We start from the raw sequence: 55,811 nt of genomic DNA on the forward strand, positions 1-55,811 counted from the left end.
AGAGCTAGAAACAGATCAAACAAGTATGGCTTGTTTGGAGGTACTGCCAGAAGGAAGCCTCTTCTGTTTTTTAAAAGGAACACAACAGCACGGCCTACTACGAAGCCTCTTGAACAATGTCTGGACTAATGTATATAAATTCCCCTCTTGCCCTGCACAGTATCTTGGATGTTCCCAGGACTGCGCTCTTCTGTATAGAGATCTCCGATGTTGTTCCTGGGATCTGCTGGAGCCACTCCCCTAGCTTGGGAGTCACCGCACCTTGTGACCATGGGACCACCGTTACCTTCACCCTCCACATCTTCTCGAGCTCTTCTCTGAGCCCTTGGTATTTCTCAAGCTTCTCATGTTCCTTCTTCCTGATGTTGCTGTCATTCAGAAATGCTACATCTATCACTACGGCCATTTTCTTGTCTACCATCACTATGTCAGGTTGGTTAGCCACCACCATTTTGTCCCTCTGTATCTGGAAGTCCCACAAGATCTTAGCTCGGTCATTCTCCATCACCCTTGGGGGCGTCTCCCATGTTGATCTCGGGACTTCCAGGCCGTATTCGGCACAGATGTTTCTGTACACTATGCCGGCCACTTGGTTATGGCGTTCCATGTATGCCCTGCCTGCTAGCATCTTACACCCTGCTGTTATGTGCTGGATTGTCTCAGGGGCATCTTTACACAGCCTGCACCTGGGGTCTTGCCTGGTGTGATAGAGCCCAGCCTCTATACCCTGACACGTTCTTCCTATTATTTCCTGGTCTTGTTGTGAAACTTTCCCACCCTGTGATGTTGGCTCTACAGGTGAGCAGATGGAATGTGATCATGCTCTTGCATCGTTGCACAATGATGCATTTCCATGCATGCGCACACAAATCCCAACTTCCCCCTGCAGAAGTGAGCTCTCACGCTGGGTCTTCGTTGAGGTAGAATAATCTGATAACACTCCACATAGTTAGCGTTCCGATATGATTAAGCCAGGTTGCCATTTGTCAAGACTAATTTAGAATGAGTTGTGATTAGCTATTTCCACCCTCAAGGGCATTACGCATTTAAAATGGAACACATTTTAACCAGCTGGGAAAATGACAATGTCTGCTGATTTCCTCAAGTCTTGCACTTGAGTGTTTATTTCTCTGCTTTCACTGTAATGGACCATTTACCTACATGTGCAGGAGACAGGAGAGTAGAGCTGGTATTGTATATAGAGAGAAAACAAGAGTGAGTGCGAGTGAAATAAACTATATTGGGTTCCAGGGCTCGACTTGTGCTGCAGCTATTTCACTCGAGGGATTAAGACTCAGAGAGCCTCCCCCAACTCTCCTTCCCTCTCCTCCTTCCCACTGCAGCCTTTGGTGGATTTACTATTTACCCCATTTATTTATCACTTTAGAGTGCTGATGGAAAGGCCTGCAGGGCTAGAGAGAGTGACGTACCAGCCACGGCTGGAATTAAAACTCTCGAGCTCGTATAATTTGATTTGACTACTCTCTCACCCACCATCAGAGGAAGCTGAGAGGATGCAGAGCCCTCTGTGTTGCTGCTTTGGGTTGATGTTCTTGTGTCACCTGTCAGAAAATGTCCTTTTAAGAGATCCTGTAGCTGTGTCATTTACTTTCACTCTCCTCCAGCAGAACACTTTCTAAATATAATGAACCAATTCTCTCTTTCAAAATACAAAAAATATATTAAAAAAAATAAAATGTTGAACCTCAAACAGTATTTCTTTACAGTTTGGATGTTTCTCTTGTGCTGGGAAGTTATCTACCCTAAGGTAAGAGCTAAAAAAACACCCCTTCCAAACTATGAAGAAGTTCCTCCTGTCAGAAAGAAAACAAGTCCAGTTCTCTCCCTTTTCTCTTCTTCACTTCCTCTAAATGTTTCTGCACTGCCACCTCCTTTGTCCTCTCACCTTTCTAAAGATCTTACCTCTCACTAACTTTTCCTGTCGCACTCACTTTCTTTTGTCTATGTGCTTTGACAGAGTGACTGATGTTGATCATTACTAGGCTCTGATGGCTCCATATCAGAGGAAATTCTCCTCAGTGCTCTGTCAATGTCACCAAGAAGCCATTGTGAGGCTAATGGTCCTGCTAGGTACTGGGATCTTTGTGGAACTCTAGAGTAAAAATAAGTAACAGACTCGGCTCCTGGATATTACAAACACTTTTTTGGGTAATATTAAAAGAATACTGAGATACTTTTGGACTATGATTATTATATGTATGGTGAACCCTGGTACTGTGAATTCTGACCTTTGGTAATAAAATCCATTGTCACGGCTCCCTTATGAATAAAGTCATATCCATCATACCAAACAGAATGGGATATTCTTAATTAAACATAATACTCCTTTAAGTGGTTATAAACCCAGCAATGCTACTCTAACCTGGAGGCAGATTTGTCAGTTTTTCCTTTCTCCGTGCATGACAACATACCTGCAAACACATTCCATAAATCACGATGGCAGACAACTGGAAAGCTCATTTTTTTCCTCTTCCAACCAAATTGAAATGTCTGACAAGAGACGATGCTGTAATCAATTGAGGATCTTGCAATAAATCTGGCGTCGGTCCCACCAGCCCTGGACAATAAGTTAGAAAGCCTATAGCAGAGTGAGATGAGGAGAACGGTGAAGACCGCAGGCTCAGTGCCGGCTGGGATAGCTCCATCCTGGCCCCAGTATTTCATAGAGGACCAGCTCTATAAGTCAGGAGAGGCAACGTTGGCTCTGTTCCCTGGTTAACTGAGGACTCAAGGTTCTTTGATGGTGCCGGTGAAGGAAGGATAGTTGTTTGGTATTTAAAGAAATTGAAACCCTATGACTTTGGGTTAGCAGTTCAGGATTTTGAAGTTAATTAATGTTGAATAAATATACTAAAGCGCAGTTAGAAGGTATTCTTGGAGACAAGTTATAGTTTTCAAACTGCTGTTATTTCTGACCCTTTTTTAACTACTACAAGTTACAGAGTAACTAGACCAAATTTATTTCATAAGGGACAAGTGAATGGTAAATTCTTACATAGTTCTTACATAGCGCTTTTCTACTCTTCTGGGCACTCAAAGCAATTTACACAATTTGTGCATTTACCCATTCACACACGCACATTTTCTAAGTGCTTTCTAACTAACATTCACACACACATTCATACTGCGATGGATGCATCGGAGAGCAATTTGGGGTTAGTATCTTGTCCAAGGATATTTGGCATGCAGTCTAGGGGAAACCAGGAATCGAACCACCAACCCTCCGATCCGCTCTACCGCCTGAGCTACAGCCACCCCGACGTGAGTGAGAAAGGTGACTGGAAAGGAAAAACTCAATGCATCATGGGAATCCGGGGGCCTACATCCCGGGGGCCTACATCTATTGCAGCATAACTAAGGGAGGATTCAGGATCACCTGGTCCAGCCCTAACTATATGCTTTAGCAAAAAGGAAAGTTTTAAGCCTAATCTTAACAGTAGAGATACTGTCTGTCTCCCGAATCCAAACTGGACGCTAGCTCCACAGAAGAGGGGCCTGAAAACTGAAGGCTCTTCCTCCTATTCTACTTTTAAATACTCTAGGAACAACAAGTAGGCCTGCAGAGCGAGAGCGAAGTGCTCTAATAGGGTGATATGGTACTACAAGGTCATTAAGATAAGATGGGGCCTGATTATTTAAGACCTTGTACGTGAGGAGCAGGATTTTGAATTCAATTTTGGATTTAACAGGAAGCCAGTGAAGGGAAGCCAATACAAGAGAAACATGTTCTCTCTTTCTAGTCCCTGTCAGTACTGTTGCTGCAGCATTTTGGATTAGCTGAAGGCTTTTCAGCGAGTTTTAGGACATCCTGAAACACTAAAACACTACAGCGCAAACTGGTAAATGGACCAGTTCTTATACAGTGCTTTTCTATTCTACATGAGCATTTAAAGTGCTTCATACAACACGTCTCATTCATTCACATTTTTTCTGCCTGTGTGTGTGCATGTGTGCATGTGTGTGTGTGTTGTATTTTCAAATGCAAAGAATAAACTATAACAAAAAGAATTTCTTTCCCTTCATTTCTGTTATTTCAATGTTCAGTGATATTGTCATTGTCGGAAAAGCTACAGGTCTGGCCCTGAGCAGGATGCCCACCCACCTGTTTATGAATACATTCATAAATTGTAAAAGGTGAAACACAGAGAACACATATTTGCTAATTAGGTCTAAGTAATAGACTAATAAAACAAGAATTTCATTCACCTAGAGAAAAGCACAAGGGTTTGGGATGGTCAGTATCACACTGCAAGCTGTTGTACTACACACACACACACACACACACACACACACACACACACACTGACATGTCTGGCTATGAAAGCTTTGCTCTTTTGCTCTCGAAGATGCTTTTTCAATTATAAATCTAAAGTGATGCTTATTAGAGGTGGGAATCACCATACATCCCACGATACGATATTATTGCAATTTTTAAAAATATTTTGCAATATTCAGATTCTGTACATAAAGGTAAACTTTATCAATATTCATTTTATCTAATATCAAAGTCTCACACTCAGTCTTTCTCTCATTTCAGTCAGTTTTATTGTTGACAAACTGAACGGTTTGTATTACAGTCTAGTCCAACTTAACTGAATGCAACCATCTGGTACAATTATAGCCAGTGTTGGAAAGGTTACTTTTAAAATATATTCCATTACAGATTACAGAATACATGCCCCAAAATGTATTCTGTAACGTATTCCGTTACGTTACTCAATGACAGTAACGTATTCTGAATACTTTGGATTACTTAATATATTATCGTGCTTTTTACAACAACGTGAATGTACTATTGCTGTGATTTATTACTATTACTGAAGGTCCGCGACTCCGAACTGTAGTAAAGGGACCTCTGACTAATACGGCGGGGTCCCTGTCGGCTCGTAGCCGAAAAATAGCTTTACTTTGTTGTGTGGGTCAACTTTTCTTGCGAGAGACAGAGAGAGGCGTTGAAAGACTGCTCCAACGGAACTTATTGTTTTCGGAGGAAAACACGAACACGGTGTACAGTCGAGTCTTAATAGCTTACTTACAGCTGGGCTTGTCAGGCACTCTTCTTGGCTGCAGTGGTTATTATTATATTTACATGTTTCCAGCTCCCGTTTTTCCTCGACGACAACTCGTACCTTTCCACTCCCCTTTTTCTCCCTCCTCGCGCTCACAGACCCATAACGTGTATGGCAGTGCATTCTCCCTGCAACACGGACTACACTACCCATGATGCTACATTCTTTAGAGCTATGCTTGTAGCATTCTGCCTGTTTGCTTAGCACAACAACAACAAAAAGGCCTCTCTCACCCAGGAAACACACAGTCGCAGAGAGAGAGAGAGCGTCGCCCTGTAACCATGGCAACCGTAACGCTGCCGCCTGGAACAACAGAGCGTAGCTGTCAAACAAAACCCAAACAGTCCTGAAACAGGAAAGTACCGCAGTGTAATCCATTTATTTCAACAAAGTAACTGTATTCTGAATACCACCTTTTTAAACGGTAACTGTAACGGAATACAGTTACTCATATTTTGTATTTTAAATACGTAACGGCGGTACATGTATTCCGTTACTCCCCAACACTGATTATAGCTATTCTGAACTATGCAATTTATGAAAACTATGCAGCCCCTTCAGCAACTGAAGAATTTGAAAGTAAATTAAAACAAAATATAATTTTACATTAAATAAAAAAGTTTTAAACTTAATTAAAATAAAATGTGTCTTAAATTAAAATAAGTAAACTGTCATTTTTATTGCTGCCATAAAAAAAGTTAAACACATTTGGACAGTGAAGGAATGTCAGGATTCTTGCTCAGAAAAAGGATCAACATGCTCTGAAGTCAGAGCACAAAAACCTTTTTTGTAACAAAATATCGATTTCTGCTGTCCCTGTATCGATACATTATTAGCAAACAAAATATCACGATACTACACAGTATCGATTTTTTCCCTAATGCTTATGTGGCTTCCCTGAAGAGGAAAACACAAAACAGTGGTGGAATCTGTTTGCAAGCAAAACCCTAATGTGTTTGTTAGTTGTGTTCACAGAGGAGCCGGAGTTTTGGCTATGCTAATACTCAGTGTTGGGGAGTAACGGAACACATGTACCGCTGTTACGTACTTAAAATACAAAATATGAGTAACTGTATTCCGTTACAGTCACCGTTTAAAAAGGTGGTATTTACAATACAGTTACTTTGTTAAAATAAATGGATTACACGGCGGTATTTTCCTGTTTCATATTGTGGCGGGTCAGGACTGTTTGGGTTTTGTTTGACAGCTACGTTCTGTTGTTCCAGGCGGCAGTGTTGCGGTTGCCATGGTTACAGGGTGCCGCTCTCGCTCTGTGTGTTTCCTGGGTGAGAGAGCGCCTTGTTGTTGTTGTGCTAAGCTAATAGGCAGAATGCAGAATGTAGCCTCATGGGCAGTGTAGTCCGTGCTGCAGGGAGAATGGACTGCCATACTCGTTATGTGTCCGTGAGCGGGAGGTGGGAGAAAAAGGAGAGTCGAAAAGTACGAGTTGTCATCGAGCAAAAACGGGAGCTGGAAGCATGTAAATATAATAATAACCACTGCAGCCAAGAAGAGTGCCTGACGAGCCCAGTTGTAAGTAAGCTATTAAGACTCGACTGTACGCTGTGTTCGTGTTTTCCTCCGAAACAATAAGTTCCGTTGGAGCAGCCTTTCAACGCCTCTCTCTGTCTCTCCCTAGCAGAGTTGACCCAGACAACAAAGTAAAGCTATTTTTCGGCTACGAGCCCGACACGAACCCGTATTAGTCAGAGGTCCCTTTAATATGGTTCGGAGCCGCGGACCTTCAGTAATAGTAATAAATCACAGCAATAGTATATTCATGTAGTTGTAAAAAGCATGATAATATGTTAAGTAATCCAAAGTATTCAGAATACGTTACTCTCATTGAGTAAGGTAACGGAATACGTTACAGAATACATTTTAGGGCATGTATTCTGTAATCTGTAATGGAATACATTTTAAAAGTAACTTTCCCAACACTGCTAATACTTTAAAACGATTGCTCCATTGATGAAGAGGAATGCTGAGGATTCTTAATCCCAGGCTGTAGTAACATTGTATCACTGAAATACTTTATTAATTTTGTATTGATAATTGGACTGACTTGTGACTAATCGAGTACATTGGGTACGTTGACAATGTTGTCAAAGGAGCTTGCAAAGAAAAGCGTCTGGACTTCTTTAAGTTGCTTGAAGACGTTTCACCTCTCATCCGAGAAGCTTCTTCAGTTCTAAGGTCAAATGGTGGAGAGTCCCAGATATAAACCTAGTGGGAGTAACCCCCCACAGAGGGACAAAAGGACCCCCTGATGATCCTCTAATCGCCTGAGCCAAGGTGTGAAACTGGGTGTGGGTCCCAATCAGCCAGGGTTTTGGGTGAGTTCATTGTGAAACCTGGCCCCACCTTATCATGCGAATTCCTGAGATCAGATATCCCAGGATGTGAGTGGGCGTTAAGGCGCCTGGGAAGGGATCTCAAAACTGGATTATAGATGGCAGAGAGTTGGTGTCGTAAACCACCGCCTCTGTTCAAAGATGGTCGCTCACAGTGGACATAGATGGCTTCTTTCACTCCTCTTTCAAACCACCTGTCCTCTCTGTCCAAAATGTGCACATTGGCATCCTCGAAAGAGTGTCCTTTATCCTTAAGATGCAGATGGACTGCTGAGTCTTGTCCTGTGGAGGTGGCTCTTCTGTGTTGTGCCATGCGCTTGTGAAGTGGCTGTTTGGTCTCTCCGATGTAGAGGTCTGGGCATTCCTCGCTGCACTGTACAGCATATACCACATTGTTAAGTCTGTGTTTTGGCGTTTTGTCTTTCGGGTGAACCAGTTTTTGTCTGAGCGTGTTGCTGGGTCTGAAATACACCGGGATGTCGTGCTTGGAGAAAACTCTCCTGAGTTTTTCCGATACACCGGCTACATAGGGGATGACAATGTTGTTGCGTCTGTCTTTCTTATCCTCCCTCGCTGGTGTCTGATCATCAGGGGGTCCTTTGTCCCTCTGTGGGGGGACACTCCCACTAGGTTTATATCTGGGACTCTCCACCATTTGACCTTAGAACTGAAGAAGCTTCTCGGATGAGAGGTGAAACGTCTTCAAGTAACTTAAAGAAGTCCAGACACTTTTCTTTCCAAGCTCCTTTGACTACGATGACCTGGATGACTGAGAACCTTCACAGACATGTTGACAATGTTGTTCTTTCTAATTCTTCCTATTCTTGGAAGCTGTATTTATTTGTGTTAAGATTATAGATAGTCAGTGAAACCAGAACAAAATGCATCTCCCTATTTACCTTCATTACTTCCTCAAAGCTGAAGTGTTCAAATTAAGTCAGCATTCCAGGTACCTTTCACTCTCCTTGAGTCTCCCTTAATTTCTTTATATTTTGTTAGAAAAATGGGAAATGGGTGCAGTGACCATTTTGAATTTTGAATTTAATGGGGAGCCAGTGCAGTGTGAGGGGTGTGATGTGGATCTGGTAAGGAGCTTTGCAGTAGTATTTTGTACAAGCTGCAGACGATCCAGTGAGGTTTTACAACTGGAGACAGTGATTTTGAACCACTTCTCTTTACAGAAACTCTCTAAATCCTTTAGGTTTTCTGGCTGCTGCTTGGTAACTGGGAGATTCCTTCCAGAGATTTTCTATAGGACTGAGGTCTGCAGACTGGCTAGGCAACTCCATCACTCCACCAACTTCATATGCTCAATCTTTAGCCACTCTTTTGTTGCCTTTGGATCATTGTCACACTGGAAGACATCCACATTTGTTCACTTCCAAATAATAACACCAACAGTTGTCACATTCTCACCAAGCTTCTTGTTGATGGTCTTGTAGTCCATTCTAGCCTTGTGCAGGTCTACAACTTCAAATCAAACTTTCAATTTGTAATTTATTGATAGATAGTAATCTGTGTGTCATAGCGGCATACAGCCAATCTGTGGGAGTCAGAATTCTGGCTAAAACAAATTCTTATTTTACACAAATTAATTTATACGTTTATTTGATGTGTGTTTTTCTGGATATCTGGTTGTTAGTCTGTCTCTCTCCAAAAAAATTAACCTACCATAAAAATGAGAAACCTTCATTTCTTTGTAAGTGAGCAAACTTATTAGCAGTGGATCAAATAGTTATTTTCCCCACTGTAGCTGCTAAAAAGTAATGGATCTTGATTGGGTTTCTTTTAAAAGAGATTCAATAACATCCCTCGATTCTCTTCCGTTTATTCTTATCAGGGTCACAGGGGGACTGAGGCTTATCCCAGATGCAGGGCACACCCTGGACTGTCACAGGGTTAACATAGACAGACAGTCAACCATTCATACTCACATTCAGTCGATGGTGGAGTCGAAACCGACGTCCCCTGATACCCCAGCACAAACAAACAATCTAACACCGAGCATGCAGTGGGAACATTTAACGGAAGATTGCAAACGATTTCACCGTTGAAGGAACTTGTTGGGATATGGATGTGGACGGATGGATGGCTAGTGGTTGCCAAGGCCACAGCTCCAAGTCCCCTGTCCCCACCACATTGCCATCTGAATCCAATTCACAGTCTGACGGATTGGGAGGTAAATTGACAGTGTCAGATTTCATATCACAGCGAGCTGCAGTGGAGCCAGGAGCAGAGCTATAGTCTAATAAAGGTGGCTAAAGGTGGCGGTGCTGGAGCATGGGTGTGTGCTCGTGTGTACACCTGCATTGACACCTATGTAAAATAAAGCAAAAACAGCAGCCCCACAGCAGATGTGGTGCTGCTACTTCCCATGCAGCTGATCTGGTGCATGCTGCAGTTACACAACCTTTGTGTAGACTGGAAAGCAAACGCTGTCAGAGCCTTGCAGCGTGGGACTGGAAAGTGGTTACAGTGACTAAGCCTGGTGTGTCAATCCGAGACTGGATGAGCCTCTGGCTATCACAGCTCAGAATGGAGTGATGAAAGCAACATAAGTGCCATATGTCAACCAGCAAAAGAAGCCCAGGGACAACATGACTAACCCCAGTTCAGGATTAATGTGACAGCAAGACCGCCCCCCATGTGTCTTGTGTGCATGCAAATAATTCTTAAAACACCAAACGAGGGCATCACGTGTGGAAAAAAATAAATGAATCCAAAAATGACATGTGCTTGAATGACAACATTTACTGGTTTCTATTGAATCTGCATTAGTGGTTTCTCTCTGCCCTCTAGTGGCAGAACGCACAACTGCAATAATAAAACACTGCTTCTATGCTGGACTTCATAATGAGACTGAACAGAAAAAGGCAGCAGAAGCACTAATAGAAAATTATTGAAGTTATGCAACACTCTAAAATTAAAGCTATGCAACAGTCTTTTTGGTACACTCTGAATGAATCTTTCCCTTTCTGTCCCACTAATCTGTCCTTTTCTCAGGCATTGTCGTAGCTCCTCTGCTATCTGTGATCCACCGCACAGTAACAATCATGTACGAGTACATCATGTAGCTGTTTCTATATAATTATAAGAGCATTAAGGTTGTTCCCATGACAGTGTTGGAAGAATTAATCTTGTAGTATTGCCCTGGTGAGCACTTGCTTTCAATGTGTATGCAAGCTGGTAAATGGACTGGTTCTTACATAGCGCTTTTCTACTCAGAGCACTTTAGACAACTTCTCATTCATCAATTCACACAAGCACTTCTTCTTGTTTACTATTTTTACATGCTTCCTTCCAAGTAAAATAAACGCATTGGTAGTTGCTACTCTGTGTGTCTCACTTCATAAGGGAATTTTTTAAATAATCTCAGCACTGACATCCATGCACTGTGGTGATTTATCCCGATTTTACAATTCTTGAATTTGTCTGAAGGAGCCCTCAGTGAGGAGCTCAAAGTGGAAGATTCAATTAAATGCTGAAGAGATAAAAGAGGAAGGCATCTTATCACTGCAGAGAGTCCTGGCATGAAGACATGCAGGCACACACACACACACACACACACACACACACACACACACACACACACACACACACACACACACACACACACACACACACACACACACACACACTGAGGGGACAAGACTGGCCTGAAAAAGATAAGCTACAGTGTGTTTTGTCTCAAAAAGCAGGCTGTATTGCGAAACCTAGAAGTAAAGGTTGTCTATGTGGTGTATGACATTTATGACAAGTGGAAGTGGTATTGTTAGGCCTCAAACTCTTACCCTTTCTCTTGCCCTCCTGGCCCAGATTTGGTCTAGTCTCTTGCGTGATGAACTCTTTCCCTCTGTTGCTCCACCCCAGCACTACTCTCTGAGCCTCAGCTCTCCTGGGGTCCTGCTGAGATCTTGATGGTATTTGGTTTATGCAAATACACACTCTACAGAGAATTCCAGTCGAGAAGCTAGAGGCCTAAAATTTCACTAAATGAAAGTCCTAAACACTTATCCATCTGTTATTGAGTCCTTTTATCAGTAATTTGGCTGCTGACTGCTTTCTGTTTATTGTGACATTGTCACGAAGAAAGCGGCCAGAATATTTCCAGCCACGCTACCGTGCTGGCTCAAGTGTCAACTCCTCTGTCAACCACCTGGAAATGAAATATCAAAACAGCAATAATAAAACACTGCAACAAATTTGCAGTGCAACTGCAACAAATTTGTGCACAAACACCCACTGTTTCCAGATGATGAAAATTAATGTCTTGTGATCCACTGACTTGTCCTATAGCTCCACCACCTGGTCAGAGTGTTCACTGCCATTTTTGCACACATTGTTCCCAGAGCAAGTTTATTTTTCCTTTTTCTTTCTTTTAGACTTGTTGTTACACTGAAGCCTGTTGCCTTTACAGCACTCAGATGATTACCAGGAACTTTTGTTCACATTCATGAAAGGTTGTAGGATTTGTTCAAGCATTTATTCATTAGACAATATGTCTAATTCCTCTGCTGCTTTCATGGTGCCACCTTTGTCTCTGTCTCCATTGTCCCCCAGTGTATATCTAGTTCCATCTCACCCTCAAACTTTGTTGGTTTGTCAGTCTCTCTTCCAGTTGTCTGCCTCCTGGTTTCCCCAGTTGTGCTCCAACCTTTAGGATTATATTATTTGCTTGAATGCATTTGGGTTTAAACATGCTCTCTCAACAGTGCCCTTGGTTATAGTTTCCAAAACCAGTAAGTTAATTACCCACTTGTCAGTGAAACGTGTGTGTGTCAGTTCTTTCGCTTTCTCAGCAACGTTGCCTGGCCCTCATCAGGGCCGTACGGGCTTTGAGGTGTGGACCCAGATGTTTCCAATTTATTGCCATGTTAAAGAAACCAGTTTGAGATGATTTGACATTATCTTGCTTAGAAGACAGGTGTGGCCATAAAGGGAGTGACATGATCAGCAACAATTTTTAGGAATGCTGTGGGACTTAATGCTCAGTTGGTATAGCAAGAAAACATCCCCCACACCATTACACCACCACCATAACTCATACATAACTCATGTGTGTTTGAGCTTCAGGGCATAAAAATCAGGATATTCTGGTAGAGAGCAGAATTCATGGCTCCATCAGTTACAAAAAGTCATATATAACGGGACTAAAACCTTACAAAAAGTTCAACTTTTGTCTCATAAGTGCACAAAATATCTTCCTCAAACTCTCACTGGCCATTGAAGGAGGCAACACACAAATGTGAGATGAGCCTTTGTGTTCTTTTTTGGTGAGCGGTGGTTTTCTCCTTAGAACGTTACCATTTCTGCCCTCTGTCTTTCTTATTGCTGAATCACGAACTCTGACCTTAACCGAGGCATGCAGGTCTGCAGTTCTTTAGATGGTTTTCTGGGGTCTTTTGCAACCCTCCAGGATGAGTTGTTGATGTGCTTTGGTAGGCTGGCGACTCCCCGGAAGGTTGACCAATGTTCCAAGTTTTCTCCCACAAGCCTTGGAACTGGCTCTGTAACTCTTTTCAGACTGGTGTCACTGACTTTCTTTCTCAGCTGTTCTTGAGTTTTAGATCGTGACATCATGTGTTGCTTTTTGAGAACTTTTAACCTGCTTCACTTTGTCAGATGATTTCTTTATTCAGCAGCTCTGGCAGTAATCAGGCCTCAGTGTGGCTGGTAGAATTAAACTCAGCTTTCCAACAAATTTGGTTAATCACAGCAAATTCATGATTTAACAAGAGGGAGCTGTTATTTTTTCAGCACATATCATGCCTTTCTACATGTACAATCTGCCAGGCACTGACACACCATACCAGATGCTGGCTTTTGAACTGTGTGCTGATAATAAACCTTATGGTCCCTCTTTATGGAGTCATCAGTGTTTCCCATAAAAGAATTTGAAATGTCAGTTTGATTGATTACTTTACGTCACTTCATTTTAAATGAGCTTTGGCACAAAGGAGATGGTGGTGTTTCTGGATCATGTTCACGTATGGCTTCTTCTCTGCGCGGTAGAGCTTCAGCCTGTATTTGTGGGTGGTACAGTGAACTGTGTTCACTAGTGATGGGATTTCCGGCTCTTTTTAGAGAACCGGCTCTTTCGGCTTGGCTCACTAAAAAGAGCCGGCTCTTTCGGCTCCCAACCGGCTCTTCAGGTTGTTTTGTTGCTTTAATTAATTTATTATTAACAATAATATAAAATTATGCACAAAAAGAATTACTAATGTAAAAAAACCCGTGGTTTTATTTATATGTGTTTATATATAAATATATATGGTGGCCCCTAGAGACAAAGCACATTCAAATTCCAAAGGAAGAGAAGATGCATATTCTCTGTCATATGGGCCTGCATGAATAAACTTTCTGAATCCTTTATCATCCGCAACTGAAAATAGTTGTGGATGATTACTATACCTTTCTAATGTGACGTTGTTGTCCCTTTCTCTCTCTCCCTCCTGCTCTGTTCCTGTGCTACTGCCAGTGTAAATACCGCCCCTCCCCCGTCTTCCCAGCGCAAAGCACAAGGCTCGTGTGCGGAGTGAAGCGGAAAAAAAGTGAGAGAGGGTGAGAGAAAGAAAAAAAAACCATGGGTCCCAATAAGGAGTAGGCTCGCGTCGTTCACTTCAAAGACCCGGCTCTAAGCTGGGTCTGAGCCGTTTCGTTAGCGACCGACACATAGTGTTCATAGCGGGTGATTTCTGTGTTTTGGGGCTAATGCAGTGAATTTCATGACAGAACCACATCTGTTTTCACTTCAGCTCCATCTGAGGGCCCAAAGATCACAGACATCCAATACTGATTGTCAGACTTGTCCCCTTCACACACACACAGACAATTTTATGTTGAGGAATATTATTCTGAATTGTTCCATAATTTGTACAGGCAGGTTTTTGCAGATTGGTAAACCTCCATCCACCTTTGCTTCTGAGAAGCTCTGCCCCTCTAAAACGCTCGTTTTACACTCCAGTCATGTTACTGATTTGATGTTGTTTAACCTAACCTTCTTTTTAGCACTACCTACTTTTCCTGGCTTTTGTTGCCCCGTCTCAACTATTTTTTTTTTTTTTTTCTTTTCGCCTGTCCCATTTGGTTCTTTAGCCATCAGAATTGTTGTCTGAAGACCAACAAGGATACCCAATGGATTTACTTTGCCAAATGGATCATCGTGGCATTGCCGTATTGGTCCATTTGGTCGATCTTTGTTTTTATTATTTATTATATTTTATTTTCAGATGTTACAGACGGGACAGACATGAGTGAGAGATAGGAAAGGGAGAAAGAAAGAGGAAGGAAAGGAAAAACAGAAGGGGAGAGGGACAGTGAGAAAGGGGGGGAGAAAAAAAATAAAAATCTCCTGGATCACCTGTTGAGAGAAGAATAGAAAACAAGCAAAAAAAGACAAAAACAAAACAAAACAAAGCAACATATTAAACACAACACCATCGCATTAATCTAGCTAAGTGTAAACAGCAGTAAATACTAAATATTCAATGTTGTTGTGCAGCACGCAGGACAGATGTGCTTCGAAGTAGCAGCCAAGAAAGGTGTAATTTGGGTCTACGAGCAGTGAACACCTGTGTGCATACCTGTGTGGATCAGCGCGCTTGTATTCCAAAGGTTTCTCCATGTAACGATCTGCTAGGGAGTGTGGGGGGGCCACAGCCCCGTCCTCCAGGGTGTGAAGCAGGTATGGAGGAGATCAAAACTCCAGACATCCAGAGGCCCCCAGAACACAAGAAACCATGGAAGACCAACAGAGGGGCAGCCGCGCCACTGTTCCAGTAAGAGCTGAGGAGAGTCCCAGATGAGGGGTCACTCAGCAGCCGCGGAGCAGAAGCCAGGGGGAGTTGCAGTGACGCGCCCGTGAGCTCCGCCGGCCGCCAGCTGTGCCTGAGTGACCGAGCCCCAGGCCGAGAGGCCGGGGGCACCCCACCCCCGAAGGGGCCCGAGCGAGCCCCAGGCTCCAGGCCCCGACAAGCGGCCGCCAAGGAGTGAGCCGGTGTGTACCTGGACGCCCACCCCCAGACACAAGGAACCACCAACGCACCGACACCCGAGGGAGTCCGCCACCGGCAGGGGAAGTGGTGGTAGGTGGAGATAGGCCTCCAAACCTTGGAGGGCCTGAGGTGTCCCCAGAGAGGTGGCGTCTGATACCCAACCTGACATATAGACACAGACATACAGGCACACACAGACACAAACATCCATTCCCCCCCTCATGCTCTCATATGCACTCACTCCACACTCAACCAACGTGGAGACAGACATAAAGAGACGCTGTACACACGATCACACTCCCCAAGCGTACCCTACAAACCGGGTCTAGGTACCCTTGCCCCTGGAGGGGGGAACTGCACCCAGACCCAGGTGGTGTTACCCTTTTCCCTGCGGTGGGGAGAGGCAGACCACCCCGACTCCGTAGCAGCAGGGAGGCCCCACACCCCAGACCGCAGTCGGACGGCCAACTCCACCTAGCCCTCCCGCTCTAGCAGGCCGCAGAGAATGGGGGTGGGAGAAGACTCCAAACCTCCCTCCACCCGCTCATTGTAGTGTTGATGCATGTGTGTTCTAAGGTGCAATTAAAACCCAGGAGGGCATGGAGCTACCTGCCAAGGAGCAGCAGGTAAGCGCATAGTCCCTCCTGCTGGCCCTCAATGTCTAAGTGTATTTAAAATTGAGAGGTGGGCAACGACGCCAGGGGTGAGGTGTACACCCTGATGGTAATTTGGACTCCGTGATTGTGCCCACCCCCAAGATCCTATATGTATGTGTAATGAGAGTGTGAATAATGTGAATGTCTAAGTTGTGGGATAAAATTGAGGCAGAGGCAGCCAGAAGGGGACAGAGGGGGGGGGGGGGGGGGGTAGCCTCCTCTGCACCCTGGTGACATACCCCTACTCCAAGGCCCTGCATGTGTGGGTGGTTGTGGTGGAGCGGGAAGAGAGAGGCAGCTGGAGATGGGGAGGGAAGGAAGGGAGGGGCAGGTAACCCCTCCCTGGGGCCAGCTCCCCCGCTGACCCCAGTAGGCACTCCCACACTCTGCGACCCACCAGGGAAAGGGGGCCCAGGCCCATCCAGACCAGGGCCCAGTGCAGCAGCGCCTCCCGGCCCCACAGAGCCCGGGACAGTCCACCCAACCCCACCACAGAGAAAACTGCACCCACCCCACCATCCACTCATCTTCCAGACTACATAAGACAGTAAACGCCCAGGCTGAGATCTTCCTCCACCTCTTCTGTATCTCCCCCTCCTGCAGAGAGAGTTCCTGAAGAGAGGAAAGCTCCTGCAAGATGTGACCATCTCCCCCACCAGTTGAAGAGCCCCCCAGGCGGTTCGATGCACCGGCGGCACCCTGCTCCAGGGCCGGGCCCCCATGCACCCACCCGCCCACAACCCCGGCAACACACCAACCAGGATCCAAGCCCCCGAGGCCCGGCCCGGGCCCCAGCCCAGAGATGGAGCGCCCCCAGAACCTCACGCCCATCCCGGACCCACCCAGGGCCAGCCAGGCTACCAGGTCAGTAATCCACGTCCGTCAGCACAGACCCTCCCCTAGCCCCGCTGCACGCAGCCGCGAGGAAACAGTCACCTGAGAGCCAACAGAGCCCCCAACCGGACATGACCGCTACCCCGGGTTGAGCCCCCCAAGGAAGATGCCTCCGGGGAACCCCCCGACGCCCTAAGCCTGTCCCTACCCCCACACCAATCACAACAGTGAAGGTGGGACCAAATTATGACCCCCCACCCCCACTAGGTGATGGAGCTGATAAAAGGAGTCCAGAGCAATTGATCTGATGTGGTGGCAGAGGCTGTATCAAGACTAATGTAATCTAATAGATAATTTCTATATTGGTTAGAATTAAGATTATTTTTATTTTTCCAGTTCATGAGGACTGTTTTCTTGGCTATGCATAGGGCAGTGAAAATCATATGGGCTATATTCTTTTCTGAAGTGACATTATCTAAGCTGCCCAGTAAACACACTAAGGGGGAGGTTGGAATGTTACATTTCAGACACTTTGATAAGTCTTCACATATCTCGCGCCAAAACTTTTGCACTGGTGGACAGAACCAAAGAGCGTGGATGTAATTGTCTGGTGTATTGCCTTGACAGTGTGAGCAGTTGTTGGAAGATGTAAAGCCCATCTTGAACATCCGATGACCTGTATAGTGCACTCTATGTAGTATTTTGTATTGAATTAATTGCAGACTGGGATTTTTAATTAATTTAAAGGTTTTTAAGCAAATCTGAGACCAGAAGTTTTGGTCTAAGCTGACTGATAAATCTGCTTCCCACTTTGCAATAGGAAGGGATATTGATTCATCTAATTTAGAAAGTGTTCTGTATATTTTAGATAATAATTTGGGGGATTTAAGAGTAAGAAAATGTGCCGCACTTAGTGGTGTTTGTAATTCAACTTGACTGAGGTTAAATTTCTTTTTTACTATGGATTTAATTTGTTGATATTCTAAAAATCTTGTCTTGTTGATCCCATATTGTGCAACTAGTCTGTCAAATGGAATAAATTCTGTTCCCTCTAATATATGTTCTAAGTATTTAATTCCTTTACAACTCCATTCTGGGAAATTAATCATATTATTGTTTTGTAATATGTCAGGGTTATTCCAGATAGGTGTACGTTTGCATGGGATTAATGAAGACTCCGTTATTTTTAGAAACTCCCACCATGCTGTCAGAGAAAAGCTGATGTTGATACTTTTAAAGCATTCATGTCTTTTGATGTTTGAGCTAATAAATGGTAGGTCTGAAATCTCTAGATCCTTGCATAGTGCCTGTTCAACATCTAGCCAGGGCTCAACTAAGAAGGTATGTTTTAACCATTCTGAGATGAACTGAAGCCTGTTGGCTAAGAAGTATTGGTGAAAATTAGGCAGGTCTAATCCTCCTCTATCCTTGGTTCTTTGTAGCGTTTTTAAGCTGATACGCGGGGGTTTATCTTTCCAAAGGAATTTGGAAATATATGAATCCAGAGATCTGAACCAATCTTGTGATGGTTTGTTAGGGATCATCAAAAATAAGTAATTTATTTTTGGCAAGATCATCATTTTTATAGTGGCGACCCTTCCCATGAGTGATATGGGTAAAGATTTCCATCTAGTCAGATCGCCTTCTACTTTCTTTAGAAGTGGGATGTGGTTTAATTTAGTTAAGTCTGAAAGCTTAGGAGAGACATTAATACCTAAATATTTAATATTTCCGGATTGCAGTGGGGCAGAGGAAGAATTATGGAAGGAGCAGTTAATGGGGAGAACTGTAGATTTTGGCCAGTTAATTGAATAATCTGAAACTCTTGAAAACCAGTTTATTAAAGTAATTACCTCAGAGAGGTTGGTTTGTGTGTTTTGCAGAAAAAGCAACACATCATCCGCATAGAGACTGATTTTATGTTCTATGTTCTTACATTTTATGCCCTTAATTGTTGTAGCCTGTCTAAATGCTGCTGCTAGAGGTTCGATAAAAATTGCAAAAAGTGAGGGGGAGAGTGGGCATCCCTGTCTGGTGCCCCTCAGGAGACAGAAGCTGGAGGATGTCTGGTCATTTGTTCTGATACGAGCTGTTGGGGAATTGTATAATATTCTTATCCAGTTTATGAAAGAGTTTCCAAAACCAAATTTGTGTAAAGTTGCGAATAAAAATTTCCAGTTAACTCTGTCAAATGCTTTTTCTGCATCTAGAGATAATATTATGGTTTCGATGTTTTTATCGTATGAGTAGTCTATTAAATTAAGTAATCTACGAGTGTTTGTTGAGGAGTGCCGACCTTTTATGAAACCAGTTTGGTCAGGATGAATTAAGAGGGGGGTCATTTTCTCTAATCTCTTTGAGAGAGCTTTGCAGATTATTTTAAGGTCTACATTTAAAAGAGAAATTGGACGATAGCTTGAGGGAAATAAAGGGTCTTTGCCTGGTTTTAGCAGGAGACTACTTCCACCAGTGGGTCAGCGCCCTGACCCACTGGTGTCAAGACAACCATCTCACCCTCAACGTCGCAAAGACAAAGGAGTTGATAGTGGACTTCCGGAGGTGCAGAGAAGTACACACCCCCATCACCATCAACGGCGCTGCTGTGGAGAGAGTGAGCAGCTTCCGGTTCCTTGGAGTACATCTGGCTGAGGATCTTACGTGGTCAGTACACACAAACAAAACAGTGAAGAAGGCGCAGTAGCGCCTCTTCTTTCTCAGGAGACTGAAAAGATTCGGCATGAGCCCCCGCATCCTCAGGACCTTCTATCACTGTGCCATTGAGAGCATCCTCACTGGATGCATCACCACCTGGTATGGCAACAGCACCGCCTACAACTGCAAAGCTCTCCAGAGAGTAGTGCGGTACTCTGAACGGATAATTGGAGGTGAGCTTCCCTCCCTCCAAGACATCTACAGGAAGCGCTGCCTGAGGAAAGCGGGGAGGATCATCAAGGACTCCAGTCACCCCAGCCATAAACTGTTCAGACTGCTTCCATCAGGAAGGAGGTTCTGCAGCATCCGGTCCCGAACCAGCAGACTGAGAGACAGCTTCTTCCACCAGGCCATCAGACTGCTGAACACGTCATAGACACCTCAGCTTCACTACTGGAACTTTAACATTATGCACTCCATACTGTATATAAATGCCACTTGTTTTGCACATATTCAACTCTGTATATTTTATATATTTTATTATTATTATTATTATTATTATTATTTTATTTTTATTTTTTTTACTATTTAATTTGTAAAAATGTGTACACACACACACACACACACACACACACACACACACACACACACACACACACACACACACACACGTAGGAAAATATTTAGTATACACATCCAGAAATGCATACACTATTATATATTGTACATATATTTATTAGTTTCAGGTTGGCCATTCTTGTATTTTGCTCGTTTGTGTTGTTGTGTTTGCACATCTCTGTTGCTTGTGGGGCTCGCACACAAGAATTTCACTCGCATGTGCTGTGCCAGTGTGCCTGCACATGTGATGTGACAATAAAAGTGATTTGATTTGATTTGATTATTTGGTGGTAGTCTGCCATTTTCCTCGATTTCCTGCAACATGCCGTGGAATACTGGTGCCAAAATTATCCAGAATTCTTTGTAGAATTCTGCAGGGAAGCCGTCTGGACCTGGAGCCTTATTATTGGGCATACTTATCAGGGCTTCCTGGAGTTCACTTGGCGTCAGTGGCGAATCCAGTTCCATTGCTTGACTATCTAGTAATTTTGGAAGAGTTACGTTGTCAAGAAACAGATCAATTTCATTTTTAGATGGGTTTATTTGTGGTGAGTATAAAGTTTCATAGAAATCCCTAAAAATGTTGTTTATTCTTCCAGGATCATATATTATGTTCCCCGATAAATCTTTAGCAGCACATATAGTTGTTTTTTCTTTATTTATTTTTAGCTGGTTAGCTAGAAATCGACCTGATTTGTTACTGTGTTCAAAATTCTGCAAGCGAAGTCTTTGTATAAGGAATTGTGTTTTTTTATTAATAATTTCATTTAATTCTAGTTTTGTTTTGCATATTTTGTTCAATGTTTCCTGATCTTGGTCGCACGCGTAGGCTTCTTCTAGTGATTTGATGTTTTTTTCTAATTCCTGAATATTTTTGTTTTCTTCTTTCTTTTTGTGTGATGAGAAAGAAATTATTTTACCTCTCATCACAGCTTTCCCTGCTTCCCATAGAACAGAAGCAGATATTCCGGGAGTGTCATTATAGTCTAAATATGAAGTCCATCTATTTTTAAACCAGATGCTGCCATCAAAGTCAAAATGAGCTTTTATTTTTCTTAAAATGGCACACTGACTCAGCTTAAACATTTGATATGTCATATATGTTCTCTTGTTTGCAAATCATTGGATTCTGGTTTTATTTACGAACAGTGTTGGGAAGGTTACTTTTAAATTTTATTCCACTACAGATTACAGAATACATGCCCCAAAATGTATTTTGTAACATATTCCGTTATGTTACTCAATGAGAGTAACGTATTCTGAATACTTTGGATTACTTAATATGTTATCATGCTTTTTACAACTACATGAATGTACTATTGCTGTGTGATTTATTACTATTACTGAAGGTCCACGGCTCCGAACCGTAGTAAAGGGACCTCTGACTAATACGTCGGGTTCGTGTCGGGCTCGTAGCCGAAAAATAGCTTTACTTTGTTGTCTGGGTCAAGTTTGAGACAGAGAGAGGCGTTGAAAGGCTGCTGCAATGGAACTTATTGTTCCGGAGGAAAACAGGAACACGGTGTACAGTCGAGTCTTAATAGCTTACTTACAACTGGGCTGTCAGGCACTCTTCTTGGCTGCAGTGGTTATTTGTGTGGATGCTTTAAGCATCCACGCTATTGAGTTCCTTCTTGATGTTTCCGTACACTTTTCGCCGTGGATCTACTTCCACAATTTTTGTGCTATTCTCACCGTTCAAATTTTAAACTATTCTGCTATTTCTGCTAATGACGGCTATGTCTTTTGGTATTTTTCACTATTATACTTTTTAAAATATTAAGCTTTTTTCCTTTAATTTGAAATGAATGGGAAACTTCTGCAATTCTGGTAAAATTTTCTTGTTTTTGAAATATAACTACTTCCTCATATTTTCACCTAGAACAACCATTCAAACTTTAAAATGTTCTCAAATTATTGGGCTATTCAGGTATAAATCAGCTTTTTCAAATCTTTTACCGTTTTACTTTTATGCCTCTTAAAGTCTTGAGTTGCAAAATTGTGATTTTTCACAAAATACATGTGTTGTTATGGTTGCTATGCTCTTGGCTTCCAGTGTGCCACTGAAGGTTTTGCAGTCTTCTCTTCATGTCCGAACAACTGTTTGCTACTTGCTCAATTTTCACTCAACTTCCACAAATTATACATCAAAAAGTAGGTATTTTTGCTGGCTTTCAGAAAATGTCACTATCATTGTTGTGGGATTTATAGAATTTTGGCAAATCTCCTCAGACCAACACAAAGTCGGAAAACTCTCCATATAAAGTCAATGGAGTTTGTTCAAAATCACCGCTGCATTTCTGTAATGAGAGGCATTTTCGAATCGTCATATCTCCTTAACGAAGCGAAGTTAAAACATGAGGCTTGTCCCCGTGTATCTTCAGACACTCCTGACGCTCACAATTCAAGAATTTCTTTCTCACCTATTACCGTTCTGAAATGAGTTGGACTTGTTTGAGAGTAGGAAATTCGTCCTTCGCTCAGATTTCAAACTCTGGAAATGAACCACTTTTTTCTTTCATCATAACTTTTTGTTGGATTTCCACAGCGACCTGAAAATTTTCATGACTGTTCACCAAAGCCTGCTGTCTCTTACGGTGAAAGAATGATATCGATACTCCAAATAGATTTAGAGTTACAAAGCGTTTTTTGAGGGCAAGTCAAGGCAGTTTTTGCTTCGCTCTACTCAGTTATGGTGCATTAGAAGTCAAATATCTTTAATAATTCATATTTCAATGATAAATTGTCAACACTGGAAGATTCCCCCATCTCTTCTGAACAAAACGGTGTAAGAATGACCGCTCTAGCCCCTACGGTTAGGAAATTATAGTCATTTGTTTGAGGGGAGTCCTCACTATGAGAAATAGACTGCAAAAATCCTGTCTCTCTGTGCTGCATGCACCTGTTTTGGCGGGAAAAAGTACACAGCCTCTCTAATTGGTGGATTCAAATTCAGCAGCTCTCAGGCTGACCTAGAAACTCACTTCTCTCTCCCTGTGTGTGTGTGTGTGTGTGTGTGTGTGTGTGTGTGTGTGTGTGTGTGTGTGTGTGTGTGTGTGACAGAGAGAGAGAGAGAGAGAGAGAGAAAGCCTTTTAATGGGATGATCTCATTGTAAGATTTAAATTCAATATATGTAGACTGGTTGACTGAATTGGATCTTGTGTGTGTGTGTCTCTGTGCATGTGTGTTTCCTTATGTGTACATATTTGTGATTGTGTGGCTGTTATATTTTTTTTTGCTGATTTTTTTCATTTAACAAGTATATTTGAGGGACACTCAGCATGTTCAGCATTTTTTCAGCTGTCCATTTTGCTTTTCCAATTTTTCTGTTTAAGTTATTACTGTTGTGCTAAATCATACTATTTCTGCTATTTTATAAGATTTGTGCTAAATATAGTATTTCTGCCAAATATAGTATTTCTAAATAATTATAGTTTTTCTACCAAATCATAGTATAGTATTTTTGCTTTTTATAGGATTTTTATAGGATATTTATATTGCTTAATATAGTATTTCTGCTTTTTATAGTATTTGTGCTAAAACATAGTATTTCTAGTAAATGTAGTATTTATGCTTAATCATACTATTTCTATATATTACTGCCAGGTCCCCAGGCAGCCAATCCTCTGTGAGGCCTGAGACATTCAAATTTACATATCAGGGCGTGCACGGCTTCCCAGCCAGCCAATCATATCTTAGGGATGAGACATTCAAATTTACAAATCAGGGCCTGCACGGCTTCCCAGCCAGCCAATCATATATGTGGGCTGAGGCATTCAGATTTGCATATTGGGGTCTTCGTGGCTTCTAAACCAACCCGTCATCCATGTCATATATCTCTAAAAATTCATATTTTAATGATAAATTGTCAAAACTTGACAATTTCCCCATCTCTTCTGAACAAAACGATCTAAGAACGACCGCTCTAACCCCTACGGTTAGGTAATTATGGCCATTTGTTTGAGGGGAATCCTCACTATGAGAAATAGACTACAAAAATCCTGTTTCTCTGTGCTGCGTGTGTATACCTGTTTTGGCGGGGAAAAGTACACAGCCTCTCTGATTGGTGGATTCAAATTCAGCAGCTCCGAGGCTGCTTGACTGACCTAGAAACTTGCTTCTCTCTCCCTGTGTGAGTGAGTGAGTGAGTGAGTGAGAGAGAGAGAGAGAGAGAGAAAGACCCTCTTTAGGGCAGCATCTCATAGTTTGATAAAAATATAATATATTCAGAATGGCTGACTGGCATAGACCCTGTGTGTGTGTCTCTCTCTTTACATTTCTGAATTTCTTTTTTTTCTTTTTCTTTTTTTTTATTTCTTGTCATTTTACTTTTCCAGTATTTTCACTTAAGTTATTACTGTTCTGCTCAATCATAGTATTTGTTCTAAATCATTGTTATTATGCTATATTGTAGTATTTCTGCTAAATCATAGTATTTCTACTATATTATATTTTTCTTTCTAAATATAGCATTTCTGCTATATAATTGTATTTCTGCTATGTTGTAATATTTTTGCTAAACTAGAGTATTTGTGCTGAAACATAGTATTAATTTAAAATTACAATATTCATAGTTCATCACAGTGTCTCTGGTAAATCACAGTATTTCTGCTATGTTGTACTATTTTTCTAAATCATAGTGTTTCCGTAATGTTTAAGTATTTTTGGCTAAATATATATTCTTTCTGTTATCTTATACTATTTCTCCTAAATTCTTGTATTTTTGAGAAGTTATCATGTTTCTGGCAAGTTACAATATTTCTGCTAAGTTCTGCTATGCTATTGTATTTCTGCCAGGTATTATGTTTCCTCTAAGATATTGCAGTTCTGCAAAGTTATTACATTTTAGCAAAGTTCTTTTGCTTCTGCAAAGTTTTTACAATTTCTGCAACTTTTCAGCTTTTTCAGCTAGGTTTTGCATACAGCTTCAGCTTTAAAGCATCCACACTGCATTTTCGCAGGAAATGCAAATTTTTCTAGTTATATTTACATGCTTCCAGCTCCCGTTTCTGCTGGATGACAGCTCCTACTTTCCCACTCTCTTTTTTTCTCCCTCCTAGCGCTCACAGACACATAACGGGTACAGTGTTGCCAACTCCTCAGTAAGGAAAATCGCTATTGGCTGTTCTAAAAGTTGCTAGAAGTCGCTAAATGACGTCATCGCCTAATTTGCATAATTGGTCATGCTAATCTAATTGTAACCTATGTTGTTGGAGAGAGAAATAACATCGTGGAAGAGACATAAAGTGAGTAAAAAACGTCCTAAATGCATTTAGAGTTTATTTAGAACTACAAATTAAATTTCTTTTAGCAATTATTGTTTTTTTTAAATGTCACAATTCCAACCCTGCTCCTTTACCTGGGCTTGGACCGCAAAAGTGACCCGAAGTAGGCACTCTGGTGGAGTTACTTTGTGTGTGTGTGTTTACAAGTAGTTTTAAACCTTGTGATCCACAAAACAGCATAAGAGTAAAAGAGTAAAAGAAGAACTGACTGCGTTACAGCACCCGCTGCTTGTTGAGAGTAAAAGCGATACGCGCTTGTACGTCTTTTTTTAGCGACTTTTTTTTCTAAAAAAAAGTCGCTAAGAGGTCTGAAAACTCGCTAAATATAGCGACAAAGTCGCTAAATTGGCAACACTGAACGGGTATGGCAGTCCATTCTCCCAGCAGCACGGACTACACTGCCCATGAGGCTACATTCTTTAGGGCTATGCCTGTAGTATTCTGTGTAGCTTAGCACAACAACAACGAAAAGGCGCTCTCTCACCCAGGAAACGCACAGTCTCAGAGAGAGCGCGTCACCCTGTAACCATGGCAACCGTAAAGCTGCCGCCTGGAACAACAGAACAAAGCTGTCAAACAAAACCCAAACAGTCCTGACCCGCAACAATATGAAACAGGAAAATACTGCCGTGTAATCCATTTATTTCAATAAATTAACTGTATTCTAAATACCACCTTTTTAAACCGTAACTGTAACGGAATACAGTTACTCATATTTTGTATTTTAAATACGTAACAGCGGTACATGTATTCCGTTACTCCCCAACACTGTTTACAAATGACTCAGTGTCTTTTTTTTTGGAATTCGACTAGCTTTAATTAATATTATTTTTTACATTACTATTACACCGCTGTTTTCACTCCGTTGGGCTGTAGCTCTGCTCTGAGTCGACATAATGACACACGACACCAGAATAAATCAGGTTAAGGCGAGTAAAAGATTTATTTCACATTTTGTTAAATATCACCAGCTTTGTATGAGGAATCAAAGACATCAAAGAGCAGGTCACAGGAATAGTTAAGAAGGCTCATATGCACAGAGGGACAAAGGAAGGGGGGGTATCTCCAGAAAAACCCCATAATGAATAACGCTGCATCACGTCTGCTGATGGTTTGTTGTGAGTGCTGTAGTTTGTTGTTGTTGTTTTTCGACAGGGTGGATGGAATTTGCTGGCTTTGTTTGTTCAGCCAACCATAAACTCAAACACTTTTAGTGATGGTTCAAAAAGTGACATTATTATTCAATCATTACTTCTAGAACTGCACATAAAACCTGCACTGGGACTGAGGGTCAGACGGGAGAGGGACACCACAACGAGGGAAGAAGCGCTGCAGGGACAACACGAAGCACACACGGACACAGAGATAAGCAGAGGGATCACCTCAACAGTCTGAGCTCTGATGCTGTGTTTTTACACCCGGCTTTACCTGAGTCAAGTTTGCAGTGAGGACATAACTCAGGTAAGGGGAACTTACCAGAGGGAAAGAGGGATGAGGGCTGAGAGTGTCAGAGTCACAGGCACTTGCGATAAAATGACAAAAACGCTATGATTTCCATTAAGGCACAACAGATAAACTACACTCACAAACATCTTTGGGACAAGAACAGCATGATTCTTGTAGTGGGCAGGTTGGCTTTTACGTCTACACCCCCGACAAATGATTTTACCCGGTCAAATGATTGCTGACGACACTGACGACATCCCCTTTGTAGCCTTGATGATAAGTTTTGACACCGCAGCATATATCAATAAAGTTGTGGTTTGAAGACAATCAGAACAGTTTCTGGGTTTTTCTAAGTCTAGTTGCACAGGGAGAGACCACCCGCACTAACTTATGATGCACACCAGTCGTTTTGTTCTATAAGCCTGAAGCATTCAAGGTCACTCCTGGTCGATTTATACAAGCGGGTAAAGAGTTAAAACAACAAGTAACTATAACTGAGAAGTGTTTAATAATTATTTATAATACGGTAATCATTATTGTCACCATTATTTTAAGGATTTCTTATTAAATTTATGGGTTCAGCATTTAGACTGGCACCGTCTTAATTTTTGGTGGCCATATTTGGTAGCCCGTGTTTGCTGATACCTAAGACTTACTATAGTTTAAACAGAGGATTTATATTAAAGGAGTTACCATGAAGGAGACAATTAGCTATACGAATTCAGTAATTTCATATTAGGGCACATAATTTGCACTTTGGGATTTAAATAAAATTAAAATTTAAGAGAAACAACATTGCCCATTTCACGCAGTACCAACTCACTTTAGGTGCTCTTTTCTCTTCTGAAGTCACTGGATTTCGTCAAACAGCTACGGCTGCTTGGCCAGAATAAATTGGCACCTAAAATAGGCAGCGGTAATTAGACACACAGTGGAAACTCATGCACACGCGCTCGCAACTTTGTACAGAAACTTTGATGACCACACGCTCACGAACGCATGCTCACCGAAGCATGCGACACAAACGAGGCTCATACACACAGTAAGCATGGCGACTTTTATAAACTCACATATAATCGACACAGTGGATTTCATTGGCATTGTATGGGATAGTAATAGTGACAGAGAAGGTTTCCCCTTACGAACTGATTCTGATCTTTTTTCCTTCATTGGTTTCACAATCTGAGTCTGCATGTTTTAAACTGAAGTTAGGCTTTCGTCCCTCCTCTCAAACACCTTTCAGTCAGCCCTTCTCACCTGCTTCATTCTCTCTTTCGTTTGTGGACAGAGTAACAGTGTGTTAGTGTTTTTGCATGAGCTGAGCAGTCCTTCTCACATCACGGTGTTTCTCAAAAAACAATGTATACCCTATGTAGGTCACTACTCTGTAGTTTGGGCCCATAAAGCACTAGAAGTACACAAGTGTCTATTGAGACGTGTTCCCTTGAGATGTGGAGGAGTGAGACGACAGGGTGGTTTAACTCCGGGGGATGATGCCCTTCTTGTAGGCCACCAAGCCAGCTGCGGCGGCAGCAGACAGGAATGTGGAGACTCCTAAGAATTTGAGGAAACCATCAACCGAAGGCAGGTTTCTCTCCCAGAAGGTGGTAACAAACGGGAGTGCCCGGATTTCCTGCAGGACGGAGGGAATGATGATATCAGATATCTGCCTTTTTCATGTGCATGATATTAACTAGATACTTGATAGATGATTTGGCAATATACAACTTATGTAATCTTGGGTCCAAAATGTGTAAACAATGCATAGGTGTCTTAAACCTGCATTTTTTTACATGACCAGCAGGGGGCAACTCTTCTGCTTGAAAATGATTGTATAGAAAGCAAGGGAGAAAATGACCTCTCTTGGTTTACAACCCCAAGAAACATTATGGTCTTGCCTGGTAGTTTTTTTCTCATTTATTACAAGATGATCTTTTTCACAGTGTCATTTATGGTAAAAAGTGTTTTGGATTCATGACGAGAGACTTCAGAGTGTTTCTCCACTGATTGTTCATTTTTTTTAATCAAAGGCCAACTTGTAATTTGGTGCATAAGGACTTCTCTTACATCGTTCTCAGGCTCAGGTTGCCAGATCTGATTAGGTTGGAGTTTACCCATCGCACACATGACCTGCGAAAAGACATTGGTGGTGTCAGTCAAAGACTTCAAAAGGATCAAAATACAGTCTAACAGTCTAAATTTTAAACATGATACACATTTTTGAGTTTGGGTGATGTTAATAAGATAACTCTTTATTATCATTGCACAGTCATACATAGTACAATAGCACAATGAAATTGGGGAACTGTCCCACGTTGGCACTACATACAACACGACACGACACAGCAACTTAACTTAAGTAATAAAAAGAAGAATAAGTGTATGTTTATGTTTAATGCACTCAGATAATCTACTCAGGCTTGACTGGCCTTTACTGCAACTGACCTACTCTGCAGCAGAGCCAGAGCTAAGAAACATGGAGGAACATGAACACATGGGGGAGTATCTTAGGAAACCAAACCTAATGTTAATGCCTTGGAAGAAGGACATAAAGTGCAAGCAGCAGGCGAGTGTCTTAAAGAGAGATTTAGAAGACTGAGTGGGGAGGACCATTTTGATTCTATGGTTTGTTTCAGTCAGCTGTGCTCAGACATAAATGAGAGGGGAGAAAAGGCGAGGATGTCATGATTTGATATCAGCTGACCCCCAGCACTGCTGGCTGAGCATCCACAACACCAGGAGCAGGCTGAGGTGTGACTAATAGGTGTGCCAGCTGCATGATTTAAGTGGTTTCCACCTGGTATATATAAGTAACCTGCCTCTAAGGGTGTTTAAACTGGTAAGAACTGGTATTTGCTAACACGTAGCAGTGAAAAGCAGGTACTTAAATGCTCTCTGACCTCTCTGGCTGCTCTCTCTCCAGCTTGTACGGCCCCCTCCATGTAGCCACTCCATTCGGTGGCCGTCTCTGTGCCTGCAAAGTACAACTTGCCCACCGGCTCTCTCAGCACTCTGAAGAGCAAAAAAGAGAGAAACAGGAGAGGCTTCAGAGGTTAAACTGGTTTACAGGTTTTAAACACGTTTTATTTTTAATGTATGCACCAGCATTGTACTGACCATTGAGCTTTAGCATGCATTCACTTCATTTAAGAATATTATCTCACCTGAATAAGTGCAATATGGGATTATATAACATAAAGTGAATTTCCTTTGGATTAATCTTCCCACCCCCACTGTGCTCAACGTAAAAGAACCAAAGAAAGGACTTTTTCTTTAACTCTATTTCTTGCAGGACCACCCGGTATGTGAAACAGTTACTCTGTATAAAAAAGCACAATGTTAGGTTTCCAACTCCAGCTTACTTTTCATTGTGAGTGAGAACACATTTGCACATCTGGTGAGGACATTTAGACATGAAATATGGTTCACATGACGATTAACAAGGAGTTTCAGTTTTTCATATGGAGGTTAACAAAACTCTAATAGTGAACATATGCACCAGGATCTGTACAACAAGCAGCTTCGACTAATAAATGAAAGCAGCCGCAATGCATCAGACACACTGGATTGTGTTTTATGTGTGTGTACAGCTATAGAGCAAATGGGCAAATCCTGGGGACACGTCCTGCTGTACTGAAAATGCATTCATTTGTTCACACTCCAATAAAACCCATGAAATGCCGCAAAAAACACTGCAATAACACCATTCAGATGAAATATGAGTTCACAGTATTGCTTGTGTGGTAAACATAATAATCCAACACAAAGTGTTGTGATCTCAGTGAGTCCCCTCTGAAACCGTGCACAGGAAGGCAGGTTCATTTCATGGAGGAGAAGTGATGCTAATTTGCAGAAATAATCACAAATCCTGCTGAAACATATTGTGGTGAGCTCAGGCGAAATAGGAGACAGAGACTGTTTCAACCTGCTGTTCCTGCGCTAGCCTCAACGCTAAACTACAGGAAGGACAGCCTTTTATTAGGAATGCCCTTTCACACACAGCAATAGTGAGAGGTGCTCAAAATCACAGTGCTCTGCCAGCCACACTAAGCACAGAACACACAGCTACAGTAATGTTACATACTAACAACAGCAATGACAAATCAACACATGTTAACTGTAGCAGCCGTTATAACGCTACAACTTAGAAACATTAACATCAGGTATAGACCCATAAGCCTTTGGGCCAGTGGCCCCTCCCCCTAGCCCTCTACATAGCCCGCACCTGAAGGGGTCAGTTGTACCCAACAACCCCATCACCCCACACAAAGTCTTTCAAATGTCCAGGGGCCTTCTTTAGGCGAGTCGTCCGGGTGAGCCTGCTACAATACATTAGCCATTAATATCCAGGAGCTGACACATTCAAATAAATTAAGTCAATTGAAATGAAAAGATCACACTTTCATATTTATGTTTATTTTTTTGTGTGTGTACACGTGTGAGAGAGACTCACCTGCCAAACTGAGTAAGGATTCCTGGGGGGAAATAGGCTGTGTAGCAGCCTCCAGAGTACTCCTCTTCACACCAGTTCTTCTCCTCATAGTGCACCGGCTGCAGGAAACAAGCAGGCACATGAGCAGTCAGTCAAGTGATTCCACAGTATCCACATGACTGTGTACCACTCTGCACCCAAACTCACATGCAAAGCCTCATCTGTGCCCAGCACTTTGGAGTAGATCTCACAGATCCTCCTCAACCTAAACACAACAACACAGGAGTTGGGATTAAACTGATCTCACAGCTCGTGAGAGTTTTTTTCCATCTCTGTCCACTGGTGTCTACCTTTCTTCCTTGGACAGGCTTGAGAGCTTTCTGCACTTGTGGGCAAGGATGAATCTGGGGGGGGAGAGTGAAAAGAGAAAACACTACATGAGCATGTGTGGCTGGTTGGATGACTTTATCACTTGTGTTTAGCTCCATTCAAGCACAAGTCCTACACTGTATGGAAATTCTTGTAGGAGCTCATGCGAGAATACTAGGTCAGAGTCAGATGGTAAAGCTGAGACACAAGCCTACAGGCCAGTCAGTAACCCTCTGATAATCACAGGTCGCTAGTGAAAAAAATGTGTATTCCACCCTAATGATGACTAAAGCACTCATGGTGCAGCATTGTATACTTCTTTGGGGCTGCTGATATCACTTAGCGCTATCTGGCAACCTCCAGTAACCACTTGCCAACCAATCTTATAACTCAGGTCTGAAAGCTGTCCTGCGACAGGTAAATATTTTTGGCGATGTAGTGTACAATATGGAATCATAATACAAAATATACACAATTACAGAGAACTGTTTGAAGCTCTGTACCAACCCCATAATACAAGGTACAGTCCCATCAGGCTTTGTGTCATCCAGGGTGAAGCCGATGGGAGCACCCTCCTCCTCTATCACCATGCTGCCGCAGTAACCTGGTAACACAATAAAACGTTAGAAATTGCATCATCTTGAACAGCATTCGCTCTCTCTGTGTTTTCACTTCCTGCGTACCCTTTTTCCTCCAGAAGTTCTCTCTGTAGTAGACCATGCACTTTATGACAGAGCCCATGGGAACACGGTTGATCAGCTGGTTCCTCAGCGGGGGCAGCTCAGGGTTGAAGTGCATCTTCAGATTCAAAGCAGGTGGTGTGGCCACGATCACATACTTGGCCTAACACAGAGACAGAGACAGTACACAGTGCGTACCAATAGTCTGTTTATAACTGAAAGATGTGACCCAGAAGTATCTGCATGGTAGTCATCAGCCATAGTAAGAGATGTTGCAATTCTCCAAATACTAAGGAAAGAGGCTTCAATGCTTCCTTTAATATAGGATACACTGGACTATCCTTTATGAAAAGAGGGGAGAAAATGCTGTCCCATAATTCATTACAATGGAACATCTGACCATAAATGAAAACATTCAACCTAATCAACAAAGTAACACAGATCATGTACATTTTAACTGCTTTTTTCCAAGCAGCCAGTAGATGGCAGCCAAAGAGCAGCAGTGCCAGTGAAGTTTGTGAGTAACACTGTGAAGCAGTTACTGTTTTACAGATACATGGATGTTTCATATTCAGACTGCATTATCTCACATTACCTAGTGTATAAATATAGTATCTGTTTCATTTCCTAATACATAATAAAATCAAACAAACACTATAACAGTTATTTGAAACATGGCTGCAGTAACAGGAAAACAGGAAAAGGAAAGTCCTGCATTCACAATCTACTGAAACATAAGAGCAGCGTCATTATTCATTATCTTATCAGCTCGTTAACGGTGATGTATCCATATAAGCAAAGTCATTCTGACTATTTGTTTTGTGGGCCATTTGAAGGTTGGGAACCACTGGACTGAACTAATCAATTGTGTCTACAAACCCAGTTTCAGAAAGTTGTAACATTGTGTAAACTGTAAATGAAAACAGAATGCAGTGACTTGCCGATCTCAGAAAGCCATCTTTTATTCACTTATACAGAAAAATATCAGAAATCTACTATTATCATTTACAGAAACAAAAAGCTCACTTTGAATTTGATGGCAGTGACATGTCTCAAAGTGACACGACCAGCGATAAAAAGAGCATCTCAGAGATGCTCTGCAAAAACCCCCAAAACTGTGTCTACAAACTGTGGAGCAATTTCAGAAAAATGTTCCTCAACATCAAACTGAAAAGAATAATATCATCAAAACATTCCAAGAATCTGGAGGAATTTCTGTGTGCAAAGGATAAGGCTGAAAATCAATAATGGATGCCCGTGACCTTTGGGCCCTGCTGCATCACTGCACTAAAGCAGGCATGATTGTCATGAAATCACTGGGAGGGCTCGGGAACACTTCTGGAAATCACAAATACAGGTTAAAGCTCTATCATGTGAACATGATGGTGAAACACCGCCATCATTTCTGGGCCAAAGCTCATTTTAAACAGACTGAGGCAAAGTGGAAACTGTTCTGTGGTCAGAGAAATCAACAGAAAGGCTTCAGCAGAAGTAAAAGAGTTGGGGTGTTGAACCGGCCTGCCTGCAGTCCAGACCTTTCACTAATTTGGAGCATTATGAAATGAAAAAAAAAAAAAAAACAGATATATGACGGAGAGCCAGAACTGTTGACATATATAATCAAACATGAATGAGACAACTTCCTGCTCCCAAAGGTTTAGTACCTGCTCTCCTCAGTTGCTGAGGAGGTGTTAAAAGAAGAGGCGATGCTAAACTGTCTTAAACATGGCCCCAACGCAACTTTTTGGAGAACAGTTGCTGCCATCAAGTTCAAAATGAGCCAATATCCATTTGCACTTTCTATGCTCCGTTTATGAGATTGAAAATAATTGCATTATTTTTATTTGACATTTTTACACAGCATCAACTTTTTCAGAATCAGGATTGTACGTACATCTGCACATATATTTATTTATTTCCTGTTTTAAAATGTCTCCCTTTACAGCCATCACACAGATGAATGTGAGTTAAGTTAGATATTTCCCTCTGAAATGCAGGGACATAAAAGTACAAAGTATCACAAATTGGAAAACGTTAGGGTAAAGTATAAGAACCACCTCTCTGTGATACATGCTGATGAGGGACCTTCCATGTTGCTCTGAGTGCATTTCCTCTATTTTCCTCTCATTATTTTATCCTCACTTTTTCCAAGTTCTGCTCAAAGGGGTTTCTCTCCATCTTGTTGTAATCCCTTTGACCATTTAGTGCGGTGTGCCATGAGATGATTTGGTGCTAGATACCATTAATAAACATTAATCGAGCTCCTCGAATATTTACTAGACTGGACTTTAAATGCTCATTTCCAGCTCAATATTATATTTCTGACTAAAGCAGAATATGTAAGGAAAGACATAAAAAGTGTCCTTAAAGAATAGTACTTCAAAGGAAATACTGGTGATATACTCAACTCACCTTGTAGGTCTGCTTGTCCACGGTCTCCACCACAACCATGTCTCCGGTCTGGTCGATCCTGTAGACTGGAGACTGCAGCTTCACTCGGTCTCCCAGCTCCCTCGCCATGCACTGACTCACCTGATTCGCACCCCCTACAAACTTCCTCTCCTTGAGACACAAAGAGAGCAGAGTTCAGTGAGCACCAACAGGGAGAGCAGATGCAGCAACACTGGTTTCTATTTATATTGGGTGGAAGTGACTCTGATCCCCCTCTGGGTACCCCTCGGCAAGGCTAATAAACTCCCAGTTTGGAATGAAGCCGATAAAATCCCCTGATTTATCCTGGTGATACACACCGGTTATCCTCAGTCCGCATTCATTTCCTTCACTACAAATTTCTGCATCTTAATTCAAAAGAAACACGTTCATAAAGCCAGGCCAGCAAATGTTAAATGATGAAGATGACAGTGAGGAGGTAGAGAGGTTTGGGCTGTCAAAGCTCCGATACACAAAACCATTTCCATGTGGTTAGTGTCAACATCTCTCTCATCCCTGACCAGAAACACATTGTGTGCATTCCTCTGTGGCATTTGGATGAATTTGTCAAGCAGTCGCTGTGAAAGCACGAGCTACACCTGAATCAGTCCTGGGCGGTGAAACGAGGTGAGCCTCTTCTTGTCTTGTTTGATTAAAGACACATTTGCAGTTTTGCAGGAGGAGTGCAGCTGCACTCGAAGCAATGCATACCAATAGCATATCCATATGTTTAAGATGACTATGTGTAAATACTTCAAACACCCCTATGTATGCACCATCCACAAGGTGTGTAAGCTTTAAATGTGGAGCAAACAGGAAGGAGCCGACTGCACTACTGTTTGTCATTTGTTTACCAAAGCCTTTGTGGCTATGGGAACAAGGCCCTCAGCTTGAGGAACGGCAGCAGAAAAGACGCCCTGAGTATTCCAAGAAAACATCTTTTGTGTGGACAGCATCTTATTCAGGCCAGACTAAGGAGACTGGGCTGTGAGGGATCTCCCTCTGACGTTCACACTGCTCCTCTGAATCACTGAATGAATCTGTGTGAGAGGCAGAGAACGCAAGTCCACTTCTTGGCACGCCGAGAGAATATTCTGTTTGTTCAGACAGATATACAAAAAAACGAATTCTTTCAGTCTGTTGTTCTGAATCAGTAGGTATAATTTTGGGCAGACATACCTGTCCTCCGTTGGTGGTGGAGTAGATCCTCATTGTCCCTCCGCACTGTTTGACGTACCAGAGTAACCAGAGAGCCGACACCTCGTGGGGTTCAGCGGTCACGATCAAGTTGACAAACAGTGTGGCGAAGCGATGAGCAGTTCTGGGAGGGATTACATGGAAGGTAAGAAGTCTTTAAATACTGCAGGTACCCCAGTCACAATTTTTATATTCTGTAAGAGTGTGAACAAAGCACAAATAAATCACCATGTCAGGGATTTCTGCTTGCTTGTCCTACTTTTCCAGCAGAGACTTGCACATAATCTACATTTGAGCAGTTTCAAAGTTGAACTAAAGTTTTATTTTAGTTTAATATAGGATACATTACAGGATTAATTCAAACGCTGGAGCAGTACAATCATTTAATTAGTGCAGGACTGTTGTCATTTACTTTTACAAGCTGCATATTTTAAATTTACACAGTAATTAGATTATCAAAAACATTCTCACTCACAGTGCATCATATACTGAAGCTTCTCCACCAAAAACCTCTATGAAACAGCTACAACCTTCAGCATCAGTTTTCAAAGTTTTTGCAGGGATGAGAATTCTTATTCTTATTAGTGCTGACACAGGAAGCTGTAACCATTTCCACCTCTGCAAGTTTGAGTCACTGAACTGGACCTCTTAACTGTGACTGTGGTGTTGGAGATCATTTTATTGGAATTAGCCAATTAACCAAAATTAACCAAAGAGCGTTAATTTTACTTCCAGCTTCAGTGAGTGGAATTCTAGCATTTCATGCCAAGTCTGTTGTGCAGAATGCTGCACCCATGAAACCTTAGTAACTGAGGTTGCTAACATTAGGTTATAACCTATCACTCCACCAGCCAGCCTCGCTGACTCATATGAGATATTAGAAAATAAAACGACATTTCTTTTGTTAGAGACCACCTTCAACATTTGTGTCACATGATTTAACAATAAAACTTTAAACTGGATATAAACGAGATAACAGGATGAATAGCTAGACCTATTCTCTGCACAAACGGGAAACATTTTGAACATGTTACCTGGTCCAGCAGAGTTTTTCAAAGAGTTCCTGCATGGTCATCTTGTCCCACTCCTCAGCATGGGGAGCTCTCCAGGGAGCGTCTCTGGGAATCTGAAACGCAGGAGGGTGTTCAGCATGAGTCAGGCATGTAGCAGGTGTGCAACCTGTCCAGTAAACCAATCTAGAATGCTTATTAATAAGAATACTCATTAATAGTGAGAACTGCTTTACCTCCTCGCCCATCTTATCCATTGTTCTAAAGAGGTTGTTGAAGTCCATCAAAGCGATGGGGTTCCACATGGGAGGCAAGGAGCCTTTGAACGGGTAAGACTTTCCCTGTTGGACACATGATTGCGGCCATCATCACCAAAACAATATTCTTCAATCATCAAATAACCATTGCTTATAAAAGCTGTGCTTAATGATGGCAGCATTCAAAGAACAACATTTCAGCATTTGCCATTAAAGATTTGTTTCAGTTGACCTCTAACTGACCGTGAAAGCAGTTTGAAGAGTGGTGGAGAAAGTGGAGTAATAGCTTATGCAATGTTTACAACTGAATCAGAGATACTGAATCATTAAATGTGATAAGAGTAGCCATAATCTAAAGCCATAATTTTTATGCCTGGTCTAGTTTATTTCTGCATTTCTCAATCACACACAAAGACATACAAACACAGAGGTGACAGTCAGGGGTAGATGCAGTGGGTTTAAAACCACTAAAGTGTTGCCACACCACAATTGTAACTAGAGATTCATTTTTGTTGCTTTCTAGCAAAGTTCCCTTTGCTATGTGGAGGATAACAATGGTTTGAGTACATTCATTTATGTGTGTCGATGGAATCTCAAATAATCTCTCTAGCGTCATACGCTAGAGAGATTATTTGAGAGCTTGAGTATTGAGAGCTTTGCTTGACAGGAACATTTATTTCAAACCTTATTAAACACAAACTTCTTTGAAAGAGAAAAAAACTGTCTATACATCTTTGTGGAAATGCCCAAGCCTCACAGAGCTGTCAGCTCAGAGACAATTCTGGAATAACACTTACACTGTACTGTCTTGGTCTGCAGCTGCAGCTTAAACTAATAATGTCTCCTATTATTTACAGTCTCCTAACTTATTGTGTTGTGTAATGTAATACCACTGTAATAGAGCCAAAGGAAAAAACAAAACAAAAAGAATATCAAAATTGTTTAGTTCTTCATTTCATTGTAAAACAATGCAGCTGTAACTGCATTATTACTGCATTAAAGGAGACTGGAGGCATCAAGGTGGCACGGAGGGAGGTTAGCCAACTATCGGAGATGCAGAAAGGTGCGACAAAGAAGGTGCCTAAGAAGTACAGCAAGTTGTCCAATACCTGAGGCCTTGGAAACTGCCAAGCAAAGACTCACAGCCTTAGCCAGCTGCTTAAAGAGGTACACCAGAGACATAGAAAAACACCAGCTACTGGTAGACCGAGCAGTCAGCCGAGACTGCAAGACTAGGCTGACAAACCTGTGCACTCCCTGGATTGATTACAAGAAGGCCTACAACTTGATGCCCCACAACTGGATGCTGGAATGCCTAGACCTGTACAAGATCAACAGGACCCTAAGAAGAAACTAAATGTAAATTTATCAGGAACTATCAGGAACTCAATGGGGATGTGGTGGACAACACTAGAGGCCAACTTTAAGCCCTAAGGTTGTATGCTAAGCTTAAGGAAGGAGGTCAGAGGCTAGTTAGTGTCAGTACCACAGTGGCTGGACAAAGCTGGACTGAAAGACAGCACAGAGGCGCTAATCATGGCAGCACAGGAACAAGCATAGAGGCTGGGCTCTATCACCCCAGGCAAGACCCCAGGTGCAGGCTGTGTAAAGATGCCCCTGAGACAATCCAGCACATAACAGCAGGGTGCAAGATGCTAGCAGGCAGGGCATACATGGAATGCCATAACCAAGTGGCCGGCATAGTGTACAGAAACATCTGTGCCGAATATGGCCTGGAGGTCTCGAGATTAAGATCCTGTCCTCAATGAGAGGACCAAAGAACGCTACTTGAAGACAAAGGTGACTGTACTGCAGAGGAGGACTTTATGACAACCATCTAAAGATAAAGATTTCACAGAACCACAGAAAATGCTAATCACTGCCCTTAGCCTTTTACCCAAATTATATTGTACACTCTTATCTGACTTTGAAACAAACATCTATTATCAATAGTTATTTTACTGCCTATTGTAATATACAGTACTGGGAAAATGTTTGCTCTTCTTAATTTCTCATTTCTTAAACTACATTTAGTTTTAAAATTTAGTAAATTATTATTAGATTCGATTAATTAATACATTAATTTAGTAAGGAAAAGGCTAAACAAACCTACCATGTCCTAAATCGTGAATTTACTGTGATCAACCACATTTTTTGGAAAGTTGAACTTTGGAAAGTTCAGTTTCAACTAGCCACACTCAGGTCTGATAACTGCTGAATCCAGAAATCACTCAAGTAGAACCCGTCTGACAAAGTAAAGTAGGCTAAGGGACATGTCATGCCATGATCTGAAGAAACTCAAAAACAGCTGAAAGACTAAGCTGCTGACAACTATCGGTCTGGAAAACCATTTCTAAGACTGAGCCAAGTGGAGAGCTGTTATTCACAAATGGGCTACTAAAATTACTCCAAGAGTGCATCAATGATTCATCCAGGAGGTCACAAAAGAATCCAGAACAACATCTCAAGAACTGCAGGCCTCACCTGCCTCAGTCAAGGTGTTTGTGATTTACCAACAACAATTTTAAAATTTTACTAATGTAGTAAAACACTAACACACACACACACGGTATAAAAATATAGGTAATAAAGACTGATTGCTGTGAACTGCCGATGCAGGGATTGGTTCCCAGGTGTAAGATAATAAATCATATCTAAACACCACCTCTGAAGTCAGTCTAAAGATTTCTTGGATTTCTATCTTGCAGAGCATTCATTATGTGAGAGACCAACATACAATGCAAACAGTTTTACATTATCTGATGGTTTCACTGTGATTATTATAGCATTCTAAGATCTGTTCAAGATCTGTTTTGTGTATATATTGTCATAGTGTTTTCTTTGTCCTTTGTCAGACTGTCTGTGTCTCATGTCTCTGTTCGCTATCCTCCAGTGTTTGATGCGTCAAGTGTTTTGTGAAATTTTCAGATTCTGATTATTCTCTTGTTGTTGTTTTTTCCTGTTTAATAAGTTCTGGCTTGAGAATCTTTCATTTGGCCTAATTTTTGCCACACCCATAACAGGGTAGCCAAAGCACTAGGATCCACTTCCCTCACAGCTTAATGGTAAGCTCAGTCCACCAGCTGGTAAAAGGGAAATAATTTGAGGATCCCATCCCATAGGCAAATGGAGATCATTATAGTGCAGTCATTTTTAAAATATATTTTTAGGATAGCACTTCTATTTGTTACAGCTACGAGCAGATGGAAAAACAGGCCCAGAGAGGGAGCAGGGCTCTTAACGTCCATCTTGGACCATTGTAACACTTGTTGGGTAGGGGTGGGTAGTGTTTGTTAATAGTCCAAATGGCCCAGGGGAAGAAGCTGTAGAAGCTGTTAGTGAGTCTGGGGTGTGGGACCTGATTGGTGGAGGGTCAAACGGGTGGTGGGCGGGGTCACCTGTGTTTGTCTGAGACAGGAGAATCTAGCGATGGACTCCGGGGTGGCAGAGGACAGCCAATGACTGTTTTGACAGTATTAATTACCCTCTACGCAGCGTTTCTAACCAGACAACCAGGCAGTAAGAGAGCACGTTCTCCCCTGAGGAGCGGTAGAAGCCCAGCAGGAGCTTCTAGTCCAGGTTTTTCTTCCTTGGGACAAGGAGGAAGTGCAGACACTGTTGGGGGTTCTTTACCAGGGTGTTTACCGAGCTTGAACCTAGGAACAGGTGGCAGGGGGGATCTGAAGGGGTGGCAGAGGACAGCCAATTATTTTTTGGCAGTATTAATTACCCTCTGCGCAGCCTTTTTATTCTCAGTTGGGTGATAAGGATGTCTGGGATTATAGAGTTGAATGTTGAGCTGTAGTCCACGAAGGGCATCCTCACATAGCTCTTCCTGTTAGCCAGATGGCTCAGCGCTCTGTGAAGGGTGACAGTGATGGCATTTCCAGTATTTCCAGATATTTCATTTTTCATTTTTCCCCCAAACCACTGTCCAAAAAAAAATCAAATCAAATCAAATAAAACCCTGAGCTCAGTGTGAGCTTTGGTAAGATATTTCTTGTAGTTGGTCATTAGGTTTGCACACATTTCAGGAGTGATTTTGGCCCACTCCTCTTTACAGAAAATCTCTAAATGCTTTAGGTTTTAAAGACCCCCACAGCACATTTTCTACAGGACTGGTAGAAAGGTCTGGTCTGGAGAATGGTTAAGCTGCAAAATGAACTTAACATTCTTCTTCGTTGGCCACTCCTATGTTTCTTTGGTGGTATATTTTGGGTCATTGTCATGCTGGAAGACTCATTCATATCTTCAGTTTTTTGGCCGATGGAAGAAGACTCTTGTCCAAGATTTTACGGCACATAGTCCAATCCATTGGCCCCTCTATACGGTGAAGTCATCCTGTACCCACAGCAGAAAAACAGCCCAAAACACAATATTTCCACCTCTGACTGTGGAGATTGTGTTCTTTAGGTCATACTCATCACTTCTCCTCCTCCAAACACTGTGGGTTAAGTTGTTGTCAAAGAGCTCGATTTTGTTTTCATCTGATTACATTACTTTCTTCCAAGGCTTCTCTAAATTTTTTGGGTGTTCACTGGCAAACTTAAGAGGGGTTTGTAAATGTGCCTTCTTGAGCAGGGGGAACCTTGTGAGCGCTGCAAGATTCGGTATATGGTAAATGGAGTGGTTCTTATACAGCACATTACTATTCTACTTGAACGCTCAAAGCACTTTAGCATGTCTAATGTACCCGTACCTTTTGATTAATAGATGACCTGCTCTACCTCCTGAGCCACATTATTCTCTAATTTTAGACCATTACAACCAGTGTGTAACCATTGGTGTTTTTGGTGACTGTTCCTAGTCTTGAGATCATTAACAAGCTCCTCCACTGAGTATATATGTTCTGTACGACCGTGTGTGGGGGGAGTGGCTAATTTAGCAGATTACCGTATTTACCGCACTATAAGGCTCACCAGATTATAAGGCGCACTGTTGAAGACTGGCTCTGTTTTCATACATAAGGCGCATCATATTATAAGGCGCATTAAGACAAACAAAAAAAATAACTCGACCTTTATTAAGCTCATTCACAGTAACTCTTAACACTGTTAAGCTGTAACACGTTAAATATTGAAAAATATACTTTTTCCAGTACGGTACATTCAACTTCCACAATTCCCTCAAACTCTTCACCTTCCGTGTCTGAGTTACGGTAAACAGCTGGGCAATTTCGGCATCAAGCATGCCCGGATCCCTCTCACACCGGATTAAAAGGCGTTTAAAGTGCATTCAGCAGAATAAAACAATCGGATGAGTTAAAATTTAACCAACTCATTCACAGTAACTATTAACATTGTTAAGCTGTTAAACATCAAATATTGAACAATACACTTACATTTCCAGTTCATTCAACTTCCACAAATCCATCAAACTCTTCACCTTCAGTGTCTGAGTTAAACAGCTGGGCAATTTCGGCATCAAGCATGCCCGGATCCCTCTCATCATTATCTGAATCAGTCTCGTTGCTGTTACTTAGCTGTTCAGTGATTATTCCAGCCTTCGTGAAAGCTCGGACGACACTTGAGACTGATACCTTAGCCCAAGCAGCCACGATCCATTGGCAGATAGTGGCGTAACTCGCTCGGCGTTGCCTCCCTGTCTTGGTGAATGTGTGTTCGCCTTCTGTCATCCAATGCTCCCACGCAGCTCGTAATTTAACTTTAAACGACCTGTTGATACCAATATCTAGTGGTTGGAGTTCTTTGGTTAATCCACCCGCAATGACGGCAAGCTCCAAATTAGTTTGCTTTACTTGGGTTTTGACAGCCTCGGTGAGATGGGCGCGCATGGAGTCATAGATCAAAAGAGACGGAGATTTGTGGAAAAAGCCATCCGGTCTCTTGACATAAACTTCCCTCAGCCACTCGCTCATTTTCTCTTCATCCATCCAGCCCTTTGAGTTAGCCTTGACGATGACGCCGGCCGGAAACTTTTCTTTTGGCAAAGTCTTCCTCTTGAAAATGACCATGGGTGGTAGTTTCTGGCCATTAGCTTGGCAGCCCAGAACTACAGTGAAGGATGACTTCTCGTTCCCTGCGGTGCGTATAGATACCGTACTGGTCCCTGTTTTCTCGACAGTACGGTTCACGGGGATGTCAAAGGTGAAGGGGACCTCGTCCATGTTAGTGATGTGTTCTGGCCGGATCTTCTTTTCAGTGATCTTATTCTGGCAGTACGTGCGGAAAATGGCCAACTTTTCTTTGTAATCGTTTGGCAGTTGCTGTGAGACAGTAGTTCTTGTGCGGATTGAGAGATTATGCCTTTTCATAAAACGGAAGCACCAAGAAGGTCCCCCTCGAAAGTCTTGATCTGCATGTCACGTGCTACCGCTGTTGCCTTGAGTCGAATAGAGACTGTAGAGACACTTCTACCTGCTGTTCTCTGTTCAATAACCCACTGTTCAATTTAAGATAAGATAAGATAAGATAACCTTTATTAGTCCCACACGTGGGAAATTTGTTTTGTCACAGCAGGAAGTGGACAGTGCAAAAGTTATGAGGCAAAAATTAGAATACAATAAGAATAAATACAGTACACAACTGTACAGAATAGAATAAAATAAAATACTATATACAGTAGAATAAAATAAAATAAATATACAATAAGATAAAAATAGAATACAAATACAAATACTATATACAACTGAGTAAAAATACAACGATGACAGAAAGGATTATTGCACTTAGTATTATTGCATATGTATGGATGTGTGTGCTTGATCAGTTAAAGTCTTTATTATGGAGTCTGACAGCAGTGGGGAGGAAAGATGATGATAATTGATAATTTTGTCCTCTAACTGCGGCCATCGCGCCTTGTTCCCTCGGAAACTCCTTTTGGTCTTCTTTACTTGTTTTAGGTCATCTTTTTGCTTCCTCCACTTGCGCACCATGGACTCATTAATGCCAAATTGTCTCGCAGCTGCTCTATTTCCATTCTCTTCTGCATAACTAATTGCTCAAAGTTTAAAATCAGCTTCGTAAGCGTGTCTCTTCACGGGTGCCATTTTGGAGTCGTTATACACACACACACACACACACACAACACGGTAATGTTGTGTTGAAGCACAGTACGTATTACTCCGCGAGGCTCCTGGCAACGGTAACCGTAATGCTCCAAAAAGTGGCACTAAAAATCTTTTTTTGACAGATTTTTGAGCATAGTGTGCCACATAAAACCGGTTCGAGGTCAGTAAGCACAAAACAAAATTCATACATAAGGCGCACCAGATTATAAGGCGCACTGTCGATTTTTGTGAAGATTTAAGGATTTTACGTGCGCCTTATAGTGCGGTAAATACGGTACAATCAAGTGAACTAAAGTTAACAATGATGATAACAATGTTTTACTTTGTGTGCAAAGTAAAAAATTTGTTTTTAGTGCAAACAAAAAGATTCCCCAAAAATGCTTCAAACTCTACTGCTGATGGCAAAGAGGCTAGCTCTGTTAGCTCATGCAAAAGTTAAGCTGACAGGAAAAGTGCCAGCGGCAGAAAGTGGCAATTGAAAAATGTTGATAAAGATCCTTGTTGCCATGCCTACTGCGTGATGCCAGAAAAGTAGCAGAGACTTGGATTTCCTTTTTATTGGATAATGGGTCAGACTCAGGATATGGTGCATCATCTTCTGAACATTGTCATCATTTACTCCATCACTTAAAGTGAAGAATACATCTGGAACATGTCATGATCTGTCACAGACTACACAGACATAACATAAACCAAGAGAGCTTGGAATAGAAAATTATCTGCAATAAAAAAAAGACACTCACATTAACATAATGCACCAAGTTCTCCTGCTCGTTGACTTTGTAGGTCTTTATGCCGTACTCTTTGGCCAGACGGAGGATGCGGTTCTGTGTCGGTCCAATGTAGGCACCGCCTAGATCAACCCACTTTGCCTCCTTATTCTAAAAGACACATACTCGCAATTAGATCATGACAAAAAAGAAAGAAATGTCACAGATATTTCTGAAAAGGCTAACTGATCTATGCTTGCACTTCTACGCTCATAAATGACTTGAATATAAATGTCATTTTTTTTCTGTATGCCCATTAAAAGAAATAGATACACTATCTTGGTTGTAAAATTAAAAAGGCTGGAAAGTATTTGTATTACTGTTACTGATTGTCTCTTTTATGAGCCGCTCCTACAGTAGTATTGACACTCTTTGCTTTACCTGCACAGTGAAGGTACGACCACCAACCCGGTCTCTGGCTTCCAACACTACAGGATCGAGCCCACTGGCTTTCAACAGCTTTGCAGCACTCAAACCTGCAGAAGGACAGAGACACCAACAGGACTTAAACATAAGGATTCAAGCAATATATGTGCTTTCTGTACTTGTAAAAAAAGCAATAGCAAAAGGCACACAGGGATTTTAAAGGTCTTTTAAAATAAATGACAAAAAAGGCTTCCAAAAATCCCCTTCTCAAAGAAAAACATTGTTTTTGCGCTCTATTAGATCACTCAAAACCAGATCAAGAGGATCGTTTGGAAAATCTGATAAGAAAGACAAAGATTTGAACTTCTTTGTTTATTTTTAAAGTAAATCTGGTTTCTCTTATGCTAGTTAGGACACTGTTATACCATCAACAGGTATTCCCACTTTAATTGTTTTCCGTTGTGCATTTACACTGATTAGCTTTTTGGTAGGCATGCAACTCTTAAATAAAATTACATAACATTTGCTTTTCAAATGAACTGAGAGAGCTCTGGGGAAAAAAAATAGAGGGGGGCAGGGGGGATTGAGGTTCTCAACAAATCACAAACCAGCCAACCAGCTGATCATGTGGGGAGGAAGAGCTAACAAGTAAAGCACTGAGCACTGGCTCACCAACCACAGAGTATACAGTAGATAAACAGCTTGTCATACACTGACCTCTGGCATATGGAGTATGGGTATGTCACAGGTTTTGCTGTGAGACTGGGCGGGGCAGACATCTCCGAAATCATCGGAGCACTTTTGCAAATAGGCTCGATCTTGACAAACCGACCAGATATCTGAAGATTAAACCTCTACATTTTCGGCTAAAAAAAATATTTAAACTGTATTCGGTGACATACAAACAGGGTATTTAAAGGCAAGTTCAGTTAGTTAGAGAAATGTCCAATAAAAAGACTGGCCACCAGGCCAAAGCAATGGTTTTTACTCGAACACCATTAACCCCACCCCCTGAGTTTGATGGGTGAGGTTGGCAGATAAAAGTAATTCATGAAGAGAGCCGCAGGGTCAGGACTGTCAAAATGAATTAAATAAATACATCATTAAATAATTGATTAAATGTGTTGATAATTAAATACAATTTGAAATAAATAAACACATAATTTATTCAATGTTTTAAATGAAATTAATGGGCATTTAATTAATTATTTAAACATTTATTTAATTAATTAATTTAAATTTTAATTAATTAATGACAAATTTAATTATTTATTTAATAACGTATTTCATTCATTTATTTCCTCACTCCTGGCCCTCCATACAGCTCACGTCCTCTTTATGTAACACAAAGTATGCGCTGGTTGATTAGCTGTTACTCAACTTGCTCTGCTGTTGCTGCGGTGATACAGAGGTGAAAGAGCTGGAGAGAGGAGGAGAGGGGAGGTAGCCTCACGGAAGAAGAAGAAAAACACTACGAATAATGAAAAACTCTCCGTCACTCTGCACGCACGCACGCACGCACGCACACACACACACACACACAGCTTTTTCCACTGTGGAAGCTCTGTTCGAAGCTTTGGCTTAAATCAGTTTATTTGCTCAGCTCGTCCGCACAGCCTGCACACCAAACTAAAGTTTTCTAACGTGCAGCCTACCTGATATGCCCGCGCCGACCACTATAACGTCGTAGGTGTTGCTGGGTGCAGTCATGTTGCTGGGTGGTGTGTCTTCTTTCCCCTCTTGGCCGTGTCAGCTCCGGATCCAGATATGCACCCTACCGAACGTAGGGTGCGTATCTGGATTAAAAAGCGCCGGGCAAGCCCACTCCCTGCAGAGACCGCCCACCCATAGTAAAGCCCTACCCTGTGGGCATGGAGGGCCATTAGGAAAAAACATTTTATGGACTACTACTACTACTACTACTAATAATAATAATAATACCTGGGGTTTTTTTTCATCACCCGACGACAGCTCTTCTCCAGTACTCTGCTACGGATCTTTTGCGGCTCCGTTTTTGCCTGGCTGTCTCTCCACCTGTGGCTCTGTACTTCTACCCGGTGTTCCAGATCTACTGGCGTTTAGATCAACTGGCGTTAGTCGAACAGATGTGTGGCAGACTTGCATTTCAGGAGCTGCTACCGACAAACCAGGAAAAAACGCCAAATGTGTCATCTGTGACACTTGTGAGGTTATCTCAAACACACTCCGTCAGTCTTGATGCTGTTGAACAACAAAATGTTTAAAAATATCGCGAGTTTACCTGGTGATATTCTCATGCGCGACGCGAAAACAACAAACAATTTACACCATGCCGATGTTGTCCACAGGACAGCAAGAGTAAACGATCGGGGGAATCTTGTCGTCGTTATCGTTCCCCTCGCACGTGTTATTACTCCGATTTCAGCGATTTTGCTTCACAACTAAAGCGAGCAGTTTACTTTGTGCGCACTTAAATGGACTCGAATCTACCAGCGCCACCTCTGGCCAAGTACCACAGCCTACAGCCAGATCAACTTGTGACACACATCTGCAGCACGTTTGAATTCGTTTCATGCACGATACATTTGTACCTTTCAACTGTGTCTGTTTGTGCGTCATGCAAATAAACCTTTGAACTGAATGAAATGATATCATGTACTTATTTTTGGCCTACATCAGTAAGAAATGCCAAATTATATACACAAAATCATAGAAATCACCACTCCAATTGGTCATCATGATTTTAATATTTTCTTTTTCCATAACAGTGAAATACGCCTTGGACAACTATGACACATCAATATTTCATTAGTGTTGTCACATCACATCCTGTAAGCATCGTCTGCCTGTGTCTTTTTCCTGGAAATGAATATTTTCAGCCAATATAGGCAATCCATCAACATGACTGGAGAGTTAACTCTCCACACTTGTACAGACTGTATATAACTACCAATTGGTAGTTATATACAGTCTGTACAAGTGTGGTTAATGCAATAAACATTTGTAAGGAGGTGGCAGTTACTGTGAATTTACAGCAGTTACACAGTGATCAGTAATAAACAGAGCCAGTGAGAGTGAGTGGATATAACAGAGTCAGTAACTCAGGTGTGTCGATTGGTTTGTCATCTGTTTTTGAGGCTGGAGGAGACGTAGAAATCGTTTGTCTTAAATCTAAGTTAGGAAGATTCATGTTTTAAAACAAGCACTTTTTGTCAGAAATGCAAGAAGTACATCTACAGAAAGCACAGTTACATTCTGTCCATCATGTGGACAAAATTGAAAATGTTGAACATTGAAAAACTGAGAACATCAGGCAAGTTCAAAAGAAATGTGTTTGTAAGAACGAAACCTCGACTAAATTGTTCCTACAAATAGTTATGGAAAGTCAAACTGTGTTGTATGTCTAAATGTTTATCTAATGGAAAGTAAAGTTGCTTTTGTTTTATTGCAGTTTTTTGTTTTTTTTTTGGCCTGTCCCGTTTGGCTCTTTTGCCATCAGAATTGTTGTCTAAAGGCAAAGAAAGATGCCCAACGGATTTACTTTACCAAATTGACCATCCCAGCCTTGCCGTAATGGTCCATTTGATTCACCTTCTATTGTTTATTTTATTTTCACTTACTGAATACGGGACAGACTTGACTGGGGGAAAGAAGGGGAGAAAGAAAGAGGGAAAGAGAAACAGCTGAGAAGAGGGACGGGGGAGAAGGGCAAAAAACATAAACCAACAGAATGAGCAGAGAAAAAAAAAATGCATATATCGATCACCTGGATCACCTGCTGAGAAAGAAAAAAGAAAACAAGCAGAACAGAACAAGAGTAATAGAATAAACAACATCACAATGATATATGGGAATATGACAGTAAATACTAAATATTAAACATTATTGTGCAGCACATAAGATCAACAGAACACAGTGTGCTTTGAGGTAGGAGCCAAAAAGGGTGTAGTTTGTGGGTGTGATCACCCGTGTGTACACCTGTGAGCATGGACGCGCTTGTTTTTTTTTTAAAAAAAGGTTCCTTCATGTAATGATCTGCTAGAGGGTGTGGGGGGGCCACAGCCCCGTCCTCCAGGGCATGAAGCAGGTATGGAGGAGATCAAAACTCCAGACATCCAGAGGCCCCCAGAACACAAGAGACCAAGGAAGACCAACAGAGGGGCAGCCGCGCCACTGTCCCAGAAAGAGCTGAGGAGAGTCTCAGATGAGGGCTCACTCAGCAGCCGCGGAGCAGAAGCCAGGGGGAGTTGCAGTGACGCGCCCGTGAGCTCCGCCGGCAGCCAGCCGTGCCTGAGTGACCGAGACCCAGGCTGAGAGGCCGGGGGCACCCAACCTCCGAAGTGGCCCCAGCGAGCCCCAGGCTCCAGGCCCCGATAAGCGGCCGCTAAGGAGTGAGCCGGTGTGTACCTGGATGCCCATCCCCGGACACAAAGAACCACCAACGCACCGACACCTGAGGGAGTCCGCCACTGGCAGGGGAAGTGGTGGTAGGGGGAGATAGGCCTCCAAACCTTGGAGGGCCTGAGATGTCCCCAGAGAGGTGGCGCCTGACACCCAACCTGACATATAGACACAGACCATACAGGCATACACATATACAAACATCCATTCCCACCCTCATGCTCTCATATGCAATTACTCCACACTCAACCAAAGTGGAGACAGACATAAAGAGACGCTGTACACACGATCACACTCCCCAAGCGTACTCTACGAACCGGGTCTAGGTACCCTTGCCCCTGGAGGGGGGAACTGCACCCAGACCCAGGTGGTGTTACCCTTTTCCCTGCGGTGGGGGGAGGCAGACCGCCCCGACTCCGCAGCAGCAGGGAGGCCCCACACTCCAGACCGCAGTCGGACGGCCAACTCCTCCTCCTAGCCCCCCCGCTCCAGCAGGCCGCAGAGAATGGGGGGTTATTATTGCAGTTTTTTGACAACTCTGAGTGGATTTACACAGTACAGGTCAAAATGACCCGCAACAGAGCTGGCTCTATCACCACGTTTGAACTTGTTTAATGCACAATACATTTGTAACTGTCATTGTTTTCAGTTTTTTCTTAAAAAAAACCGTTTAATTACATGAAATGCAATTTTGCTTATTTTGATCTTATCATACACTTGAAGATTCCGAAATCAGCACTCCTTTTGTTTAGATCATTTTCACAGCAAAGTTCACTGCGGATGTGCCACAATTTAAATCCCATTCTTCAAGTCTCTATCCTGTTTCTGCTGGTGTGCCCCAGGGTTCAGTATTAGGGCCCCTTTTATTCATTCTTTATATGCTTCCTCTTGGTCATATATTCTGAAAATATAATATAAATTTTCACTGTTATGCCGATGACACCCAGCTCTACATTTCTTCTAAACCCAATTCATCCCTCCCACCTCCCTCCCTCTCAGACTGTCTTATTGAGATTAGATCCTGGTTCTCCTCCAATTTCCTCAAACTTAACAGTAATAAAACTGAAGCTTTACTTGTTTGTACACCATCTATCTTAACCAAATCCCACAGTTTTTCCATTAACATTGAAAATTCTCCTACCCTTCCCTCCCCTCAGGCTAAGAGTTTGGGTGTCATACTTGATAATACTCTTTCATTCCAGTCTCACATTAATTACATAACACGGTCTGCTTACTTCCACTTACGTAATATTAACAGACTCCGTCCCTTCCTTACTCCCCATGCTGCTGCCATCCTTGTCCATAGTCTTATTACGTCCCGTATTGATTACTGCAATTCCCTCCTATTTGGTCTCCCTAAAAGGTCCCTTCATAAACTCCAACTTCTTCATAATTCTGCAGCTTGGGTCATAACTCGTACTCTGTTAAGAGCTCTTATTACCCCAGTTCTTCAGCAACTTCACTGGTTGCCCATAGAAGCCAGGATAAATTTTAAGATCTTACTTCTTACATACAAGTGTATCCATAAATCTGCTCCTTTATATTTGTGTGACCTGCTCCATATCACCACTGTTTCCCGCCCTCTCAGATCATCATCTGCTCTTCATCTTACTGTTCCGTCCTCACACCTTATTACTATGGGGAACAGAGCTTTCAGTCGCTCTGCTCCTCGGCTCTGGAACTCTCTTCCTCCAGCCATAAGAAATATTGACTCCCTCTCCGTATTTAAGTCACAGCTCAAAACACATCTGTTTAAACTGGTTCATTCGCTTTAGTGCTGATTTTATCTGTTGTCAAGTTCTGCTTTGCAATTTTAACTTATTTTATGTATTTTATGACTATTGTTCCTTTTATTCATTTTGTTCTTTGTAAGGTGACCTTGGGTTTCTGAAAGGCGCCCTCAAATAAAATGCATTATTATTATAATAATAATAATTATTAATATTATTAATAATAATAACAATAATATTTTTAAACTTACTATTGACTCAAATTTTACTAAGAAAATGAAATACACAAAAACACAATTCATTCATCCACGTATAATAATAATTCATTAATAATTCATTCATTGTCTTTTTCTCCTTTGTACTTTTGTTTTAATCCATCCATTTATTTATTTATTTTTGGCTCTGTGCAAATTTTAGGAAGTCCCATGGCCTGTAGGGAGTTTACTCGTAACTTTTTTTTAATGAATTTGCATTATTTCTAAAAGCATACATATATTTACTACATTTACTACAGAGTCCTCTCCCCACTCCCCTACCTCCCTCGCTTCCCCCCCTTCCTGACACCATGACACCCCCCTCCTCCAATCCCTCTCTCAGCAGCAAGACATCTCCCCCCCCCCCCTCCCCTCCTCCCCAACATCTCCCAGTGTCACAGTGGATCAGGTCAGGAGACAACTGAGGAAGCTTCGCCCCAGAAAGGCAGCAGGCCCAGACAAGGTGTGTCCTAGGATGCTAAAGGCATGTGCTGCTGAACTTGGGGAGCCGCTACAACGAGTCTTCAATCTCAGTCTGCGACTGGGGAGAGTGCCCGCCCTATGGAAGTCCCCAAAAGGAACCGGCCCAATGAGCTGAATGACTTCCGACCGGTAGCACTGACGTCACATCTTATGAAGACTCTAGAGCGGCTCTTCCTCAACCTCCTCCGACCACAGGTACAACATGCCCAGGACCCACTACAGTTCGCCTACAAGGCGGGTGTCGGAGTGGAGGATGCCATCCTGTACCTCCTGCATAGAGCCCACTCACACCTGGATGGGGGAAAAGGCATGGTCAGGATCCTGTTTCTTGACTTCTCCAGTGCCTTTAATACCATCTGGCCCTGTATGCTTCAGGAAAAACTGAACAGGATGGAGGTGGACCCCTGCCTGGTGGCTTGGATCTCCGACTACCTCACCGACAGACCACAGTACGTCAGGCTGAAGGACATCACGTCTGACACAGTGGTCAGCAGCACAGGAGCACCACAGGGAACTGTGCTGTCCCCTCTTCTCTTCACCCTGTACACCTCTGACTTCTGCTACAACTCTGAATTATGTCACATTCAGAAGTTTGCAGACGACACGGCCATCATGGGGTGTATCTGGGATGATCAGGAAGAGGAGTACAGAAGTCTGGTGAGGAACTTTGTCGCATGGAGTCGCACAAACCACCTGCAACTCAACACCTCAAAGACCAAGGAACTGGTTGTGGATTTCGGGAGGTCCAGACCAGGTCCACTGCCAGTTCAGATAGAGGGGGAGGAGGTGGAGCTGGTCAACACATACAAGTACCTCGGGCTGTGGGTGGACAACAAACTGGACTGGTCATGCAACACAGAGCACCTGTATAAAAAAGGCCAAAGCCGACTGTACTTCCTCAGGAGGCTGAGGTCTTTTAACATCTGCAGGAAGCTCCTGAGGATGTTTTACCAGTCAGTGGTCGCAGGAGTCCTTTTCTATGCTGTGGTGTGCTGGGGGAGCAGCACAGCAAAGAAGGACTCATGCAGGCTAGAGAAACTGATCAGGAAGGCTGGCTCTGTGGTCGGCATGAAGCTGGACACTCTGGTGACAGTGGCAGAGAAAAGGACACTAAAGAAACTGATGGACATTATGAACAATGCCGGGCATCCTCTGCACACGGTCGTAAACAATCAGAGGAGCCTATTCAGCGACAGGCTGCTTCTCCCAAAGTCAAAAACCAACAGACTTAAAAACTCCTTTGTCCCACACAACATCAGACTGTTTAACTCCTCACTGGAGGGGAGAGGGAGGAGAAACAGGGGGACAAGGGAGGGCGGGAACAACTGAGCTGTAGGTGCTTTTCTACACTATGCAATATTTGCAATATTTGTTTTTTGTCTCTTTCTTATATTTGACTGTGCAATAATCACTGTGCAATATACTCACTCAAATGAGCAATCCTATTTATCCATATTGTATATTCTGTATCTATATATATGTATATATGGTGTATTTATGCTTATATCCTTACTCTCATTCCCCTTAATGTATCTGTAACATGCAACTTCTGTCGGTGCTTTGTTACTGGAAACTGAATTTCCCGGAGGAACCCACCCGAGGGATTAATAAAGTTTCATCTAATCTAATCTAATCTAATCATATATACGTATATTGTTAAATATCCCAATTCTTTGATCTTTGGGCTGAAGGAAGAACAACACTCGGTGTTTATGCTCAATGACAATCACTTTAACCAACACAATTGTCATTATTCCATACAAACACTTTGAGCATTACATCCGGACGGTAGTTTTGCACAGGAGGGTGTCCGGCAAAATCTCGAAGTGTCTGACTGTTTCTCACATTCTTATAGCTTCAGACCCCCTCCAAGCATTCACATTCTTTCTCTCTCTCAATGAGTCTAAGTTAGGACCTTGGCTTCCTGTGCAGTATGTTTTGTTCTTTCTAATCAGACAAATAAGGCCATGATTCTCTGCAAACAGTATTTCTTATAAATCAGCAGTATAATGCATCATAAAACAGAAAATGTACTTGGGGATTTTCATAGCTCAGCATCCAACATCAAAATCCACCGGGGCAGTTCCTTCAGCACACATTGACACACAGAAATTAACAATAGGTGCCTGCTGGTCCCTCTCTAGTCTAAACAACAGTGTTTCAGTAGCTTTCCACTAGAAGATGGTCCCCTGTTATCTACTTTCTCCCAGGCAAGCGTGAGCGAGAGTCTACAGCATTCTACCCCCCAAGGACACATAGTCTAATGCCTTTATTTCAGGGCCGTGTCCACTTAATACTACACTACATGGTTATATGCCATTTTAGTTAATATAAAGCATAGAATTGAGGCACTTCAAATAATTTAATCCCAACAATATATACAAAAAAACTTCAATTTTAAAGTGTTTATTTATCGGATAAAATAAGTTATTACTGTTCTGTCACCGTTATTATTGTCAGGGGTGTCCAAATCCACAAGCTAAGAAGTACAGAACAGAAACCAAAACACTAGTAGCCACGAACCAAGAAGAAAGCAGACAAATAAACAATAATGCAAAATCAAAACACTGGGCCACAGGCCCAGGACTGTAACAAATGCAGTCCAATACAGCATCAGCAGTAACTCTCTGATCACGCAGTGTGAATTGTGTTCTTGTAACGTATCAGTGATCCTGTATTCTTTCTTTTAAAATCATTAAAATTCCTCATTGTGTGGCAGTATACCCGATGAAAACAGTGCCTGTATTCTTAAAGCATCTGAAGACTGGGTTAGGTTAGATTTGTTAGTACTTCTGACTACTTATTTTGGCCTAAGAATAGAGTCATTTATTTTAATATTATAACAGCTCCTAGGGAAGCAATTTAATCAGTCAGCGGCTCCTTGGCATTGTGATGTTTTAGAAAAAATCCAACACTAAATTATTTTCCTGAAAATACCTGTTACATTAAATGATGTGTATTTGTGGAGAATGCTGTGCTGGTGGCTGTATGAATGTGGTGGACAGGCGAGGGACTACAAAGCACTACAGACCGAAGGAGTCGGTGGGAATGTGACCATGACATAGCAGGAAGTGTTTTAATCTCCAAAACATGTCTGTAATATTTGATATGCAGGATAAGCTCCAGCTATATCCTCAATCTTTAATGTTCACTATGCACTGCTTCAGTGGGAAACAGGTGCGCACAGTGTGGTGTTTTGTCAGCAGAGCAGCAGAGGCCCAACATGAGTTTGGTAACAAAGCCTTCAAAAGTCAAAGAATGCTGACAAAGGTACCAGACAAAGAACGATTCAGAAGACCCCTATGAGAAGACCACCAAGGGAACAGTTCACCCTGCCTGGGATAGGGTTACTGGGGCTCCGCCCCGGAGGCAGGCCCAGGGAAGGTGCCTGAGGGCGAGCGTCTGGTGACCAGGCCTTAGTCCATGGGGCCTGGCCAGGTACAGCCCGAAAAAGGGACATGGGCCCATCTTCCTGCAGGCCTGCCACCCAAAG

General features: G+C 42.2%; 1 protein-coding gene across 1 annotated transcript; it reads right to left on the reverse strand.

The window, feature by feature from the left end:
• Positions 1-26,403: 26,403 nt before the first annotated feature.
• LOC146556373 (amine oxidase [flavin-containing]-like) lies at positions 26,404-47,284 on the reverse strand. The gene is made up of 15 exons (XM_085248829.1): positions 47,127-47,284; positions 45,487-45,581; positions 45,079-45,216; positions 37,285-37,389; positions 37,073-37,164; positions 36,021-36,162; positions 34,824-34,973; positions 32,415-32,574; positions 32,239-32,335; positions 31,713-31,766; positions 31,570-31,627; positions 31,384-31,481; positions 29,831-29,942; positions 28,998-29,060; positions 26,404-28,563 (listed from the first exon to the last, which is right to left on the reverse strand). Exons 1-15 carry the CDS (start codon positions 47,179-47,181, stop codon positions 28,408-28,410), a joined length of 1,575 nt encoding a protein of 524 aa, XP_085104955.1. The 5' UTR covers positions 47,182-47,284; the 3' UTR covers positions 26,404-28,407.
• Between the last annotated feature and the right edge of the window lie 8,527 nt (positions 47,285-55,811).

Source organism: Mchenga conophoros, linkage group LG16, assembly GCF_057382185.1.
Source record: "Mchenga conophoros isolate Kocher_MC1m ecotype Shallow Benthic linkage group LG16, M_conophoros_male_GT1.1, whole genome shotgun sequence".
In the NCBI taxonomy this organism is placed as follows: Eukaryota; Metazoa; Chordata; class Actinopteri; order Cichliformes; family Cichlidae; genus Mchenga; species Mchenga conophoros.

What these genes read in the sequence shown, in the direction of transcription:
- LOC146556373 (XM_085248829.1), bottom strand. Translation starts at nt 47,181, where the DNA reads ATGACTGCACCCAGCAACACCTACGACGTTATAGTGGTCGGCGCGGGC. An exon ending in ACTTGGTGCATTATGTTAAT is followed by an intron (nt 37,390 to 45,078) that starts GTGAGTGTCTTT and finishes TGTGTCCAACAG; the next exon opens with GGAAAGTCTTACCCGTTCAA. An exon ending in TGGACAAGCAGACCTACAAG is followed by an intron (nt 32,575 to 34,823) that starts GTGAGTTGAGTA and finishes TCTCTGTGTTAG; the next exon opens with GCCAAGTATGTGATCGTGGC.